Source organism: Zingiber officinale, chromosome 7A, assembly GCF_018446385.1.
Source record: "Zingiber officinale cultivar Zhangliang chromosome 7A, Zo_v1.1, whole genome shotgun sequence".
NCBI lineage: Eukaryota > Viridiplantae > Streptophyta > Magnoliopsida > Zingiberales > Zingiberaceae > Zingiber > Zingiber officinale.
Genome location: NC_055998.1, coordinates 86,901,560 through 86,973,648, shown reverse-complemented (window position 1 = coordinate 86,973,648; position 72,089 = coordinate 86,901,560). Strand labels below are relative to the sequence as shown.

The following is a 72,089-nucleotide window of genomic DNA, read 5'->3' as shown; positions in this document are numbered from 1 at the left end:
CCCGGAACTCCAGATTTGATATTCTTGTTATCAGTATTGCTTTCTTTACAGTTCAAATTGTAATTAGTTTGTAATAACTATTCGAGCTTATAGTTGTTGCCCACCGAAAGCGATCAATGATCGCGGGCCTTGGAGTAGGAGTCGCCATAGGCTCCGAACCAAGTAACTCCTCGTGCCTTTATGTGTGATTGTCCTTTAAATTTCTGCTGCATTTATCACTCGTGTTTTAAATCGATTAAAATAGCCACAAGCGCTATTCACCCCCCTCTAGCGCTTCTCGATCCAACACCTTGCATGTGGCAGGTAAGTGCCTATCGCCGGAAGTATGAGGAACACGGTTAAATGGAAAATTGACTAGGCTTAGAGGTTGACACTTGAAAAAGTTAAGCCACTTATTACACTAAGCACAGAGAACTTTTACTTAGGCCACACTCAAATAATTTTTGTATCATGCTCATCAATGAAACTATATGATAGGTTTATATTGATTCATTAGGGATTATTACATGCTTTCTACAAATATAAATCTAGATTGCGGGTTTTGCTTGAGGACAAGCAAAGATTCAAGTCTAGGGGTGTGATGTGTATAGATCTTATGATCATTTATACATGTTTTGACACACATTAACTTACTTTATACACGTATATTCTGTGCATGTTCACCTCTCTTAGCATATATTCAGCATAAATACTCTTTTGTTCGGAGATTTGCTCTTTGTTTGATTTTGTGTTGATAGGGACAACTTTCAGAGCAAAAATAACGATTGTCGACGCACCGGAACGAGGCAGAGAACACGATCGTGTAACCTTGCATGGTCGTGTAGCCAAACAGAGGAAGAACATGATACGGTTGTGCAACTCTTGCACGGCTATACGACCAAACAGAGGTGGATCTTTGCATGGTCGTGCAAATTTGCACGGTCATGCCCCCCCCCCCCCACGACCAGCAGCCAAGCAATGCACGATAGTGAAATCCTGCACAGCCGTGCCCCAGGAGCAGAGCCCCAGATCCACAAGGCCGTGCTAATTGGCACGCCCGTGCAGTGCAGCCAGAGGTAGAAGAAGGCACGACTGTGCCACCTCTGCACGGCTGTGCCACGGCGCCCGTGACCTAATCTATATAAGGGTCAAGAACCCTATTCAAGGGGTATCTTTGGTTCGGGACTTCATTCCTCTCATTGGGAAAGGGTTCTCCCCTTCAGGGGAAACCCTAGAGCTTCATCCACCGTCATCCCTTGACGTTCCGTCCATCTCTAGAGCAAGGAGGCATCCCCAAGACATCGAAAACCTCGGCAAACATCTATTCTTCCCCTTCTTCTCACATCAAGGGTTGTAAGTATGCTTTACTTTATGTTTTGGAGTTGTTCTTCCCTCACAATGCAGTAGAGATCCTCTTCTAAGATTAGGAAGTATTTGTAATATGATGGAGATATAGAACTATGTAGATTAGCCATATTTCTATTCAATGACTTGTTAATGCCTTATTCATAATGAATTGTGTGTGTGACATATTTATGTTTCTTTGCATGCTTTGTTGATTGATGTGGAGGATTGTTAATCACACAAAGGGGATGCCCTAGAGCGTATTGACCAAGGTGCCCTAGTGGTAGGGGTAACCCTTTCCGGACGTCTAGGACGTTCCCTTAAAAGGAGAAACAATCCCTTAGGAATTACTGCTCTCGTAGAAAGAGTGCTCTAGATCGTATACCCGAGGGGCCCTAGTGACAAGGGTAACCCGTTCACGGATATCTAGGACATTATCTTGAAAGTAGAGGCAATTCCTCCATAAGGAAGTAGGAAATCGTACCAAATCTCTACCTTTATCCTTATTGTTATTTAATAGATATGTATTATTGTGATCTACCGAGACGCCCTTTTGATAGGGGTTAATCGTTACAGGATTTCATAGGAATCGTCTCTATTCGATACTTAGGGATATTGACCAATTTAACTTCTTGCAAGAGCATGGACATATAGGATAGAAACTAAGCAATCTATGTGATATCTCCTAGCATTATAATGAAATCGAAATCCTAGAATCCACCTCCCAAAGCTCCTTCCCTCCAAGATCAATTCTCTCTCTCTCCTCTCTCTTCGTATCAACCTTCTTTCCCTCTCTTTAATCACACTCATTAGTTCGTAAGCGTCAAAGTCAACTTTCGACCATCTAGATAACTTATTTTGTGACATCTCTAGTGCCTAATCAACAATCCCTGTGGTTTGATAATCTTAAATATTACTGACGATGAATCCTTACACTTGTGGAATCGTAACACCATCGATGGGCTTCACTACCATTTTTAAAGACCAAGTGAAAGTTGGTTTGCATTTTCTGATCCCCATCTTTCTTTCTAAGATAAGCCATTATTTCAATATCCATATCTCTTGCCTGAATGCATTCCGTAGTATATGCGGTATGTTTTTTCTATTTCATCTGTATGATATTCCACCTACCCCTCATAATTTTTTCCTATTTTTATACCCCAAACAATTGGAGCTGAGGGTTTATTTATTTCAATCTTGTCTAAAAGCAGTGTTTTTAAGGACGTGCCCTCCTCTAACAAAAAGTGGAAGGATTGTTTCTTCTTCATTGAAATGCCTAAGCGGACTTTTTAGCCCACCGTATGGCGATCCAACCTCCCCCTACTTTCTAATCTTTGAAACATCAAACTTGACCCTATATTTATCTCCTTCTTGAAGAAAATGAGAGGAGTACAATTCAAATCTCCCAAGTTCTTACAGGAAGGATTACTATATCTATTCAAGCTAAGTCCTATCTAAATGAAACTTCGTGGTTCCTTTGGTAAGGCTTACAATCTGGCTCTCTTATGTTATCACTAACTAAGGTTTTCCTTGTTTCATGTAGCAGAAGCTTTCATCGAGAGTGTGGCCTCCGTGCACATTCAACTACAAGAGGACGTGCTACTCCAAAAGGAGCAAATGCTACTAGTCGAACGGGCTCAATAGCTTGTCGACCATTCTGGTGAGTCGTCTGGTAGCCATGCAACCAACTCTAGTGAATCGGTTGCACAGAAGCTATGCTAGTCGAGCCCGTCCTTGTGTCTAAGTGTTCTTCTGAGGAGGAGGTGCCCATGAAGAGGAGACACAAGAGGCATAAGCTCGTCCTCTTTGCTAAAGTTTCTAAGGAACCTTTGTCCCCTGTTCTTGTATCTTCGCCTCACCTTATGCACGTCCAAGAAGAGACCTAAGCAAAATTTTCCAAGAAGACTTTATCTGCTCGCCTGGCTGTCTCTGATCTCCCCCTTAGCAATCCCATCCAAGAGGCCCATTCATAGTCAACCGACTCTATGGTTGATGCCTCTCTGTCAGCAACTGCTCTACCCATTGATCCTCTGATGGAGGCTCTCCCTTTCGCATCCTCTAGCGTGGAGCCCACGAGGCTCTACAAATTTTTCAACCTCTACAATCTTCCGTCCACCCCACTCTTAGCCTCCCCACCATTGACTCTCCTATCTAGCAGTCATATTTTACTAATGGGCCCCCAAATGGAAGCTTGGGAGACCACCATGAACAGACTAGGCGATTTGATACCGACGAGGATGATGGATGAGTACTATTTTGATCTTACAACGATAAACTCTTAAGCCTTTAAGTATCTTTTATTTTACGCATTTCTTGATAATCCTCGTCTTCCATCACTGGACATGCAGGATGGGCATGCTGCAGAAGTTTGCAGCTTTAGTCCAAGAAAATGAGAACCCAAAAAAATGGTTGTCTGAGATGGGTGTGCTCAAGACTCTTACTCGTCTGACCCCAGAGAGCCAAGCTCAACTAGACTAGTTGAACCAATTAGAAAAGGAACTCCAAGAGGTTTCACTACAAGAAAATTGGGATTCTACAACACTTAAACGACAACGCTTTTTTTAAAAAGCGTTGTCTATTTTTTTTAACAACGCTTTTAGTGAAAAACGTTGTCTATTTCATTATTTTCTTATTAATTGACAACGCTTTTCTAAAAACTGTTGTCTATTAGTGATTTTTATGGGTCAAAGATAACGCTTCGTAAAAAGCGTTGTCTATTAGCCTTTTTTTAGTGTCTACGACAACGATTTTTAAAAAGTGTTGTCTACTGTCAAGTTATAATCTCAATCTTAAGTGATCTAGATCGCTTATCTCAAGATCTGACGGTTGGATCTTCATCCATCTTCATCACAATATGGATGACCTAGATTAAAGGAGGAGAAAACTTCGTTCCCTTTTACCCATGCGACGACACAGTGCTGGTGATTCCTTTCTGTTCGCGACATCTCCTCTCGCACGGCTAGGGCAAGCAACCTCCCACCGCTAGCCATCTCTTCTTCCTCACCACTGGTCGACAGCTCTTTCTTCTCTTCACTGCCGCCGGCCGGACCTCCATAGCCCACCCTTCTTCTTGATTCCAGTGGCGACAGCAGCAAGCACCGATGACGACTCCGAGCATCCACCTCACCTGTACGCCATGCGCCACCCAAAGCTGCGAAGAATGACGCCCTCCGCCGCTTTTAACTTCTTCAGGAGGTTACCTAGTAAAGTGGATATGCTTCTGTAAGTTCTACTATAAAACTCACCGTTGAAATATTTGCTTTTCCCTCGTCCCTCCCCCGGTCAAACACTCGTAACACTCGTTTTTCTGGTTGTGGGTCAATCCTCGCATGTGGTTGCGGTCTGATCGCGCTGTTGTCACTTTGTTCATCTATCTTTATTTTAATTTATATTTCCTGTTTCCATGATTTTGCCAATGCGTTCTCGGTTCCTCTCTCATCTCTCTTTCAAGTAAGCGAACATGGAAAGAGAGAGAAGGACGAAGAAGAGAACAGAGGAGTTGGATTTTTGGTTAATATGATGCGAGCCTCGGTGTTGACGAATCCCTCACCTTTCATGGAAGCCGCATGCTCTTCTGCTGCCGCCTCTTTTGTACCGCTCCGTCCTCTCCGCCTCAAGGTTGGTTTTTTCCTATGTTTTGTTGTTTTGCTTAGAAGATATTCTACACCTACCATAACTCCATTAATTCATGTTAAATATCTTAAGGTTCACCCATTGATCATATTTTTCAAAATGAAAGGATGTTTGTTCTTTCTCTGATTTAGTTGATTTCTATGATAAAGCTGACAGTCTTTGTTGCCAATGTTTGCTGCAGTGGTTAAATCAGTTGTTGCACCAAATCAATTAGTAGAGTTTTCCCTAACTGCTGAAAATGTTGAGTTAGTATTGGATGAAGTAAGACCATATCTTATTTCTGATGGAGGGAATGTAGTACTTCATGAGATAGATAGAAATGTCGTAAGTTAAATTACTCAGATATGTGGTCATATCACTCAGATATGCATGTTTTTTCCCAAATTATTTTGTATGTTTTGGGCAGTTCTCAACTATTCTAGAAAAAGGGATTTTGTTAAGGTGATTGTAAGCTAAGCTAGAAGCCAGGTTGTTGCTTCCTCGTCCATTTTCCTGTCATCCATGGCTAATTCTATAAGACTATATAGGTTAGAGCTTGGAATATCATGAATGAAAAGTTAGTAATATCAAGTAGGATGATTAGAAAAGATAAAATAAAGAAATACTACTATCTGGCATCAATTAGGTGTAGCTTCGATAAACAAGGAATATGAGAGATACTAGTTCATGTTCAAGGAAGACCATTGATTTTATAGTTAGACAAACTAAATCAATGAAAATTAGAAGGTGCCAGGTAGAGGAAGAACTATATATGATAGCATAGGACTCATCTTATGATGTTATAGCTATCCGAGGTCTGGTTGAAGATTACTTGTGTCTTAATTTGAAACCTTTTGTCTAACAGCTGCCATGATATTCATCCATTTCTTTCCTAGATGTCTGACTCAATTATTTTCCTGAGTGAGAAATAAACATAAACCTGTTGTGAATTCTTAACATCTGTCAAGCTCTTTCCATCAAACCACGCAATAGTCTATCAAGGGTAAGGATAGCTGAAAAGTGAAATGCTATCGTTTATAGGAAAACCCTTTGGATGCTGATAGGTTAATTAGCTGATTGAGTCTTTGCTATTTTAGAGCTTCATGTAGATTTCATTTCATGCTTTAGGTTTTGTTTTATGTTTTTCTTCATGTTGTCTTTCATATTGAGTAATGTTTTATGTGAATGTTAAGTGCTTGTATTAATTTGACCTCCTATGTTTCAATTTGCATACATTATGATTTCATTGACTCATGCCCATCAAGTGTTTGATTAAATGCCTCTTCCATTATATAGATTTTATTTGATACATTTTCTTTAGTTTAATTCCATCTAATGCTTGTTAGTTTAGTGATTTATGTTCCTATGATGTTTGATTAAAATTTCTTTGTATGCAAGTAATTATGTTTGTTATAGAAGTGTAAGGATGATAATTTCTATATTGATCTTAGTTGTTTATTTAATAATATGTTGTTGATTGAAATATATTTATTTTCATTTATCTTTTATTTGTCTTTGGTATTAAAAGACAATAGTTTAAACTTCTTATCTTCTACTAAGACAACAACGCTTTTTTATGCATTGTGAGACCTTACCATATGTTTAGAACAATTTTATTGATGGATGCCTGGTGAGCATGGCTGGTGAATGTACTAGAATGTGTTTTATGCTATATGATTTGCCAAACAAAGAATGATATGAAATGAATGACAAATAATATAGTCTGTAGATGTATCTTACTGTTGCTTTTTCAATAGAGGAGGACTACTTATTATCTTGTCAAACATTTGACAATGAGAAGGAATTTTAGTAATGCGAGAAGAATATATCTATGTGATTTATAGCATTAATATGCCTATTAAAGAAATGTAGCCAGTAAAATATAAAACCAATCCAAGATATCATTCTAGGTTCTATGTATAGAATCATGTGTGACTTTGGTTGCCTTTTTTCTTGTGCACTAATTTTCTTGCCAAAGATCCATTTCTTTCTTCTGTCTTTCTCAATCCAAATTTTCTCATTGCTGTATGGTGTGAACTGTGATCTTTGTTTTCAACTTTAAGAGTGAAAATTTCTTTTCCATAATACTGATGGTATTGTTTTTTGTGGCAAATACACAGTGGTAGGTGTTTTGTCCCAGTCTCAAGCCGACAATCCTTTTTTATCAGTATATCTAGTAGAAGTAAGCATGCAGATCATTGTCTTCGAGGCCGACTAGCTATTTTATGTTTTTTTTTTGTTTTAAATTCGAATGTCACTATCTACTTTGAAACAGAACTATTTAGTCTTTGTGTATAGTTGAATTCTCCTGTAAATACTAATACTTTGTAATTGAATTATATTGTTTTGGTATGAGTTTGAAATCATTAGCTGAGCTAATTAATGTTATTTTTTATGTCAAATTCAAATCTAGACATGGTAAAAGAAAATTAATAGTTTTGTAAATATAAAAAAAATGATTTTGTAAATAGTTTTTTATTTTTATTTTAAAAAGACAACGCTTTTAAAGCGTTGCACAAGTGTTGTCTTTGCCAAAAATAACAACGCTTTTAAAACATTGCAAAGATGATTTTTTTTGCAAAAAATACACAACGCTTTTAAAGCGTTGTCTTCGCTACAAACGACAACGCTTTAAAAGCGTTGTCGTTGAGCAGACTTTTAACAACAGTGCCTTTAACAACACTTTTTCAGGCACAAAGACAACGCTTTAAAAGTCTTGTCTATTAGCTTTTTTCTTGTAGTGTTTTAGCAGTGAGCCAAGTCAACTTAGAGCGAGCGTAAAATTCTGAGGCTGCTCTGAAGACTACCGAAGATAAGCTCCACTCAGAAACTGCTTGGCAAGCAAATATATTAGCGAACTGGACGGGAAGACCATAGAGGCCCAACGCCTCTCCGCCCAACTGGAAGAATCGGAAGCTGTACATGTTGTAGAGCTGGCAACCCGAGATCAATTAGTGGATGATCAGTAACAAAAACTGGATGCTCAAGAGACCAAGCTGAAATTACTCTGAGCGAATCTAGAGGCCGACTAGAACGCTATGACCGTTGTTAAATCTGAAATGTCAGGTCTTTTCGTTGAACTTACATCGGCTCTGGTAGAACTCACCGCTTATTAAGTGGGAGAGGACGAGTGATTTGAAGCAAGGAAGGCCGCCCTTTTTAAGTCACATGACTTTGTTGTGTCCATCGTTTACTCTATTAATATCACTCTTTCTATGGAGGCGAGGGTACAATCAAGCAGCTAAAAGAGCGGGGCTACCTAACCTCGGATCCTTTGACTCGCTTCCTTGACCATCAGAGGCTACTTAAGGAACTTTTGCCTGGCCTATTCCCTATTTTGAAGTAATCTATCTCTTGAACTACCCCTATGAACAATGGTACTTGGTAGTTTAACTTTCGTATAATTGAGACCATCTTCCTTAATGTGTTACAAAATTATGTTTGTCTATTTTATTTGTTTTTTTTTCTAAATCTGTGTCTAACTTCCAGTGTCAAGCGATTTAAAGGTCTTAACACTCAAGACTTAAGTGAGATCACTTGTCTGAGTAGGTTTTTATTAGGTTAGGCATATTTTTTTCAGTCAGGTGTGTAATAAAACGTGCACATAAGGACAGAGCCCCTGAGAGACGAGTGACACTAAATCCATTTGAGGATAAGGTCGATCAGTCTTTAAGTCTCGAACGACTTGTGCACTGGTCGAGCTTTTTTAACAAGGGTCGCTTGAGCACTTTAGAAGAGATGAAGTTGTAAAAAAGGAAAATCAGGGATCTTTAGCATTAACTAGTCATCAACAAAGAAAAATATACCTTAATATAAGTACTAACTTTTTACGACAATGATCTACTTGTCCCATCTGTGATAAATGGACATTTCTTATTGGTGACATGTGTCTGCCAACCTTACTCTTTTGATTTATCAATCGACGCACAATTTTCCAGGAGCACGTCATTTCACCTTCTAATCCAGTGACCCTGATAGTTAACTCATTCTTTTGTTCCCACGATCCAACGATCCGTATTAAAAGGAGCGTTCAAAGGGTTTTCTTAAAAAGAAACCCTTTAAAAACCTTAAACCCTTCGTCTTCACCACCTTCTTCCTCCCAGAGTTTCCATCTTTTGCGAGTTATTACAACGAGCTTGTTCGTTCCCCGTTCTTTCCCTCTTGATCTTACTATTCAGATCCCTTTCTTAGTTCTCCTAATGGCTACCTCTAGTTCAACCCACAACCTCCTAGTCTCTCAATTTCTTAGAATAGACCTTGATGATATCCGTTATAATTATGGCATTCCCTCTTCAATGCATATCATGGTGCCAACTGCGTAGGCACATCCTCACCTTCTCAAAATTATGTAACTTTCTTTTAGGAGCAAATGCATGCGAGCCTACGGCTCCCCATTCCTCCCTTTCTCATCGAAGCAAGTTAGTATTTTAGTATTCCTCTCCAACAACCAACTCCCAATTCTATTCATTCAATGTGTGGAGCGTCCATCGTCTTTCGCCTATTCAGGGCCCCTCCCCCCGTTTGTTTCACCACTTCTTTTATCCTCAACAAGTGGTTGAGAGTATTTTTTGCTTTGTTGTCCGAATGAAGCTCGTCTTTTTGAAAAGGTTCCTATTCAGGTGGGGATTGGAAGAATAAATATTTTTTTATTCATCTTCCCACTCCTGTGTCTTGGCCACATTCTTGGCAACACAACCTTTCGCCCGCACCAACTTTGGGGGACTTCGAAAGAGAACCCACCTTTTGTAAGGCCATATCGAAATTGACTAGACTGAAATTTGATATCTCTGTATTGCTTCAAGAAGAACTACTATGTATGTTCAAATTAAGTCTAACGAAGTTTGAATTGACCTCCTCCTTTGGTAAGAGCTATATTCCTTTCTTATACTTGGCTTCAACTGATGCATACTCACTCAGTTGTGTTTAACAAGTATCATAGGTATAGCTAAAACTATCTCTAGAACTTTTCTTTTTACTGGGGGCTGGGTGAATACAAACACCCTAAATTGACTAGGCAAGGACAATTAGAAGAAGCACGAAGCCGAGCGGGCGACCTCGTCTTCAAATCTCCCTTTAATAGCAGTGGCCCCCTTTGGGTCTAATGACTCATATGTCTCGCTCGCCAAAAGGCCCCACCCGGGTGGTTTAATTAGTGAATCCCCTCTGCCTCCATCTACACAATAGCCAGGGACAACCGTGCAAATCCATCACCTCTCTCCTTTTGGGCGCCTTTCCTTGCTAGCTAGCCCTAGTCAGGGTATCTCCGCAAGGCCAAGCTCTCCTACCGAGTCAGAACACCAATTTCAATCCACTTTCAGCCTGTCGTCTCAACAGGGAAGTGCCTTGGTTCCCCTCTCCTATGGGATTTTAAAGCTATGAGGTCCTTTGGCTGAGACCAGGGTGAATGCAAGGAAACGCCCAAGGGACCTTTCAAATTTTGAGCACGCTGATGAGTATGCTCGGGTTGCTATCGCGTTATGTTTGTGATATTTCTCTTAACAAATAAACTTTCTGTAACAACCTTCTTCAATGCTACTTGTTTTTAGTTTTATGCCTTAGGGTTAAACTTAAGCCACCCTGGTGGTGGACCTGAGAGAGATAATAAAATCCTAAGGGAGCATGTCCAGGAGCTAGAACTTTTTACCTTTGTTGAATACTTCTAAAGATTCCCTTGATTGTAGGGATTATGATTAATTTAGATTCCCTTGATTATTGGGATTGAGATTGATCTTGATTCCCTTGATTGTAGGGATTGAGATTGATTTTTCTTTTCTCTCCTTATGTATATAAATATCTACATGTAAACATATTAATGATAAGAAAGAGAGATTTTTCCACATGGTATCAGAGCGAGGTTGAAAGGCAAACGATATTTTTTTTCTTCTGCGCCACCGTTCCTTGCATCACAGCATCGCAGCCCCTCTTCGACAATCGCTCGACACTGTTGCCCTCCTCTCCTCTTTGCGAACTAATGCCGGTGTTTTTCTTGCGTCGTGAGTGTTAGAGTATATACTAAAAGCCTAGCTTTTTGTAAACATTTACTTTGAAATAAAAAATCACATTGGTCAAATGTCTATATTTATATGCTAAGTGTAGTTGTTCAATTAATTTATATTGTAGATAACATAGTATGTGGTGTCACACACAGAAGATAATGTTATCAGTTCCTTATAAATTATAGATAGTAGCTCACGACTAAGATGGAAAGGAACAAACCATTAGAATAGTCGTAGTGTAATTTGATATTATTTTATCTTGACTATAAAATTACACTAGTACACTCTGAGTGTATTGAGCAGGATCATTTAAGGTAGTTTCTTTTTATACTGACTGCATAAAAGAACAAGACCTTTGTTATTATGGAAGTGTGTGCTCTTAATCCTGATATAATAACAAGCGCATATATTTAGTATTTATTTATTTAATTTATCAGTCAGTGAGATTTAGTTCGATAAATCAATAGGCCCTCTAAGTTGAGAAATAATATTATTTATAATGTGTGTTATTGATTATAGAAGGAAACTGTGTCCTACAATTTAGGTTGATGATGTCCCCAAGAGGAGCTCATAAGGATTGCCATGTAAACCCTGCAGGTGGACTTAGTCCAACATGACAATAAGGTTGAGTGGTACTACTCTTGGAGTTAGATATTAATTAAGTGAGTTGTCAGTAACTCATTTAATTAGTGGACATTCAATATCTTAAACACAGGAAGAATAACACACTCATGATAAGAAGGAGCTCATATAGTAATATGGGATTGGTGTCGTAGTTCAATAATAACTCTTTAGTGGTATGAATTATTATTGATGAACTCGAGTTGGGTGTTCAGGGCGAACACGGGAAGCTCAAGTTCATCAGGAGACCAAAACCAATTCTTTCTCTCGGTCCCTGTCGTAGCCTCTTATTTATAACGTCTTATACCCACCAAAATCCAACTTCTTACCCACCTTAAGGTGGTCGGCCAAGCCTAGCTTGAAGCCCAAGCTAGGGCCGGCCAAATCAAGGAGAGATGGGTTCAAGTGGTGGTCGGCCCTAGCTTGGAGCCCAAGTAGGTGGCCGACCACAATAAAAATAAAAGGGATTTTAATTTTAAAATCTTTCCTTATGTGAAAGCCATGATTTAAAAGAGAGTTTTAAAATTAAAATTTTCCTTTTATAGTTTCTACAAAGGATTAAGAGAAAGGTTTGATACCTTTCCTTATTTGTAGTTAAAAGAAAGATTTTAATTTTGGAGAAAACTTTCCTTTTTGTAATCATCCACATGTTTTAATAGAAAGATTTTAATTTGTAAAAGTTTTCTTTTATAACCAACCGTGAAGGGAATTTTAAAAGAGAAATTTTTATTTTAAAAATTTCCGAAAACAAATTAGGAAGTTTTAATTTTGTGTTTGAAACTTTCCTTATTTGGAGGACTTGTAGGGGCCGGCCATAAGATGGATTAAGAGTAAATTTTAATTAAATTTTCCTTATTAGCCATTGGTAAGGAAAATAAGGAAGTTTTAATTATGTTTAAAACTTTCCTTATTTGCCAAGACCAAGGAATATAAAAGAGAGGGTAGAGGTGCCTCATCTCACAAGAGATCTATTATTCCTCTCCTCTCTTCCTTGGTGGTGGTTGGCCCTCATCCTTCCTCTCCTTTTCTTCTTCTTTGGTGGCCGGTGGCAACAACTCTTGGGGAGATTTTGGTGGCCAGATTTAGCTTGGAGAAGAAGTAGAGAAAGGAGGCTTTGTTTCTTAGCATCCCTTGGAGCTTAGTTGGTGGTTGAAGTTCTTCATCTCAAGGAGATGGTTAGTGGACGAAACTTGCAAGGAGAAGAAGGAGGCTTGGGAGGATTCTCGTCTCGATAGATCGTCGCCCACACGACGTCCGAGATAAGAAGAGGAATACGATAGAAGATCGTGAGGTCTATAAGCTACAAAAGGTATAACTAGTTATTAGTTTCCACATCATAACTAGTTTATTCTTTTGTTTAGATCTTGAAATACCAAACACAAGAGGCTATCGAATTTATGTTTCGATTTTGTGTTTCTTTTGTTTTTTGATCTTGTGATTCGATTATTCTTAATGGTTAAACCTAGGGTTACTATAAGGAGATTAAATATTGAATTTCATTGAAAGACTTTGTCTAGGAAGTGGTGGATGATCCCATACCCAAGAAGGCCTAGTGCCTCGCCATGTTTAACTTGGAAGCCGATCTCTGAAATAAATATTTAATTAAATTTGTAACATGGGTGGATTTGGATTAATAATGTTAAGCATCATTTGTGATCCAATTCTAAACCTCTAAAACAGATAAGTTGAATTTGGAATCAATAATGTTAAGTTCTGTTTGCGATTCCAAATTTAATTTCTAAAGAACACAATAGGTTGTTAGGAAAGGTTCGGGACTTGTACAAAATTTTTGTACAGGGGAACCAGTACGATATTCCGAGTAGCAACCAACAATGAGTGTAAGAAACTAGGGCACTAAACACGCGAAAGCGTAGCGGAAAACATCTAGTTCCTTTCCAGAAGATCCATACGAAAGGAAACCATATACTAAGTACTAATTTTTATACATGAGAAAGTTATACCTTTGTTGCGTGCCCTTCGCAATCCCGACAGCAATGTTTCTTTAGATGCGGATCTTAGCGCGATCAAGTGGCCACGCCTCTATGGTATCCACATGAACAAGTCTCGTTTGTCTCACAAACTCACTAAGTGGAGAATTAAACAACCAAAGGTTGTGCTAGCAACCCTTCTTGGAAGTTTCGGCCAAGTGGAAGAGAGGAGTAGGAAGAAGAGCAAGAACACCAAAAATTCATCATGAAAATAAATCCAAAAACTCCCTTTTATAGATTCATGAAATTGCCTCATGCCTTAATGTCAATTGCCTTGATTGACATTAATATTTGTCTTCATCCAATGAATCCAATGCATCCTATGCATGAGAAATTCAAATGGTTCACTCTTCATCCAATGAATCCAATGCATCCAATGCATGTAATACATGAGCAATTCAAATTGTTCACTCTTCATCTAATGCATCCAATGCATGAGTAATTCAAGTTGTACACTCCTCTTTCTTCATGAATTCAAATTCATGAAATCATATAATGGGTCCAACTCATTAATCATCAAATAATTCATGAAATCATATAATGAATCCAACTCATTAATCATCAATCCAATTGATTCAATGAGTCTAATTTTAATTGAACTCAATCCAATAGTTGGATTTAATTGAGGCTTACTCAATGAATCCAATTTGAATTAGACTTAATCCAATGATTCATCATATGAATCCATCTCCATTGACTTGTTCTTTGTGTGTGATCCAATAGGTTCTCGCAATATTGACAATGTATCCAAATCAACATTTAAATACACAAGCAATGAGTGACATCTAGCAAGACATCATTGCTACCCAAGTGATGAGAATGTCGAGATCCGACTTAACCTTTCCATGACTATTATCTTCTATGACTCAATCCTTTTATCCTCGATATATAAATTGATCAATGAGACATAGATCGTGTCATCCTCTTATCAATCTTTATGTTTCTTGATCTCTAAGTAGACACACTCAATTAAATAAGCTCAATATCGCATATTGACTTATTTAAGCATGGACATGTATTCTTGTGTCCTACTAATTAAGGGGTCCATACATATCACATCCGTCATATCGAAGGGATAGATCCCATCTACATCACTCACATCCCTCCGCATAACTTATTGCATACCCAGTGATCGACTTTATGGTCCACCCTATTACAGGTGACATTTGTCAATACCAAAGTATACAACTCCTTATGTAGGGAACCGTAGTGACTTCAGATCTAAGGACTATTCATACTAATAGTCACATGAGAATGTTTATGACACTCATATAATGATCTATGAAACATTCTCATGGCGGGTCATTCAGTATATATTCTATAATATATACTCATGTGTCAACCTGATATCTCATATCTATGACTTGTGAGATTAAGTCATCTGTTGACCTACATACTAGTCTCAACGCATTAATATTGTCTTTGTATATTAATGCTTGACTAGGAATAGTTAAGAGTAGTATTCTATGTATATCTACAATATCTCACTATCAATTCAACCAATTGATATGTTGTAGATTAGAACCTCCTACTCTAGGACATTATTATACTTATTTATTCGGCACTGAATTGAAGTAAATATAATAACCAACTTTGCCTTTATTAATAATGAAATATGATACAGAAGGAGCTCTTTACAATTATCTTATAATTGGTACTAGGGCTAATACTAACAATCTCCCACTAGCACTAGTGCCAATCACTGAAATATCTAATATTCAGTGACCTAGTATGACTATCATGCTTCCTCTATACCAAAGCCTTGGTCAAGAGATCCGCAATGTTAGCATCGGTCGGTACTCTACATATATTCACATCTTCTCTATCGATGATCTCTCGAATGAGATGGAATCGTCATAGTATATGTATAGATCTTTGATGAAAGCGAGGTTCCTTAATCTGTGCAATAGCCTCATTATTATCACAATAGAGGTCTATTGTGTTTTCTATACTAGGAACAACACCAAGCTCGGTAATGAACTCCCTTATCCAAACAACCTCCTTTGCTGCAGCTGAAGCAGCAATGTACTCGGCCTATTTTGTAGAATCAGCGACTGTATCTTGATTTGAACTCTTCCAGCTCACAGCACCACCATTTAAGTAAAATACATATCCTGACTGTAATCTATAATCATCCTTGTCAGTTTGGAAGCTAGCATCGGTGTAACCCTTTACAACAAGTTCTTCATCGCCTCTAAAGATTAAGAAATAATCTTGAGTCCTTCTCAAGTACTTAAGAATATTCTTGACTGCTGTCCAGTGACCTTCACCTGGATCTGACTGGTATCTGCTCGTCATGCTTAACGCATACGAGACATCTGGGCGAGTACAAAGCATGGCGTACATGATAGACCCTATTGGGGGTGCATAAGGAATCTGATCCATGCGACACCTTTCTTCCTTAGAAGAGGGGCATTGAGTCTTCGAAAGACTCACACCATGTGACATAAGTAGGAATCCCTTCTTGGAATTCTCCATGGCAAAGCGTTTAAGCACCTTGTCAATATATGTACTCTAGCTTAGACCAAGCAATCTTTTAGATCTATCTCTATAGATCTTAAGGCCTAAAATGTAGGCTACTTCACCTAAGTCTTTCATTGAAAAACAATTCCCAAGCCAAGTCTTCACTGATTGAAGAGTAGGAATATCATTTTCAATGAGAAGTATGTCATCAACATACAATATGAGAAAGATGCCTGTGCTCCCACTAACCTTCTTGTAGACTCAAGGTTCATCTTCATTCTTAATGAAACCAAACATTTTGATTGCATCATCGAATCGAAGATTCCATCTTCTAGAAGCTTACTTTAATCCATAAATAGATCTTTGCAACTTACACACCTTTCTAGCATTCTTTGGATCTACAAAACCCTCAGGTTGTGTCATATACACATCCTCGAGTAGATTTCCATTAAGAAATGCAGTTTTGACATCCATCTGCCAAATCTCGTAATCATAATAAGCTGTAATAGCAAGCATGATCCGAATGGACTTGAGCATCACAACTGGTGAAAAGATTCCATCATAGTCTATACCATGAATCTGCTTGAATCCTTTAGCCACCAATCTACCTTTATAAGTTTGCATATGCCCATCCATGTCTGTCTTCACTTTGAAGACCCACTTACACCCAATGGGTTTGATCCCTTCAGGTGGATCAACCAAAGTCCATACTTGGTTAGTGTATATGGATTCCATTTCGGATCTCATGGCCTCTAGCCATTTCTTAGAATCTGGGCCCTGTACAGCTTCTTGGTAAGATGTAGGCTTATTGAGACCAATAAGCTCTACATCATCATGGTCAGACAAAAGAAAAGAATATCTCTCAGGTTGATGACGGGTCCTATCAGATCTGCGTAGAGCTTGTTCTACTTGAACAGGTTGTTGCTCCATAACTTCTTGTGGTGTAACCAAATCATGATCCACAACATCTTGTGGTACCTGTTCAGTTTCCATCAAGGCGTCGATATTAGTTGTATATCTTGAATTTCTTCAAGATCAACAGTACTCCCACTAGTTCTTCTAGAAATAAATTCCCTTTATAGAAAGACACCAGTTTTGACAACAAACAATTTGCCTTGCATGGGATTATAGAAGTAATATCCCTTTATTTTCTTGGGATATCCTACAAAATATCACTTGTCTGATTTGGGTCCTAGTTTATCAGAGACTTATCATCGAACATAAGTCTCACATCCCTAAATCTTCATAAAAGATATCTTAGGACTCTTCCCAGTCCATATCGTATATGGTATCTTTATGTCAGCCTTGGATAGAACGCGGTTAAGTGTGAAAGCGGCCGTCTCTAGAGCATGCCTCCAGAAGGAAGCAGGAAGTTCTGTTTAACTCATCATTGTTCGTACCATATTTAATAAAGTACGATTTCTCTGTTCTGATACACCATTCCATTGTGGTGTTCCAGGTGGAGTGAGTTGCGATATTATCCCACACTCAACGAGATGGTCATGAAACTCTTGGCTAAGATATTCCCCACCTTGATCTGATCGAAGCATCTTATTATTCTTACCAAGTTGATTTTGTACTTCATTCTTGAATTCTTTGAACTTTTCAAAGGATTCTGACTTATGTCGCATTAGATATACATAGTCATATCTATTGAAATCATCAGTAAAAGTAATGAAGTAATTGTAACCTCCTCTAGCTGCTATTCTGAAAGGGCCACATACATCTGTATGTATGAGTCCTAACAAGTCATTAGCTCTTTTGCTATGTCCACTAAATGGAGTTTTTGTCATCTTGCCTTGAAGACAAGATTCACATATCTCATATGATTCAAAATCAAATGAGTCCAAAAGTCCATCCTTATGGAGTTGGGATATGCGACTCTCATTTATGTGCCCCAAGCGACCATGCCATAGATATGTTTGGTTCAAATCATTAGACTTGAACCGTTTGATATTTATGTTATAGATTGGGTTGTCAAAGTTTAGAACATAGAGTTTATTCACAAGATGTGCACTACAATAGAATATTTCATTGAAATAAACGGAACAATATTTGTCCTTTATTACAAATGAGAATCCTTTCTTGTCCAAACAAGAAACAGAGATGATGTTCTTAATTAAGGCAGGCACATAACATCACTCTTCATGTTCTAAAACAAGTCCGGTGGGTAAAGATAAGGAATATGTTCCTACAGCTATAGCAACAACTCTTGCGACATTGCCTACTCGTAGATCCACTTCGTCCTTTGTCAATATTCTACTATTTCTCAAGCCTTGCACATTAGTACAAATGTAAGATGCAGATCCGATATCTAATATCCATGAAGAAGAAATAGATAGATTGACTTCTATAACATGTATACTTGAGGCAGAAGTTTCACTTCTCTTCCTTTTCACTTCCTCTAGGTATAATTTGCAGTTCCTCTTCCAATGTCCGGTCTCACCACAATGGAAGCAAGTTCCTTCCTTAGCCACCCCACCTTTGGGTTTCAATGCATGAGCTTTGCCCTTGCCTTTGGCTTGGGTCTTACCCTTACCTTTGGGCTTCCATTTGCCTTTGCCCTTTGGCACCATTAAAATGGTGCTAGGCTTTGCCTTCTTAAGGTTGAATTCAGCAGTTCTCAACATACTTAACATCTCAGGCAATGGTTTATCAATTTCATTCATGTTATAGTTCATGACAAATTGACTATAGCTTTCGGGCAATGATTGTAGAATTAGGTCAGTGGCCAATTCTTGGCCTAGTGGAAATCTCAATCTTTGTAGGTTCTCTACATACCCGATCATTTTGAGCACATAAGGCCCTACGGGACTTCCTTCTTGCATTCTGCATTGAAATAGAGCTTTAGAGATCTCAAATCTCTCATGCCTTGCTTGTTCTTGATATAGTCGTCTAAGGTGTTCAACCATATCATAAGCGTCCATGTTCTCTTGTTACTTCTGAAGCTCAGAGTTCATAGTAGCGAGCATAAGGCATGATACATCTAATGCATCATCTTGATGCTTCTTATAAGCATCCTTATCAGCTCTAGTGGCAGTAGTGGGGGGGGGGGTGCTTCAGGAATGGATTGCTCTAAGACTACAGTTTTCTTTCTTGCTTGAGAACTATTCTCAAGTTTCTATACCAGTCTAGGAAGTTAGCTCCATTGAGCTTGTCCTTATCAAGGACAGATCGCAGAGGGAGTATTTGACATATTTGACGATATGGTGATCTACAACAATAAAATATAGAAATAAGTATCATATTTTGATCATTTAACTAAGCCTTTAATTAAATGATTCTCTCACTAAATTGTAAAGCTTTGGTAGAAGCAAGTCATGAATGTGGTTTTACCCACACTACTAGCTCCAAATCCAATCGCGATAACATTTATGTGGAACAAGATCCATATTATACCGCATTTTGAGTTAGCTTTAGCTAATCGCCCAAGCCTTAGTATAAGTTAGGTAGGTAATATTTACCAATTACATCATATGTAACTATTATATCATTGTGTGAATAAGACTATTTGTTCATTTGCCCATCTTATGAAATTTCATTATAACTCATCTTGAGTTAGCTTTGGCTAATCGCCCAAGACTAGTATAATTTTGAATTTCATCGTATGAGATATGCCTCTAAGTTCTCAACTTAATTAAGTCACACCCAAAGTTTTAGTAGTCGAACATCACAATTGTCCTTCGCACTCTAGCAAGATAAATCGAGTCACTTTGCTTTGACAAAACCTAACTACAATTGATTGAGCTAGAAGTGACTAACAAACTTTGGTAGGCATATTTGAAAGACCTAATCATGATTAAACTACACATGCATCGCATACAATCATAGCATATCATGGCATACATCACATATATGCATAAAAGAAATCGTCACATGGTTATGAGCCCATTATCTATGATCCTCTCAAGCCAATGAGAAGATCAAAAAGTCAACCTAGGCAAAAGCATCTTCTCCAAGTGCTTCCTTAGTCGCCATGTGTTGTTGTTCTTCTCCCTTTCTCACCATCGTCAAGTAAACTTATTCTTCTCTAATTTGTATATTACAAAATTAATTTAAAGAAAAATTGAGTTACATTTGAGTGTAGTCTAAATTTACAACTAGAATAAAAGAGGAGAGACACGACACGCAGGTCGTATTATGAATTACAACACACATCCAATCACATCGGGGTTTAAGGGGCATAACCATGCACCATGTCATATAAAATTCTCAATCTATTATGACAAAATTTACTATGATTTAAACAACTAATTATGAGCCACAACGCCATGATGGTTTCGCTAAAAACCTCTTGGCCGAAACTTGCTCATAATCATGCAAATCATAATAAACATGTCATGCAATTTCTATATCACATATGAAATTCTAACTACTTAGTATATGTCTTTGCAAGTGGCTCTAATACCACTGTAAGGAACTAGGTCGCTAAACACGCGAAAGCGCAGCGGAAAACATCTAGTTCCTTTCCAGAAGATCCATGCGAAAGGAAACCATATACTAAGTACTTATTTTTATACATGGGAAAGTTATACCTTTGTTGCGTGCCCTTCGCAATCCCGATAGCAACGTTTATTTAGATGCGGATCTTAGCGCGATCAAGTGGTCGCGCCTCTATGGTATCCACACGAACAAGTCTCGTTTGTCTCACAAACTCACCAAGTGGAGAATAAAACAACCAAAGGTTGTGCTAGCAACCCTTCTTGGAAGTTTCGGCCAAGTGGAAGAGAGGAGGAAGAAGAGCAAGAACACCAAAAGTTCATCATGAAAATGAATCCAAAAACTCCCTTTTATAGATTCATGAAATTACCTCATGTCTTAATGTCAATTGCCTTGATTGACATTAATATTTGTCTTCATCCAATGAATCCAATGCATCCTATGCATGAGCAATTCAAATGGTTCACTCTTCATCCAATGAATCCAATGAATCCAATGCATGTAATGCATGAGCAATTCAAATTGTTCACTCTTCATTCAATGCATCCAATGCATGAGTAATTCAAGTTGTACACTCCTCTTTCTTCATGAATTCAAATTCATGAAATCATATAATGAGTCCAACTCATTAATCATCAAATAATTCATGAAATCATATAATGAGTCTAACTCATTAATCATCAATCCAATTGATTCAATGAGTCTAATTTTAATTGGACTCAATCCAATAGTTGGATTTAATTGAGTCTTACTCAATGATTCCAATTTGAATTAGACTTAATCCAATGATTCATCATATGAATCCATCTCCATTGACTTGTTCTTTGTGTGTGACCCAATAGGTTCTCACAACATTGGCAATGTATCCAAATCAACATTTAAATACATAAGCAATGAGTGGCATCTAGCAAGGCATCATTGCTACCCAAGTGACAAGAATGTCGAGATCTGACTTAACCTTTCCATGACTATTATCTTGTATGACTCAATCATTCTATCCTTGATATCTAGATTGATCAATGAGGCATAGATTGTGTCATCCTCTTATTAATCTTTATGTTTCTTGATCTCTAAGTAGACACCCTCAATTAAATAAGCTCAATATCGCATATTGACTTATTTAAGCATGGTCATGCATTCTCGTGTCCTACTAATCAAGGGGTCCATAGATATCACTTCCATCATATCGAAGGGATAGATCCTATCTACTTCACTCACATCCCTCCGCATAACTTATTGCATACCAAGTGATCGACTTTATGGCCCATCCTGTTAAGGGGGGCGTTTGTTGATACCAAAATATACAACTCCTTATGTAGGGAACCGTAGTGACTTCAGGTATAAGGACTATTCATACTAATAGTCACATGAGAATGTTTATAACACTCATATAACGATCTATGAAACATTCTCATGGCGGGACATTCAGTATATATTCTCTAATATATACTCATGTGTCAACCTGATATCTCATATTCATGACTTGTGAGATTAAGTTATTCGTTGACCTACATAATAGTCTCAACACATTAATATTGTTCTTGCATATTAATGCTTGACTAGAAATAGTTAAGAGTAGTGTTCTATGTATATCTACAATATCTCACTATTAATTTAACCAATTGATATATTATAGATTAGAACCTCCTATTCTAGGACATTATTATACTTATTTATTTGACACTGAATTGAAGTAAATATAATAACCAACTTTGCCTTTATTAATAATGAAATATGATACAAAAGGAGCCCTTTACAATCATCTCAAAATTGGTACTAGGGCTAATACTAACAGTGAGCACACCATCCTTCATCCTCTCCTACAGTTCGGCGATGGAGAGAAGCTCAGGAGATCAGCGGTTTGGTGACGGTAGGGATTATTCTTCCTGTAGTTCCACCGTCCTCACCTATCTTCTTGCATTGCTTGAGCCTTTCTGCATTGTGTTCCCTCTTTCACGGAGTTGATCAATGGCTATTTCCAGCAGTCCAAAGCTGGATACTTCAATCTTTACCAACCACATCACTGCACCACTCTCTTTCAAGCAGTTGGATGGTAAGAACTACTCTTCTTGGGGCTTTCACATTGAGCTTTGACTTGTTGGATGGGGTAATGAGACACATCTCACTCACATCGAAGAGGATGTCCAAGTCACCGATCGCCCTCTATGGAAAAAGGTTGACGCTAATTTATCTTACATTATTCGAGCCACCATCCATCCATTTCTTAGGGATGTCTTCCGCACTCACAAAACCTGTAAAGCTGTTGGGACACAGGCTCAACAACTCTTTACAAACACCTCTCAGTGACTTTATCAGGTTTGTAAAGATCTCATGACCATCCTCAATGCCCATCAAGTTAAGGATTCATCTACCATCTAGGTTTAGTCTCTAGCCTTCTTTATGACTTCAATGAACTACTTCCATCTGAGGCCACTCCTATGCGGGGTTTGAAAATTGGAAGAACTTTTTTATGTCTTTAGCTTTATATGGTCTCCCCACAGATTATTCTCATGTTCGCGATCAGATCCTCGGTAGCCCCACAGATGCTACCATGGATAGTACCTAGGTAACTCTCCTCCGGGTCCCTGCCAAAGTCTTGACGTTGCCTCCTTCCGTTCTTGTTGACTCGTCAGCTTTGGTCTCTCAAAAGAACAACAGATCTCCACCTCGTAAGGGTGGCAAAGGACATCCTTGGTGTGATCACTGCCACTGACCAAGACACATGATTGATAAGTGTTGGAGTCTGCATGGTTGACCTCACACCGCTCAGATCGCTCAAAGTTATATCGCTTCTTCAGCTTCCACTGCACAATTGCCATCAAGTCTAATGCCACCGCCTTCCTATGATGACTTTCTGAAATGGTATGAGGATCGCCAGGCTTCAGATTCCAGTGCTACCATCGCACATGCTGGTAATTCCTTTGTTGGCATATCTCACTCTTTGGGTCCTTGGGTTCTTGACTCTGGGGCTATCGATCATATCACTAGTAATAAATCTTTTTTTCTTCTCTATCTACTTTCGGTTATTTATCCTTTTTCACCATGGTCAATGGTTCCCAAACTCAACACCAGGTTGTTGGTATTGCTTATCCTTCCCTGTCTCTTTCTATCAATAATGTTCTTTATGTCCCCGGTCTCATAAATGTGTCTTCCTTGGATAGCCTCGGTCTCAGAAAGGGTATAAGTGTTATTCCCCTACTCTCCATCAGTACTTTATCTCTACTAATGTCACATTCTTTGATTTGGTTCCTTTTTTTTTGGAATCACGTATCTCCATCCGACTTCTCTCCTTCTCTGCCTACACCAGTGACTGTATTTTATCCTCCAAAGGCATTTGTATCACCTCCAGCCCTATTTCCTCCTTTGCAGGTTTATCAATGTTGTCCTAACCCTGCTTTGCCACTGCCCATCACTAACACTGCCATGGACACATCTTTGGAGCCGAGTCATTCGCCTCTTCCTCCAGTCCAGTCTCCTGAGTCTGATATTCCCATTACACTTTGGAAAGGTTTGTGTTCCACTCATAATCCTTCTCCTCATTATATTTCCTTAAGTTATCATCGTCTTTCTCCTTCCTACTTTTCTTGTCTTTTTTCCTTGTCGTCTGTCTCTCTTCCAAAGATTACAGGTGATGCCTTTGCCCATCCAGGATAGAAACGGGTATGCTCGATGAAATGTGTGCCTTGCAGCGCAGTGGGACTTGGGACCTCATTCCTCTATCACTTGGGAAGTCAGTTGTTGGTTGTCGATGGGTGTATATGGTGAAAGTTGGTCCGACGGCATGGTTGATCAGCTTAAAGCTCGCCTCATCACTAAAGGCTATACTCAGATCTTTGGATTAGATTATGGGAACACTTTTTCTCATGTTACCAAGATGTCTTCAGTGTGCCTTTTCCTATCCATTTCTGTGATTTGACATTGGCCTCTTTATCAGTTGGACATCAAAAATGCATTCTTACATGGTGACCAGCTCGAAGAGGTCTACATGGAGCAACCTCCTTGTTTTGTTGCTCAAGGGGAGTCTTTTGGTCTTATATGTCGCCTGCGGAAATCTTTAAATGGCCTCAAGCAGTCACCTAGGGCACGGTTCGATAGATTTAGTACTATAATTCAATAGTTTAGCATGACTCGAAGTAGGCTGACCATTCTGTCTTTTATCACAACTCATCTACTAGTAGCATCTACTTAGTGGTTTATATTGATGATATCGTCAGCAGATGTAGTAATCATCTCGGGATTTCACAGGTAAAACAACATCTTTTCAAATATTTCTAGATAAAGGATCTCGACAAACTCAAATATTTCTTGGGGAATGAAGTAGCACAGTCTAAAGATGGGATCATCATATCCCAAAGGAAGTATGCAATGGATATTCTGGAAGAAACAGGAATGTTAAACTCAAAGACAGTCAACAACTTCATGGATCCTAATGTCAAGCTTCTGCCAAGTCAGGGCGAGTCCCTTCCAGATCCTGAATGGTATAGACGATTAGTAGGAAAATAAGCTACCTTACTATTGCTCATCCGGAATCTCATTTACAGTAAGTGTAGTAAGTCAGTTTCTCAACTCTCCATGCAAGGAACATTGAGATGTTGTGACTCGCAGTATTTGATATATCAAAGGCACAACAAGAAGGGTCTTTTGTATGAAGACAAAAGACATACTCGAGTTGTAGGATATTCTGATGCAGATTAGGCAGGATCTTCCACTAATAGAAGATCTGCTTCTAGGGTTTGTACATTAGTCGGAGATAACCTTGTTTCTTGAAAAAATAAGAAGAAGAATGTTGTGGCAATATAAGTGCAGAGGCAGAGTATCGAACTATGACCATAGCTAGTCAAGAGCTTATATAGCTAAAATAGTTGATTCAGGAACTAAGGTTTGGAGAGGATACACAAATGTCCCTTATATGTGGCAACCAGGCCGCCATGCATATCACCTCGAACCCAATTTTTCATGAGAGAACAAAGCATATTAAAATTGACTATCACTTTGTCAGAGAGAAAGTCATATCTGGAGAAATATCTACTGGCTTTGTCAATTCACATGATCAACTAGTCGATACATTCACTAAGTCACTTAGAGGTCCCTGAATTGACTACATATGTAACAAGCTTGGTGCATATGATCTATATTCTCCAACTTGAGGGAGAGTGTTGAATACTTCTAAAGATTCCCTTGATTGTAGGGATTATGATTGATTTGAATTCTCTTGATTATTGGGATTGAGATTGATCATGATTCCCTTGACTGTAGGGATTGAGATTAAATTTTCTTTTATCTCCTTATGTATATAAATAGCTACATGTAAACATATTAATGATAAGAAAGAGAGATTTTTCCACAACCTCCAACCTGAGCGAGGAGGCAGCCAGGTTGCAAAAGGAGGTAGAGTATCAAGCAGGGCTACTATCAGGCATGAAACAAACTTTGCGAGAGTCTCAACAGCTAGCGGAGTCTCGACAGGTGGAAAGAAGGAGATTAGAAAGCCTATTGAATACCAATGAGTCCAAGCTTCAAGCGGAGGTGGCCCTGAAATCTAAAACCTTACCAGCCCTAGCCCAAAAGATCGCCTCGTTGGAAGAATTGAGATTCTCCAATGCCTCTGGATTAGCTGAACAAATCAAAGAATTATCTTCTAAAGACATGTTGATCTTGGAACAATAGTGCAACTTGGACACACAAGAAGCCCAGCTAGAATCATTGCAAGCCGAGTTGGATTCTATTAAGTCCAAGCTGCTATTTTACAAGGTTAAAGAGGATGAGCATTTTAAGGCTAAGCAAAAAGCCTATCTCGAATCTCAAGAATTTGGTGTGATTTTTAGGGACCGAATTGCAAATACTCTTGCTCTCAAAGCTAAGGAGGTAGTTCAACAATTGCGCGAGGTGACTACCTCTCAGCGGAACCCCCCAAGAGGTTTATAGATAGACAACAACTGTTAAGAGAACTCCCTAAGGATCTTTTGAGTAAGTTTAATTGAACATAAGCTATGATTGCATATATATATACCTTGTAGCTACTGAAGAACTCGAAATTTGAATGCCAAATCATAGTCAGGCTACTGTATATGTGTGCAAGTTATAATCAAATCATACTTGCTTTCTCATGTATAGTCATTGTATTAGTAACACCCTTTTGTAAGACGAAATCCGAATGAGCCCCCTTTAGGAGAACTATAAAAACGGTCCAATAGTATGGAAATCTAGAGGTTTAGACGATGCCAAGCTAAATGATAATCCAAACGAGGCATACAACAGGACGGGATCATTAGGCCGGTAGTAAGTAATAGGTGAAAGAATTACTCCAACCAAGGTCAAAATTCAATAATAGTTGTGTAGGTCATTCTTCTGACAAATTTACCAACTGATAAAAGTGAGTTGAGCAAAATAGATTTTCTCTAATAGCACAATTTAGCCAAACGAGAAAACAACCCAAGAAGAATATAAATAAGACTCGCGAGAACAAGCGAGCCTAAATCTTGAGTATCGTATGACCGATCAGATTTATGGTAGGTCAGCCCTCTGTTAAACCAGATCGGTTATTGACTGATCGGATATATAATAGGTGTCTTGGCAAATGGATAGAGAACTAGGTCCCCTGGGATATGACCAACTCTTTGGTCGATCATCCTCGTACGAAAGCCCTTAGTGCTTGGCAAAGAGCAATAGTCATATTGAGAGTTACCCGTTGGTTGTCATCTCCTATTGACTTTGATCGTCATCTCATCTTGACTTTGACTATCATATTATACTTGGGTCCGCTCATAGCATCTCATATTAATGGGCAAACAAACTTACCTTGTTAAAATTTAAGTTTGCTTGACTTTCATCGATAAGGGTGAGGGGACCTCATTTCTTATCACATATATAATAAGTCTTAAGAAGTGATATTTACCTAATCTAATCTTCCTTTTTTATTGAAATAGTGTACGCTATCATCACCTTATCTCTATGTCATCATCCATATCCATCTCTTCTTCTCGAGTATGAACCAAAGACGTCTAGTTTTTCAAACAATACCTACCATTTTGAATAACTTTCACCAGGGCCGGCCCTGAGGCATGTCACCGGGGGCGACGGCCTAGGGCCCCTGATTTTTAAGGGCCCCCAAATTTGACATGCATATACAATATATATTATATATAATTAGATTGTTTTAATAAAAATCCAAAAAAAAATATATTTTATTAGATTATTTTAATAAAGGTCCAAATATATATATGTTGTTGCATTGTTTTAATAAAGGTCCCAAAAATATATATTTCATTAAAATTTAAGAAAAAAAGAAAAAAAAAAAAGGAGTGTAAACTATCCTTTTTCCCCTTTCTAAGACTTTATTTATGGTACAACTCTTTTTTCATTAATTCGTTTACAGAAGTCAGAAGACTCTGAAGAATAAAGTCTTAATCTTGGACCATAATTTTCTCCCTTCTCCTTTGAATATCTTCTAATTAAATTAGAAAAGTCAATTATTCAATTGAAATTTTAGTTTCATCAATATAATCATTCATCAATATATAAACTTACAACGTAAGTTACCCACTTATCTATATTTTTTCTTATTGTCAATATTCAATGATTTTTAATATTATATTAGAGTTCAATATTTTATGATTTTTCTTGCAGATTTAAAAGTGTTTAAATAAATCATCCCAATTTTAATCATCATAAAATAGATTATATCGATTGGTTCGAGCACAAATAAGACTTTATTCCTCTTTCACTATTATTTTCACTGCTTATGTTTATTTCATTGCTAGCTTTGTTGCTAGTTTTGGTGTTTTATTTTTACAATTAAAATTTGTAGTATAAACATGTTTCTAAGGAAATATCATTCTGGGAGTCAAAAAAGAAACAAAAAAAAAAGAATGGAATATATTATTAAAACTTACAACGGTGTTCTTCATAAGTTTTTTAAAGTCAGCTCTTCAATTGAATGTTCAGTTGATGAATTACAAGAAGAAAGTGAAGAAGAACTAAATGATCATGCAACAAATAAACAACAATCAAGTAATCAAGAAGAACTAAATGATTATACAATCAATGAGCGGGAAGAATTGAGATAAAGTGATGATCATAATCATGCAATGAATGAGCAAGAAGAATTAAGCGAAAATGATAATAATGATTTGAATGTAAATAACTTGACAATTTTATACATTGAAAATGAAGTGTTAGAAAAATTTGATTTTGAAGACCTTATAAATGATTTTACTTCTCAAAATACTAGAAGATCTAGATTTTTTTCAATAATTATTTTATACTTTTTTTTTTGTATTTGTAGGTATCACACATTTTTGAAGAAACTTGGGAAACGTATTTTCTATGATGTTACAATTTTTTAAGAGTCTTGAGAAATATATTTTGTATGTAGTTTATCATATTTTAAATAAAATATATTAATTTCTAAATTTTTCTATTAAATTCTATTTAAATTGTAGGTTAGTAAAAAAAAATCTTATAGAGGTTGCTTTTCTCTTTTCGCCAAGGGCCCCAAAGAGGTCCCTTTTCTTTTTTTGCCAAGGGCCCCCGAAAGTCAGGGCCGACCCTGACTTTCACATGATGAGGGACCCCTAGCATTAAATGTACATGCCTAGTCTATCCTCCAACTGATTAGCTTATCTATTCTTCTTCCATTCCACCATTAATGGTCGCTAATTTTGACTTCAATATCATTTTTAATTCCTCAAAGCGTTGATATATTTATCTTCATCATTGCATTCCTTCCAACTCACATCTTCTTCGCCTCTTTCCAAGAGAGATAATCAACTTATGAATGGCTCTTAATTGGGATTTCAAGGTGATTTCTAGTTCCACAAAGCATGTTATAGTTATATTTGTTTCTTTAATACTGTTGAGCACTAGAGCAAGCTGTGACGATTCTCTACATGCCATCAAGGGGAGCAACTGCTTGGAGAGTGAAAGAAGAGCTTTGATTGCCATCAAGAGCGATATGTATGATCCTGGCGAGTGGTTATCTTCATGGACCGGCTATGATTGCTGCAAGTGGAGAGGAGTTGCTTGCGACAATGTTACAGGCTATGTCACGAGGCTTGACCTTCACTATCCCTATGAATATATTCCATGGATGGAGAGTATTGGTGCAAGTGTCACGCCCCAGAGGAGTCTCTGTCCGAAGAAATTTCGGCAGCATCTCCCCTGTACGGCGGACAATATGAAACTTTCTACATATCACATATACTTCAGCCACAGGCGGCTGGAATGATAACAAAAATAAAAACAAACACCACGCAGTTTATAAAGATATTCAGCCTCTGGCTGTCACAACCACGCAGTTAATAATAGTAATCAATAATAGTAGGACTCTGACTCGAAATCCACCCTACTCCACTACACTCATAAAGCTCAAATCCAACGAACTCACCTCTTCTGCCGTCCAGGCAGGCATATAGTAGAATAAAAACCAAACCATCCAAAAGACCATCAAACGGTAACAATCCGTACAATATCCATAAATAAAATCCAAAACAAAACTAAAACATAGTCTGATGGAAGAAAAACCAAAATAAAGCAAATAACAACCTAGTAGAGAACTAGCTCTACGTGCAGATGGGGGGCCAGCGACTGGAACTTCTCCGGACAGCCTCAACCTGAAAATATCAACAATGGAGGCGGGTGAGTCATAATAAAACAAATAACAGACAACACTAATCATGCGTACAGTCTCACGAATATGAGGAGGATAAATGCAACTGAAATGAAATCAAAAGATAACTGTACTGACCGGATCAAAGTATAAAGGTAACAGGTCGTCAGACCGAGTGAGTCATAATCCTGTATGCATGTCAATCAATGCATCCAAACAAATGCAGCATATAAGTGCAGCAATCACAAGCAAATAAAAATGCAATAAATGCATATGTCAACCCCATACTCTGAAATCAATGCTCCTGTGCAATGACAGAGTAAACGGGATGCTATCGGAGTACTCCTGTCCTGTGACCCCAAATCATAAATGGGGGAGCTCAATGCTCTCATCTCCCAGTACACGATGACGGGGAGGATATCTCTGCCGGCTACCACGCTGAGTCTCCTGACCAACGGAGCCAAACAAAGTCCACCATCTGCCGGCTACCACGCTGCTACCCTAAATGCCAACGGAGCCAAACAGAGCGGAACTGACTGCCGGCTACCACGCTGAGTCACCTGACCAACGGAGCCAAACAGCAGAACCGCCACACACCAGCCAGATATACAAATCCATGGGTGATGTGTGCAGTACATGTAACTGGCGATGAGCTCAACCAAAGTAGAGCCGACAATCGCACAGCATGCAATCATGATGCATGATACTGAACATGGCAATCTCATGAATAACATGGCATGATCCATATAAATAGATACAAAGTGTGTACCACAAGAAGACGTATCAAATAGAAGGTACACAAATCGAAGAGGGTATCAAATAAACCCTAGATCCAGAATATAACAGAGCATGTGGTTAGGTCACTACCTAAGGCATATGTGATCAGGTAGATAATATGCAGTGCAGAATAAATAAACAAACAACATGTACTAATCATGTAGTGACCAACCGAAATAAACAGGTAACACAATTACTGTTATATGTTAAACATATTATCATGCATATCAAAAGACATAAGTCAAAGTACCCGCCTCCAATCGAAATGGTCCAACTCGGACGTCGAGATGCTCGTCTCGAATCAAAGTCCTGTGTTAAATCGCACAGTTTAGCTAATTTAATTATAAACAAATAGCTAAACAAATTTCTAACCCACTAACCAGTTAGGGTTAGTTTCGTTAACCCCAATTACACCATTACATAACTTCCAAACCTAATTATTAATTATTGCTAACTCAACTAGCAATAATCTACCACAAATATCAAAACCCTAATCCTTACCTTAATTCAACAGGCAGGAAAGGTGCTGTCGATTGCTACAAAAAGTGGCTGCCGGAATAGGGCAACTCTAATATCGCCGATCTGTTGTACCAAGGATCTGAAAAACCAAAAGGTACCGATCTAATGTTATGATCAACAGTAGCTATAGAACAAGAACAGAACACTAGATCACGACCTAAACTCTCACCTTTCTGTCACAATACCGTATCACCACTGCTCTGAGGAGGAAGAAATGCTCACAGCTAGGGCACAGAGGATTCCCGGCCGGCAGCACTGCTGTGAGAAGGTCTCGGCTCCGGTTAGAGTGGCGGCAGAGAAGTAGAAGGGCACAGAGCGATCGGCGGTGGCTCTAGTCGCCGGCGGCAGAGAAGAAATTGGCCGGCACTGTGCAAAAGAGCAACAGCGGCAGTACACAGGGAGGAACTAGGCACCGGAGACTGGTGCTGAACCTGTGGCCGGCGCTCGGCTTCGTCTCGGCGCTGCCACCAATCGAGAGAAGGCGCGGGTTCTCGGGTGGCGGCGCTAGGGCACACGGAAAGAAGAAGAAAACAAGGTTCGGGGTTCGGCCGGCGGTAGAACTAAGGCAGAGAGGAGGGTCGTTGGCGTCGGCAGAGGAGAGAACCGCCGGGGCCGGCGGTTAGGGCAAGGAGTCGAGCACGAGGAAGAGGCGTCGGCGCGAGGAGAAAGGGTGCGCTCAGGTGCGCGAGTGAGAAAAGAAACGGCGAGGAAATAAAGAAAAATATAAAGAAAAAGAAAAAGAAAAGGAAAAGGAAAAGAAAATAAATCTTTTCCTCATTAAAACAGGGTAACCTAAACAGACCTTTCCCGGACCCTGTTTTTGTCCCCGTTAACATGTCCATACGAGCTCCGAAAAATTCTCGAAAAATTTCTAAAAATTCCGGAAAATTCCCTTATCATTTTCGGTATTTTACATTCTCCCCCACTAATAAAAATTTGGTCCCCAAATTTCGTTATCTACCATCAGCAAGTACTAACAACAGATATATAGTAGAAATGCTGAACGGTAAATAAATCACATACCTCAAGTGAAAAGATGGGATATCAAGATGGGGATATCGAGCTCGGATCGTATCCTCAAGCTCCCAAGTAGCCTCCTCGTCTGAATGAGGCTGCCATCCGACTTTAACCAGCCGGATAGTCTTGTTCCGCAACTGACGCTCCTTCCGGTCGAGAATCCGTACCGGAATCTTCTCATAAGTAATGTCAGGCTGAAAGGAGAACTGAGATTATCTATCAACACATGTATCAGATCGGGTACGTATCTCCTCAGCGTAGATATGTGGAATACGACGTGAACGCCTGCCAAAGACGGCAATAGTGCCACCCGATAAGCTACTGCTCCAATCCTTTCCGAGATCTGGAAAGGTCCAATGTATCGCGGAGCTAGCTTACCCCTGAGGCCAATCTCTTCATCTCTTTCGTGGGTGAAACTCGCAGAAATACCTGGTCGCAAATGAAGAACTCTAAGGGTCTCCGACTCCGGTCAGCATAACACTTCTAGCAGTCTTATGCCTCTGACATCCTCCGTCCGATAGTAAGGACCACTCTGCCTCGCTGAGCTCTATGAGGTCCCAACAACTGGGCATCTCGGATTCTCATCCTGATCTACGACTGAGCACTTATGGTAACAAGACTACCCTGCTCGGTCTGTCCCTGCTCCTCAAGGTCTAACACAGAGAAACCCTGAATCAAGTCTATAACCACCACTCGGTAGCAAGTTAAAGTCCCTCTGGACTTCTGGCTAAGTGCATCGGCAACCACATTAGCTTTTCCCGGGTGATAGCTAATGGTACACTCATAATCCTTCAGGAACTCCATCCATCTCCTCTGTCGAAGATTAAGTTCCTTCCAAGTAAAACAGATATTTGAGATTCGATGATCAGTGAGAATCTCAAGGTAATATCATACAGGTAATGCTGCCAAATCTTCAGGGCAAAAATAATAGCAGCCAACTCCAGATCATGAACTGAGTATTTTCTTCTCAGGCTCCCTCAACTATCGAGAAGCATATAAAAATACTCAACCGTGCTGCATCAGAACAGCACGCGTCGGTGTAGAGGACAAATCCGTCCTCTCCAGAAGGTAAAAACCAAAAATCGAAGCCGACAACAATCTCCGCTTCAGCTCCTAGAAGCTGATCTTGCAATCCTCAATCCAAGTAAACTTCACGCCTTTCATGGTCACGCGTGAAAGTAGCATAGCTATGTGGAAGAAACCCTCGACGAAAAGTCTGTAATATCCTGCGAGTCATAAAAGACTGCGGATCTCCTACACTGATTTCGGCTGCTCCCAACGGTAACAACCTCTATCTCCTGTGGAACCACGGTACACTCCTACTGGTGACCGTGTGTCCCAAACATCATAACAAAAGACAATCCAAACCAGCACTACTGATAATCACATATAGATGTTCTCGTCGAATCATCTCTAGATCTATGCAAAGGTAGTGTACGTGACTCACCTCGGATCCGTAATAGATCACAACATCGTCCACAAAGATAATGGACACCTATACAAACATCCTCGACATACTAGGATCATCGAGTCCCTGGAAACATCTAAGGCACTGTAAGCCTATATGACAAAAAACCAAGACACATAATGTCCATATCACAGACATTCCTATCCATAAGATCTCCAATAATAAATCAAAAAAAAAAAATATATGATCATCAATAACATAAATCACCAAAGAATAAATCCTCCAGGGTGAGAGCAACGCTCCATCACAGGAAACACCACATATGTGGGAGCAACGCTCTACCACAAGAAATCCTCAATATGTGGGAGCAACACTCCACCACAAATAATCTGAAATATGTATCTGCAATAAATATAGGAGCAATGCTCCGCTACCAGCAATCCGTGATATGTGGGAGCAAGCTCCACCACAAAACAATACCTAAGTACCTCAAGGCACCTAACTATCCAGCTAGAGACTGTACAAGATCTCTCTACCACAATTCACTGTGGTTAGCCTAGAATATAACAACCTAATAACTAATCAAATCCATCATCAACTCTATCAGCATCCTAGTGGATCATCCACTGATAGGAAAATTAGTTGATGGGTTAATTCAACAAATGACATAATGCAGTCACTCCACATTCTGCATTCAGTATAAGTAGAATCATCATACTGCTACCAATAATACATCTAGCACACATGCTCACACAACATATGTATGATCAACAAAAACCGCCAATTATTATACACCAAACATACTCACAACTCAGGTATAATCAGTATAATACCTCCAACAATACATACCGAACACGTGTCCAAAATCAATGTAGGTAAAATCAACAATACACCTCAAACAACGCTCATATGACATATCTTCACCTATGCCAAGAGTATAACCAACATATATTTCCAATAAAGCATACTAAACCCAGGTGCACTCACAAATCAAACATAATCAAAAAGGTTACCTCAGATACCACACCAAACACATATGTACATATCACAACTCAGATTAAATCGACAAAATGCTTCCATCAAAACACCACCGATGTACTTATACTACATCTCGGATTTAATCAACAAGCTATCCTCAATAATACCTTCAGATACATACACCGAACTACATATCTATGATCCACCAGGAACCTTCAAATCATATCAGAACATGGATATATATACTACTGGCAAATGGACAGTCTACCATAGGACTCCTACAACACATAACAATCATAATATACATGCAACATAGACATGCAAAATCAGCATACCAGCTCAACCAAAGAGACCAACCTTATGCTACCAATACTCATGGGTTACGGTATATCTAAACAAAATTCATGCATATGAATCAAGCATGAATACACCAATCAAAAGCAACCCTAAATAAAACAGCCTAATCATCCAGTAACAACCCTGCTATAGGTTCAAAGGAATTAGTATTGGACAAGAAAGATATACACACCATGGTATAACATTGCCAGTCAATGTTATACACTACCCAAGACTATATCAAATGGGAAAAATTTTATCATCATAAATCCAAATGTACTCTTCCAATATACACTAGTAACAATTGTATCCCATAAGTGTTAAGCAATTAGCTCTACACTTCCTTACATCAGCGGGGTCACATATCCCAAACACCCTCTAAGTTAACCCACCAGGTATATACAATCCACGGTCAAAATCTTCATAGAATAGGATACATCGATCCTTTATAACCTATCCAAGCCGATAATGATATATGGCTAAATCAGTCATTTTCACGTCAGTACAAAACATGTACTCAAATGTGCTCTAGATACATAACTAAGCACAAATAACCTAAAGGTTCGAACCTCTAAAAATAGATCATGGCAATCCTTTACAGATCAACCAACAAAACTAAATCATTTCATGGGTCAATTCAACACTAATTACATCAACTCAAACTAGAGAATGTCAACCCACATAATACCATATGTATAAATGTGTACGACCCAAAATAAAAAGTCAGAATTCAAGATCATCTAGACACTCTCATTTTTATCCTCAAAAATATCAGCCCACATAATATCAGATGAATCAGTCTCTACTCCCCATGAGGGCAAGTTAGCATTCAAAACATCGATCATTATATATCCACATAGTCCCCAAATCAGAGGAAGCATATATCATATATTTTTTTTTCCATCCTGTTAACTATCCATAACCAACTAGATTTATTAAAATCTCATAGGCACATTCAACCGTAAACTCTCCAGCACCCAATTTTTAATCTGATCACCAACCATAATCATCAAAATAGTTATCCACTAAAAGATCATCAACAACCACATAACATTTACTCTCTTAAATCATTAGAAATCAACACATCAAAATATCTGATCTCACAATATCCCTCAACCTCAAACCATTCTCAACAATGATCAAACATGGTAACTCCCCTAATGAACAATTTCCATCGTACCTGATACCCTAATATCCAAAAGATATCAGTATAAAAACTCTACTGGCTAAGTCAACAGGAATAAGTAGTATCATCCACTACTCAGCTAACAATAGCAGAGGCTGGTATGTGCCTCCATCTCCTACTAGTAGTAACAGAAGCTCAAACTACTGATGGTATGATGTGCAAAATCACCAGAGACTATAATCCTTGATCTCTATTAAGGTCAACCATGCTCAATGGCTAACCCATCACATGTAATATAGGCTATAGCAATCAGACAGGTACTAAAGATAAAGTGCTAATAGATGTCATAACTATCATAAAATAAACATCATACCTATTTGCCGTCTGGAGATGTTCCATCGCTGTCCAGCCCCCAACTTCTGACCTCAAAATTCCGAACGAGAAAATCGCCGGAAATCCATATAAATCCGAAACAGAAATCCAAACCCAATCATAATGGAAAAATCCATGTCACTCAAACAACTACCCAGTTTGACTCGCAAACTTGGGCTAATCCAAAAATCCAGAATACCCAAAAATAGGTATCCGATAAATCACCAGAACACCGAAGCAGGTATCATAACCCGCTCTGATACCAAATAAATTGGTATCAGATAAATCTTAAAAAATCCAACACACGAAAATCCAACAAGTATCGCCAAACTTTAGCGCTCTGATACCATATCAATTAGTATCAGGTTATACCAACTATGCAAAATACGAAAACAAAGATCGTAAAAATCCAAAACACACAGCAAGTATCGTATACCTGCTCTGATACCACTAAATTGTCACGCCCCAGAGGAGTCTCTGTCCGAAGAAATTTCGGCAGCATCTCCCCTGTACGGCGGACAATATGAAACTTTCTACATATCACATATACTTCAGCCACAGGCGGCTGGAATGATAACAAAAATAAAAACAAACACCACGCAGTTTATAAAGATATTCAGCCTCTGGCTGTCACAACCACGCAGTTAATAATAGTAATCAATAATAGTAGGACTCTGACTCGAAATCAACCCTACCCCACTACACTCATAAAGCTCAAATCCAACGAACTCACCTCTTCTGCCGTCCAGGCAGGCATATAGTAGAATAAAAACCAAACCATCCAAAAGACCATCAAACGGTAACAATCCGTACAATATCCATAAATAAAATCCAAAACAAAACTAAAACATAGTCTGATGGAAGAAAAACCAAAATAAAGCAAATAACAACCTAGTAGAGAACTAGCTCTACGTGCAGATGGGGGGCCAGCGACTGGAACTGCTCCGGACAGCCTCAACCTGAAAATATCAACAATGGAGGCGGGGTGAGTCCAACACTCAGCAGGTACAACTGATAAAACAAATAACAGACAACACTAATCATGCGTACAGTCTCCTGAATATGAGGAGGATAAATGCAACTGAATGAAATCAGAAGATAACTGTACTGACCGGATCAAAGTATAAAGGTAACAGGTCGTCAGACCGAGTGAGTCATAATCCTGTATGCATGTCAATCAATGCATCCAAACAAATGCAGCATATAAGTGCAGCAATCACAAGCAAATAAAAATGCAATAAATGCATATGTCAACCCCATACTCTGAAATCAATGCTCCTGTGCAATGACAGAGTAAACAGGATCTTGTCCTACTCTCCTGTGACCCCAAATCATAAATGGGGAGCTCAATGCTCTCATCTCCCAAAGACACGATCAGAGGGAGGATCTCTGCCGCGCCGAGTCTCGACCAGCGGAGCCAAACAAAGTCCACCATCTGCCGAACGCTGCTACCCTAAATGCCAACGAAGCCAAACAGAGCGGAATCGGCTACCACGCTGAGTCACCGACCAACGGAGCCAAACAGTACCGCCACACACCAGCCAGATATACAAATCCATGGGTGATGTGTGTAGTAACTGGCGATGAGCTCAACCAAAGTAGAGCCGATAATCGCACAAAGATGCAATCATGATGCATGATCTCTGAACATGGCAATCTCATGAATAACATGGCATGATCCATATAAATAGATACAAAGTGTGTACCACAAGAAGACGTATCAAATAGAAGGTACACAAATCGAAGAGGGTATCAAATAAACCCTAGGTCCAGAATATAACAGAGCATGTGGTTAGGTCACTACCTAAGGCATATGTGATCAGGTAGATAATATGCAGTGCAGAATAAATAAACAAACAACATGTACTAATCATGTAGTGACCAACCGAAATAAACAGGTAACACAATTACTGTTATATGTTAAACATATTATCATGCATATCAAAAGACATAAGTCAAAGTACCCGCCTCCAATCGAAATGGTCCAACTCGGACGTCGAGATGCTCGTCTCGAATCAAAGTCCTGTGTTAAATCGCACAGTTTAGCTAATTTAATTATAAACAAATAGCTAAACAAATTTCTAACCCACTAACCAGTTAGGGTAAGTTTCGTTAACCCCAATTACACCATTACATAACTTCCAAACCTAATTATTAATTATTGCTAACTCAACTAGCAATAATCTACCACAAATATCAAAACCCTAATCCTTACCTTAATTCAACAGGCAGGAAAGGTGCTGTCGATTGCTACAAAAAGTGGCTGCCGGAATAGGGCAACTCTAATATCGCCGATCTGTTGTACCAAGGATCTGAAAAACCAAAAGGTACCGATCTAATGTTATGATCAACAGTAGCTATAGAACAAGAACAGAACACTAGATCACGACCTAAACTCTCACCTTTCTGTCACAATACCGTATCACCACTGCTCTGAGGAGGAAGAAATGCTCACAGCTAGGGCACAGAGGATTCCCGGCCGGCAGCACTGCTGTGAGAAGGTCTCGGCTCCGGTTAGAGTGGCGGCAGAGAAGTAGAAGGGCACAGAGCGATCGGCGGTGGCTCTAGTCGCCGGCGGCAGAGAAGAAATTGGCCGGCACTGTGCAAAAGAGCAACAGCGGCAGTATGGCCGGCGCTCGGCTTCGTCTCGGCGCTGCCACCAATCGAGAGAAGGCGCGGGTTCTCAGGTGGCGGCGCTAGGGCACACGGAAAGAAGAAGAAACAAGGTTCGGGGTTCGGCCGGCGGTAGAACTAAGGCAGAGAGGAGGGTCGCTGGCGTCGGCAGAGGAGAGAACCGCCGGGGCCGGCGGTTAGGGCAAGGAGTCGAGCACGAGGAAGAGGCGTCGGCGCGAGGAGAAAGGGTGCGCTCGGGTGCGCGAGTGAGAAAAGAAACGGCGAGGAAATAAAGAAAAATATAAAGAAAAAGAAAAAGAAAAGGAAAAGGAAAAGAAAATAAATCTTTTCCTCATTAAAACAGGGTAACCTAAACAGACCTTTCCCGGACCCTGTTTTTGTCCCCGTTAACATGTCCATACGAGCTCCGAAAAATTCTCGAAAAATTTCTAAAAATTCCGGAAAATTCCCTTATCATTTTCGGTATTTTACATTCTCCCCCACTAATAAAAATTTGGTCCCCAAATTTCGTTATCTACCATCAGCAAGTACTAACAACAGATATATAGTAGAAATGCTGAACGGTAAATAAATCACATACCTCAAGTGAAAAGATGGGATATCAAGATGGGGATATCGAGCTCGGATCGTATCCTCAAGCTCCCAAGTAGCCTCCTCGTCTGAATGAGGCTGCCATCCGACTTTAACCAGCCGGATAGTCTTATTCTGCAACTGACGCTCCTTCCGGTCGAGAATCCGTACCGGAATCTTCTCATAAGTAATGTCAGGCTGAAAGGAGAACTGAGATTATCTATCAACACATGTATCAGATCGGGTACGTATCTCCTCAGCGTAGATATGTGGAATACGACGTGAACGCCTGCCAAAGACGGCAATAGTGCCACCCGATAAGCTACTGCTCCAATCCTTTCCGAGATCTGGAAAGGTCCAATGTATCGCGGAGCTAGCTTACCCCTGAGGCCAATCTCTTCATCTCTTTCGTGGGTGAAACTCGCAGAAATACCTGGTCGCAAATGAAGAACTCTAAGGGTCTCCGACTCCGGTCAGCATAACACTTCTAGCAGTCTTATGCCTCTGACATCCTCCGTCCGATAGTAAGGACCACTCTGCCTCGCTGAGCTCTATGAGGTCCCAACAACTGGGCATCTCAGATTCTCATCCTGATCTACGACTGAGCACTTATGGTAACAAGACTACCCTGCTCGGTCTGTCCCTGCTCCTCAAGGTCTAACACAGAGAAACCCTGAATCAAGTCTATAACCACCACTCGGTAGCAAGTTAAAGTCCCTCTGGACTTCTGTCTAAGTGCATCAGCAACCACATTAGCTTTTCCCGGGTGATAGCTAATGGTACACTCATAATCCTTCAGGAACTCCATCCATCTCCTCTGTCGAAGATTAAGTTCCTTCCAAGTAAAACAGATATTTGAGATTCGATGATCAGTGAGAATCTCAAGGTAATATCATACAGGTAATGCTGCCAAATCTTCAGGGCAAAAAAAAAATAATAGCAGCCAACTCCAGATCATGAACTGAGTATTTTCTTCTCAGGCTCCCTCAACTATCGAGAAGTATATAAAAATACTCAACCGTGCTGCATCAGAACAGCACCCATACCCTGTAGAAACGCGTCGGTGTAGAGGACAAATCCGTCCTCTCCAGAAGGTAAAAACCAAAAATCGAAGCCGACAACAATCTCCGCTTCAGCTCCTAGAAGCTGATCTTGCAATCCTCAATCCAAGTAAACTTCACGCCTTTCATGGTCACGCGTGAAAGTAGCATAGCTATGTGGAAGAAACCCTCGACGAAAAGTCTGTAATATCCTGCGAGTCATAAAAGACTGCGGATCTCCTACACTGATTTCGGCTGCTCCCAACGGTAACAACCTCTATCTCCTGTGGAACCACGGTACACTCCTACTGGTGACCGTGTGTCCCAAACATCATAACAAAAGACAATCCAAACCAGCACTACTGATAATCACATATAGATGTTCTCGTCGAATCATCTCTAGATCTATGCAAAGGTAGTGTACGTGACTCACCTCGGATCCGTAATAGATCACAACATCGTCCACAAAGATAATGGACACCTATACAAACATCCTCGACATACTAGGATCATCGAGTCCCTGGAAACATCTAAGGCACTGTAAGCCTATATGACAAAAAACCAAGACACATAATGTCCATATCACAGACATTCCTATCCATAAGATCTCCAATAATAAATCAAAAAAAAAAAATATATGATCATCAATAACATAAATCACCAAAGAATAAATCCTCCAGGGTGAGAGCAACGCTCCATCACAGGAAACACCACATATGTGGGAGCAACGCTCTACCACAAGAAATCCTCAATATGTGGGAGCAACACTCCACCACAAATAATCTGAAATATGTATCTGCAATAAATATAGGAGCAATGCTCCGCTACCAGCAATCCGTGATATGTGGGAGCAAGCTCCACCACAAAACAATACCTAAGTACCTCAAGGCACCTAACTATCCAGCTAGAGACTGTACAAGATCTCTCTACCACAATTCACTGTGGTTAGCCTAGAATATAACAACCTAATAACTAATCAAATCCATCATCAACTCTATCAGCATCCTAGTGGATCATCCACTGATAGGAAAATTAGTTGATGGGTTAATTCAACAAATGACATAATGCAGTCACTCCACATTCTGCATTCAGTATAAGTAGAATCATCATACTGCTACCAATAATACATCTAGCACACATGCTCACACAACATATGTATGATCAACAAAAACCGCCAATTATTATACACCAAACATACTCACAACTCAGGTATAATCAGTATAATACCTCCAACAATACATACCGAACACGTGTCCAAAATCAATGTAGGTAAAATCAACAATACACCTCAAACAACGCTCATATGACATATCTTCACCTATGCCAAGAGTATAACCAACATATATTTCCAATAAAGCATACTAAACCCAGGTGCACTCACAAATCAAACATAATCAAAAAGGTTACCTCAGATACCACACCAAACACATATGTACATATCACAACTCAGATTAAATCGACAAAATGCTTCCATCAAAACACCACCGATGTACTTATACTACATCTCGGATTTAATCAACAAGCTATCCTCAATAATACCTTCAGATACATACACCGAACTACATATCTATGATCCACCAGGAACCTTCAAATCATATCAGAACATGGATATATATACTACTGGCAAATGGACAGTCTACCATAGGACTCCTACAACACATAACAATCATAATATACATGCAACATAGACATGCAAAATCAGCATACCAGCTCAACCAAAGAGACCAACCTTATGCTACCAATACTCATGGGTTACGGTATATCTAAACAAAATTCATGCATATGAATCAAGCATGAATACACCAATCAAAAGCAACCCTAAATAAAACAGCCTAATCATCCAGTAACAACCCTGCTATAGGTTCAAAGGAATTAGTATTGGACAAGAAAGATATACACACCATGGTATAACATTGCCAGTCAATGTTATACACTACCCAAGACTATATCAAATGGGAAAAATTTTATCATCATAAATCCAAATGTACTCTTCCAATATACACTAGTAACAATTGTATCCCATAAGTGTTAAGCAATTAGCTCTACACTTCCTTACATCAGCGGGGTCACATATCCCAAACACCCTCTAAGTTAACCCACCAGGTATATACAATCCACGGTCAAAATCTTCATAGAATAGGATACATCGATCCTTTATAACCTATCCAAGCCGATAATGATATATGGCTAAATCAGTCATTTTCACGTCAGTACAAAACATGTACTCAAATGTGCTCTAGATACATAACTAAGCACAAATAACCTAAAGGTTCGAACCTCTAAAAATAGATCATGGCAATCCTTTACAGATCAACCAACAAAACTAAATCATTTCATGGGTCAATTCAACACTAATTACATCAACTCAAACTAGAGAATGTCAACCCACATAATACCATATGTATAAATGTGTACGACCCAAAATAAAAAGTCAGAATTCAAGATCATCTAGACACTCTCATTTTTATCCTCAAAAATATCAGCCCACATAATATCAGATGAATCAGTCTCTACTCCCCATGAGGGCAAGTTAGCATTCAAAACATCGATCATTATATATCCACATAGTCCCCAAATCAGAGGAAGCATATATCATATATTTTTTTTCCATCCTGTTAACTATCCATAACCAACTAGATTTATTAAAATCTCATAGGCACATTCAACCGTAAACTCTCCAGCACCCAATTTTTAATCTGATCACCAACCATAATCATCAAAATAGTTATCCACTAAAAGATCATCAACAACCACATAACATTTACTCTCTTAAATCATTAGAAATCAACACATCAAAATATCTGATCTCACAATATCCCTCAACCTCAAACCATTCTCAACAATGATCAAACATGGTAACTCCCCTAATGAACAATTTCCATCGTACCTGATACCCTAATATCCAAAAGATATCAGTATAAAAACTCTACTGGCTAAGTCAACAGGAATAAGTAGTATCATCCACTACTCAGCTAACAATAGCAGAGGCTGGTATGTGCCTCCATCTCCTACTAGTAGTAACAGAAGCTCAAACTACTGATGGTATGATGTGCAAAATCACCAGAGACTATAATCCTTGATCTCTATTAAGGTCAACCATGCTCAATGGCTAACCCATCACATGTAATATAGGCTATAGCAATCAGACAGGTACTAAAGATAAAGTGCTAATAGATGTCATAACTATCATAAAATAAACATCATACCTATTTGCCGTCTGGAGATGTTCCATCGCTGTCCAGCCCCCAACTTCTGACCTCAAAATTCCGAACGAGAAAATCGCCGGAAATCCATATAAATCCGAAACAGAAATCCAAACCCAATCATAATGGAAAAATCCATGTCACTCAAACAACTACCCAGTTTGACTCGCAAACTTGGGCTAATCCAAAAATCCAGAATACCCAAAAATAGGTATCCGATAAATCACCAGAACACCGAAGCAGGTATCATAACCCGCTCTGATACCAAATAAATTGGTATCAGATAAATCTTAAAAAATCCAACACACGAAAATCCAACAAGTATCGCCAAACTTTAGCGCTCTGATACCATATCAATTAGTATCAGGTTATACCAACTATGCAAAATACGAAAACAAAGATCGTAAAAATCCAAAACACACAGCAAGTATCGTATACCTGCTCTGATACCACTAAATTGTCACGCCCCAGAGGAGTCTCTGTCCGAAGAAATTTCGGCAGCATCTCCCCTGTACGGCGGACAATATGAAACTTTCTACATATCACATATACTTCAGCCACAGGCGGCTGGAATGATAACAAAAATAAAAACAAACACCACGCAGTTTATAAAGATATTCAGCCTCTGGCTGTCACAACCACGCAGTTAATAATAGTAATCAATAATAGTAGGACTCTGACTCGAAATCAACCCTACCCCACTACACTCATAAAGCTCAAATCCAACGAACTCACCTCTTCTGCCGTCCAGGCAGGCATATAGTAGAATAAAAACCAAACCATCCAAAAGACCATCAAACGGTAACAATCCGTACAATATCCATAAATAAAATCCAAAACAAAACTAAAACATAGTCTGATGGAAGAAAAACCAAAATAAAGCAAATAACAACCTAGTAGAGAACTAGCTCTACGTGCAGATGGGGGGCCAGCGACTGGAACTGCTTCAACCTGAAAATATCAACAATGGAGGCGGGGTGAGTCCAACACTCAGCAGGTACAACTGATATGCATAATAAAACAAATAACAGACAACACTAATCATGCGTACAGTCTCCTGAATATGAGGAGGATAAATGCAACTGAAATGAAATCAGAAGATAACTGTACTGACCGGATCAAAGTATAAAGGTAACAAGTCGTCAGACCGAGTGAGTCATAATCCTGTATGCATGTCAATCAATGCATCCAAACAAATGCAGCATATAAGTGCAGCAATCACAAGCAAATAAAATGCAATAAATGCATATGTCAACCCCATACTCTGAAATCAATGCTCCTGGCAATGACAGAGTAAACGGGATGCTGTCGGAGTACTCCTGTCCTGTGACCCCAAATCATAAATGGGGAGCTCAATGCTCTCATCTCCCGGTACACAATGACGGGGAGGTTATCTCTGCCGGCTACCACGCTGAGTCTCCTGACCAACGGAGCCAAACAGAGTCCACCATCTGCCGGCTACCACGCTGCTACCCTAAATGCCAACGGAGCCAAACAGAGTGGAACTGACTGCCGGCTACCACGCTGAGTCCTCAGACCAACGGAGCCAAACAGCAGAACCGCCACACACCAGCCAGATATACAAATCCATGGGTGATGTGTGCAGTACATGTAACTGGCGATGAGCTCAACCAAAGTAGAGCCGACAATCGCACAGCATGCAATCATGATGCATGATACTGAACATGGCAATCTCATGAATAACATGGCATGATCCATATAAATAGATACAAAGTGTGTACCACAAGAAGACGTATCAAATAGAAGGTACACAAATCGAAGAGGGTATCAAATAAACCCTAGATCCAGAATATAACAGAGCATGTGGTTAGGTCACTACCTAAGGCATATGTGATCAGGTAGATAATATGCAGTGCAGAATAAATAAACAAACAACATGTACTAATCATGTAGTGACCAACCGAAATAAACAGGTAACACAATTACTGTTATATGTTAAACATATTATCATGCATATCAAAAGACATAAGTCAAAGTACCCGCCTCCAATCGAAATGGTCCAACTCGGACGTCGAGATGCTCGTCTCGAATCAAAGTCCTGTGTTAAATCGCACAGTTTAGCTAATTTAATTATAAACAAATAGCTAAACAAATTTCTAACCCACTAACCAGTTAGGGTTAGTTTCGTTAACCCCAATTACACCATTACATAACTTCCAAACCTAATTATTAATTATTGCTAACTCAACTAGCAATAATCTACCACAAATATCAAAACCCTAATCCTTACCTTAATTCAACAGGCAGGAAAGGTGCTGTCGATTGCTACAAAAAGTGGCTGCCGGAATAGGGCAACTCTAATATCGCCGATCTGTTGTACCAAGGATCTGAAAAACCAAAAGGTACCGATCTAATGTTATGATCAACAGTAGCTATAGAACAAGAACAGAACACTAGATCACGACCTAAACTCTCACCTTTCTGTCACAATACCGTATCACCACTGCTCTGAGGAGGAAGAAATGCTCACAGCTAGGGCACAGAGGATTCCCGGCCGGCAGCACTGCTGTGAGAAGGTCTCGGCTCCGGTTAGAGTGGCGGCAGAGAAGTAGAAGGGCACAGAGCGATCGGCGGTGGCTCTAGTCGCCGGCGGCAGAGAAGAAATTGGCCGGCACTGTGCAAAAGAGCAACAGCGGCAGTACACAGGGAGGAACTAGGCACCGGAGACTGGTGCTGAACCTGTGGCCGGCGCTCGGCTTCGTCTCGGCGCTGCCACCAATCGAGAGAAGGCGCGGGTTCTCGGGTGGCGGCGCTAGGGCACACGGAAAGAAGAAAACAAGGTTCGGGGTTCGGCCGGCGGTAGAACTAAGGCAGAGAGGAGGGTCGCTGGCGTCGGCAGAGGAGAGAACCGCCGGGGCCGGCGGTTAGGGCAAGGAGTCGAGCACGAGGAAGAGGCGTCGGCGCGAGGAGAAAGGGTGCGCTCGGGTGCGCGAGTGAGAAAAGAAACGGCGAGGAAATAAAGAAAAATATAAAGAAAAAGAAAAAGAAAAGGAAAAGGAAAAGAAAATAAATCTTTTCCTCATTAAAACAGGGTAACCTAAACAGACCTTTCCCGGACCCTGTTTTTGTCCCCGTTAACATGTCCATACGAGCTCCGAAAAATTCTCGAAAAATTTCTAAAAATTCCGGAAAATTCCCTTATCATTTTCGGTATTTTACAGCAAGCAAGGTAAATGCTTCTTTGTTTGAACTGAAGCATTTGAGATACTTGGATTTGAGCTTTAATAACTTCTCATATGCGCATGTACCTGACATGATTGCCTCACTTGTGCACTTGGAATACCTTAACCTCTCCAATACCTTTTCCCGTGGATTAATTTCTCCCCTATTGGGGAACCTTTCCCACTTAAAATACCTCGACCTTGAAAATTGTTGGTCATTGACAATGTTATTCACACATGACTTAAGTTGGCTCTCCAACTTAAATTCTCTACACTATCTCGACATGAGTTGTGTCGACCTCTCTAAAGCAACCAATTGGCTCCACCAAATTAATTTGATTCCTACTCTACAAGTTTTGCTTTTGAGGGATGCAAGTCTCCCACGTGTTCCACATTCTTTACCCACATTTAACCTGACATCCCTCACCATACTCGATCTCAGTGGGTATGAATGGGGCATTAGTGCTTCAATGTTGAGGTGGTTGTCTAATGCCAGTAATCTCGAACACCTCGATCTATCTAGATGCTCGAGGGTGTTTGACTTCGAGGGGCTAGCAGTTGCTTTGGGAGCTCTACATAATTTGAGGAAGTTAGTTTTGTTTGGAAATAAAATAGCAGGAGAAATTTCTACAATTCTGAAGAATGTTAGCAGAATGTTGCAATATTTAGATTTGCGATGGAATTCATTGTTATCTGGAGAAATTTCAACAATTCTGTCCATCCTTCCGCGCCGACTGGAGTTCTTAGCATTACACGATAATAACATCTATGGGAGAATCCCAGAGATGTTAGGGGATTTCACAAGCTTGAGACACTTGAGTATGTCCTACACTCAAATAACTGGAGATATTCCGAGAACAATAGGGAAACTTATCCATTTGGAGTATCTTGATTTGTCTAAAAATCATATAACAGGAGAGATGCCGGTGAATGTAGGAAACCTTACAAATTTGGTATTTCTATATTTGTACGAAAATAATATCACAGGATCAATACCAGAGGGTGTTAGCAATTTTGTTTCCTTGGAGGAATTAGATTTGTCAGAAAATAACATTACTGGAGAAATACCAAAAGCATTGGGGAATCTTCAAAATTTAGTGAAATTAGATTTGCATGCCAACGCTATCAATGGGCAAATACCAGATACTATTGGTAGAATTTCCACCTTAAAGTATCTAGATGTATCAAAGAACCATTTAACAGGAGAAATACCAAAAATGATTGCTAGAATTTCCACCTTGCAACATTTGGATGTATCAGAAAACCACTTAACAGGAGAGATGCCACTGAACCTAGGAAACCTTACAAATTTGGTAGTTCTATATTTGAGAGGAAACAATATCACAGGGCCAATACCAGAGAGTGTAGGTAATTTGGTTTCCTTGGAGGAATTGGATTTGTCTAGAAATAAGATTACCGGAGAAATACCAAAAAGTTTAGGGAGTCTTCAAAATATGTTAAGATTAAATTTACACGCCAACTTTCTCATTGGGCAAATACCAACAACGATTGGTAGAATTTCCAACTTGAATTATTTGGATGTATCAGAGAACCACTTAACAGGAAAAATACCAAAAACAATTGGTATAATTTCCACCTTGAGGTATTTGAATGCATCAGATAATCACTTGACAGGGCAAATACCAAAAACAATTGGTAGAATTTCCAACTTGTTTCAATTAGATATATCAAAAAATCACTTAACAGGAGAAATACCAAAGGCTTTTGGTTGCCTATGCAACCTAGGTGTCCTACAATTGTCATTGAACAATATCAATGGAGAGTTAACAGATCTACTTGATGGCTTATCTAATTGTTCAGAAGGAGGAATGTTATCAAACTTACTTATTGCTGGCAATAATTTGAGTGGAAGAATTCCATCTAGTCTTCTATTGTTAGCTCATTTAGCGGAATTGGACCTCTCCTCGAATTCTCTGCAAGGTAACATGACTAAAGCTCATTTTCCCAGCTTACAAGATTATCGTACTTGAATATATCTTTTAACTCCTTGAATGTTGTTTTTCCGAGTGATTGGTTTCTTCCTTTTAGTGCCTCCGAAATTGATATGAGTTTCTGTCATTTGGGAGGTATGTTTCCCTCATGGATCCAATCCCAAAGATTTTTGTATTCACTATATATATCTATCAAGAGTAGAACTCTTAGGAACAATTCCACTCTGGTTCTCAAATTTCATTCTAACGTACAGTTGGCTTCAAAATCTTGACTTAAGCTCAATTAATCTGAGTGGTCTAATTCCTTCTGTTGGTAGTTTTGAGAGCATGAAAAACTAAAACGAATCAATTGAATAATGTGATAAATACTCACATGGATCTCCCGAAGAACCGCAACCAAAGACGTCGGTCGATGAAGTCGCCGATGAACCGCCGGAGACGTCGCTGCTGCTGTCGCCGAGAAGATCACCACACGGAACCTTCTCGGACTCTTCCACAAACCAAATCCCGTCCCTAGACGTTCTCTCATTGCTCACTGATCACCTCACGCCTGTACTCGCTGATTACCTTCGCATCAGCCTCCCCTCACCTCTAATTGCCTTGGACGCCTCTTATAAGAAGGTTGAGGAAGACGAAGGGGAAAGGACGCCCCTTCGTCTCCTTGGCGTTCCCAGCAAACTGCCGTTTGTGGCAGCGAAAGGGACGAACCCTTTCGTTTGCCAAGTGTAACGCCCAACATCTCCCACTCGTCCAAGTCAATCCATATGGTCACATAGACCATGTCAGTCACATAGACTATAAGGTGATCAAGTCACGAAGACCAGAGTGAAATTAGTCACAAAGACCAAATAAGTCACGAAGACTTTATGAGGATCAAGTCACGAAGACCAGAGCAAAATTTAGTCACAAAGACCAAATAAGTCACATAGACTTTATGAGAATCAAGTCACGAAGACCAGATCAGAACATCCATTCCATACATTAGGGAAAATGGTTCGTGCGACAGCAAGCACAGTGAGCATTCAATTGCTAAGAAGATTGTCACACCTTACTTAGCTGCTCCATAGAACAAATCAGAGACATTAATGTCCATAGAACGAATCATAGACATAAATGGCTTGCCTTTACCCCAGATTAAATTATTTACATCATCATGAACATCTCTAATCCCTCATATTGACCATATGTCAAGAGTATGTTCAACACCTCTAATCAAACAAATTATTCACAATTACATTTTATGTACTGAACTAAAAATGTAACCGGTACCAGTGAATAAATGTCGCAGATATAAATCAATCTTAATCTTCCTTTTTAGCTAGAATCCATTCATTCTAATCAGTCGCTTTCCTAGTTATGCTCCATAGACCGAATCATCCATAGCCAATAGGAAACATGCTAAAGTAGCAGTCACTGACCAGAACTTCAAGTAGACAGCTAAATAGTTACTTAGGGTAAAATTGAGATTAACTTATAATCTCAAGGGTCTCATATAGTAGAGAAGTAGGGATCCATTCTCCTACAACCCTTCTTGTCGCCATAGCACATGTGGTATGAATCACATGCTACGATGTTATTCTTTTTACCAAAAAGAGCGCATGTTTTTTTTCAAATTTAACATCGTACAGATTTCGATCTAGACATTCCCAATGTCTAATCCTAAATTCAACATATGAATTCTAATCTGGCTTCAAGCAGATTCAGTAAATGGTGGGTGCATTTACTCCAATCATTACACAAATGATCTCATCTTGACACAAATATCAAGGCGACCTTAACTTATGGGTATGTCTCTATTCACAGCTACAACAGCTGTCCCATAAGCAACGGTCTTACCTCTATTCGTACTTAACAAATAGAGATGATTGTCCATGTGAGTGGACCAATCCCAATCTGCCAACATGCTTATCGAGACTTTTATTCGAATGTAACCAAGACATATACACTGAATAGATCATGGTATTTTTCATTTATCAAAATGTCTTTACAATTGTTACATTCTTCGAAGTCCCAAAGACTTCATATGCCCATGAAATGACTCTTTAGTCAATGGCTTAGTAAAAGGATCAGCAAGCATTTTTTGTGTAGGGATGTACTCAAGAATAATCTTTTTCTTGTCAACAATATCCCTTACAAAATTATACTTAATTTCTATATGCTTGCCTTTGCTGTGGTATTTGGGATCCTTGGAAAAAGCTATCGCAGCTTGACTGTCACAGTACACAGTAACAGGACTCTCACTATCCTCAGCAATCCCCAGATGCTTCAGGAACCTTCTTAGCCAGACAACCTCTTGCATAGCCGCTGCACAAGCCACATACTCAGCTTCCATTGTCGACAAGGCTACACAAGCCTGCTTCTTGCTGTTCAATGAGATGGCGCCATCATTCAGCAAGAAGACATAGCTAGATGTGGATTTTCTGTCATCAAGGTCCCCTGCCCAATCTGCATCTGAGTAGCCACTTAGGCTCATATCTGATCCTTGGAAACAGAGGCAATAATCAGTTGTTCCTTTAAGATATCTGAATATCCTCTTTACTGCTTTCCAGTGTCTCGATCCTGGGTTTGACTGGAAACGACTAACTAAGCCAACAGCATAGCTTATATTGGGACGAGTACACAACATAGTGTACATCAAACTACCAATAGCACTAGCATATGGTTTCTTCTTCATTTCGGCTATTTCCTCAGGAGTCTTGGGATACATACTTTTGTTCAAGACAGTACCTTTCGCAATAGGCGTCTGTTCAATGTTGCAATATGACATATTGAAGTGTTGTAGCATCTTAGTGATATAAGCTTCTTGAGACAAACCCAAAAGCCTCTTTGATCGGTCTCTAACGATCTTCACTCCTAAGATGTACTCTGCTTCTCCCATATCTATTATGTCAAATTGTGATGAAAGCCAACTTTTGACTTTTATCACACACTTTATGTCACTTCAAGCTATTAGCATATCATCAACATATAATGATAAAATGACAAGCTTTCCTTTTTCCTCTCTTAGGTAAACACAATGATCCTCATTAATCATTTCGAAACCATAAGATAATATTACTTCATTAAATCTTATGTTCCATTGTCTTGACGCTTGCTTTAGCCCATATATAGACTTTCGAAGTCTACATACTCTTTTCTCTTGGCTTTCAGCAACATAACCTTCTGGTTGTACCATATAGATTTCTTCGTCAAGATTACCATTAAGGAAAGCCGTTTTTACATCCATCTGATGTAATTCCATGTCATAGTATGCTACTATAGCTAGGATGACACGTATTGACACAAACTTCACAACTGGGGAGAATGTCTCTTCAAAGTCAATACCCTCCATTTGGGTATATCCTTTTGCAACTAATCGAGCTTTGTATCGATTAATCGATCTATCTGCTTTCCTCTTTACTTTAAGAATCCACTTATTCCCAATAGCCCTTCGGCCCGGAGGAAGATCGACTAAATCCCAAACTTGATTCTTTCTCATTGACTTCATTTCTTCATCCATTGTAATTTTCCATTCTTTTCTAACTGAGCTGCTCAAAGCTTCCTCAACTGTTCGAGGTTCCTCATCATCAACTGGGAGAACCATTAATGCCTCATTCTCAATATCAAACCTTCTGTGAGGAATAATCTGACGACTACTTCTTCGAAGGTTAGACTGTTGAGAAACTGACTCATTCAGTGGCAAATTACTCCCTCTCGGTTGACTAGATTCAAGCATCTCCTGATTCGTTGATAAAGGAGCATTATCCTCCTCTTCTATCTCATATAGAGGAATTGTCTTATCAACTTCATCTCGTGTTGGGAACTCAGTTTCTAGAAAAGTAGCATCTCTTGACTCTATCTCAGAGATGGTTCCATCTTGTCGCTCACCAATAAAAACATAACCCTTAGAGGTCTCAGAGTACCTTATAAAGATACACTTCTTACTTCTGGGTCATAGTTTTTCATATTCGTGAGTCTTATCATGAACGTAGGCAGCTGACCCCCAAGGTCTCAGATTACTCAGATTCGGCTTTCTGCCTGTCCAACGTTCATGTGGGGTAGATGGAACTGACTTTGAAGGCACTTTGTTAAGTATATAGGTCGCTACTAGTAATGCATCTCCCCAATAGGAGATTGGCAAATTAGCTTGCGCCATCATAGACCTAACCATTTCAAGAAGAGTCCTATTTCTTCTTTCAGCAACCCCATTTTGCTGTGGAGTTCCAGGGATAGTTAGCTGTCTAATAATCCCTTTCTCATTACACATTGTCTTGAACTGATCAGACAAATATTCTCCTCCATGGTCAGTGCGCAAGGTTTTAACCTTACGTTCCAATTGATTCTCAACTTCGTTCAAGTAACGAATAAAGCAATCCAATGCTTCAGATTTGTGAGAAATCAAATACACATGACCAAAACGTGTGAAGTCATCGATAAATGTAATGAAATAAGAACTCCCATTTCTAGCCTTCATATTCATCGGACCACAAATATCCGAATGAATTAATTACAATGGTGATTCAGCCCTAATAGCCTTACCAAATGGTTTCCTAGTCGTCTTTCCAACAAGACAATGCTCACATACAAACAAGTTAATCTTAGCATGAGTGCCTAATAGGCCCTCCTTAGCTAATCTATTCATTCGTTCTTGTCCTATATGTCCCAATCTAGCATGCCAAATTTCATTATTAACATCAGCATTACTAGTAAGAGCAATGTTTGAAAAATAACTATTATTATTTGGTTTGACATCAAGAACCATAAAACCATTTGTTACATAACCATATCCAATTAACACAGAGTTAATTCGAAGTTCCACACAACGGCTATACAAATTTACATTATAACCTAAATCAAGAAGACAAATAATGGAAACCAGATTCCGTCGAATCTAAGGAGCGTACAGGACATCATGTAGAAACAAGGTGCCTCCACCACGTAGGTTGAGCTTGCAAGTGCCAATTCCTTTGACTTCAATTCTTGCATTGTTTCCTACATATATCCATTTGTTGCCAGCTGGTACCCGACGGTACTCCACATATGTAGCTCGATCATGAGCTACGTGGTTCGTTGCTCCTGAATCTATAATCCACAAAGGATACGAATCAGCTAACAACACTGTACTTGCAATACATTGCTCGTGGAAAGAAGACAAAAATGGATTTACCTTTTTAGGCTCAGTACAATCCCGAGCAAAATGTCCCTTCTTGCCACAGTTGAAGCAAGTCAACCTGCTCTTAGGTTTTTGTCCATATTTCTTTCCTTTCTTCTTGATTTGGTTTTTCGCAGCAACAGCATTAGCCTCCTTTCCTTTCCCCTTTCCTTTCTTGAACCACTTGTTCTTATTCTTGGAACCAGAACCTTCAGCTACAAAAGCTTGACCCGAAATCCTTGCGGATTCAATCCTCTCCGCCTCAAGTTCCACATGGCGTGAGACATCAGTGAAAGTCTTGATACTCTCACTATGGGTCAGGTTCTATTTCATCGTTTCCCAAGAATCAGGAAGGGAACGGATAACTGCCTGAACCTGTTGTTCATCGGTCAATGTATAACCAGCAGTCTTAAGCTCTCGAATCATGTTACCCATCTCCCTGAGATGTTGGGCCATGGTAACATTCGAGCGCTTCTTACAACTATCAAACTTGATAGTTAGCTGACGGAGCTTACTCAGACTGTACTTCTCTCTAAGGGCTACTCAGACAACATGAGCCGATGGTAATGGCTCATACTCAAATACCAGGTCATCCACCATTGAACTAATCAATATACCCTTAGCAATGGAGTCCTTCCTTTTCCATGCCTTATAGGCATCAAGGTCACGTCTGTGCTGTGCTGTGGAACCATCAACCGGTTCCTCCATGATTTGGTTTAGAGCCTCCAGAACTTCTTGTTCCTCAAGAACATATTGTATCTTGAGGTGCCAGATTTTGTAGTTATCCCCATATAATTTCTCACCCTTATTGAGTTCAGCTATGATGTTTTTAGTTGCCGTGATCTACATAAATAAACAAATTATTTATTATTTCAGTGTAATTCATATATGTGCAACTATTTATTGACTCAATGTAAATTAGAGTTAGTTTACAAAATCAAGTGATAATATTGTTTCCACTCATCATTTGTATGTTCTAATCTAATCAACACTGATCAATTATATTACACATATCCCAACTAATGAACAAATCATTTTATATGAATGAATCATATTTATATGAACCAATCATATCATGAAATGAACTAATCATTTCCAAGTTAGTTAACATATAACATAACTTTTATTATATAATTCTGTTCGTACAAAACAACAGAAATTATTACATGACTCAAAAACTAGATGAGCTTACACTGTTCGTACATAACGACAGTAACAGAACACTAATAAACTAGATAAGCTAGCACTACTCCCACTAGGATAAATGCTAGAGCAGTGGGTAATTGCATCCCGTTTATCCCAGATTCTATGATAGGTGGATCAGCCTCAGATGTATCCATCAGATCCATCTCTGGATCTTCTACACACTCCTGAGGATCCTCCTCTGATCCTTCGGGATCCATCTCTAGATCCTCCTCAGGATCCATCTCTGGATCGTCCTCGGAATCCATCTCTGGATCTTCCTCAGAATCTTCAGGATCCATTTTTGGATCCTCTTCAAATTCTTCAAGGTTCATTTCAGGATCATCTTAAAATGGATCCTCTTCAAATTCTTCAAGGTTCATTTCAGGATCATCTTCAGATTCTACAGGATTTGGATCCTCCTCTAAATCTTCAGACTCCATTTCTGGATCCTCTTCAGATTCATCAGGACCCCATTGCAGATGAAGTAGTTGTCTGCACATCTCTGAGTATGAGATGTGCCCATCAGAATCATCCCAAAGTTGGAATGCTATCTGCCTCAGATGTTCCGATAATGAATAAACCAGAGAAAATCTTCTTTCTGTTTCCTGAACTGGATACCCTTCTTGCTCGAGATTCCAGAACAACCAATCGAGCCGACCAATAAGCCTACCGACTCCGTGATCCAGGTCATATTCCAGCTTCTTGATCTCCTCCCACAGCTCATGTTGTCGTTCATAGCGACCAGTCATCGTGTATACCATTCTTTGTATCTGGAATTGAAAAACATGATGTCAGTACAAAACCGATTGACCAGTACAAAACCGGTCAAATTCAATTCCCACATATAGTACAAAATATACAGTATACACAAGCAATTAAGAAAAACAAATTTCCTTATTTTGGGGAGTCTCATGTGACTGACACATTGGATTGGTCAATCATGAATCCGAATCTTAAGCTCAATCTATTGTCCTCATTAGAACTAATCTAATTTGACCTATGTTCTGTTTTCGTTTAAGCTAATTTGAGTCAATCACAGACTTATTAATCAAACTCAGGTCCGTTTGATTTATCCAATGCCCATTGGATTAAGTCTGAGTCATTAGAACAAATCTAATGTTTTTGATCAAATCTGGCACAACGGAACTAATCCGGTCACATTCGATCAACCCAACTTCTGTAATCAAGAATACCCAATTAATTCAATAATAAACCGGGCTGGTTAAACCAACAAATAATTTAAACCAGCTTTAGGTATTATTGAATCAAATTGGTCTGCTTAAATCAATCAATAATTTAAACCAGACATGGGTTTGATCGGACAAGTTGGTATGGTTCCATTTTCAGTAAATTGAACCATAAATTAATTAAATATTTATTTATTAATTAATAATACATTTTCTTATGTATTTAATTAATTAATAAATATATTTAATTAAAGTTTAACTCATGCACTGTTTATTTAATTGATTATCAATTAAATCTTAAACAGTAGTTCTGCATGCAACGATTACGATTTACTGTGCTTGGAAGAAAAACAAAATTGTTCATGCCTTTAATCGATTCAAGGATACCTGAATCGATTCAGTCGATGATTTTTTTTCTTTCTAGTGCTTCGTAAAAACACTGTTCATTCTATTTTTCTTCTCTTCAATCGATTCTTCAATCGATTGAAGTAGTATCTTCTTCTCACTGTGCTTCGTTAAAAGCATTGTTCATCCCGCGATTTTGAATCGATTGAAAAATCATTTCAATCGATTCAATCCAATTGAATCGATTGGTTAATCGATTCAATTGATGAACAGTATCGTCTTCTTCGCAACAGAACAAGAAAACGCGAGCTTTTTCGCGTCGATTTCCATGCTTTCAAAACTATACATGCTCTGATACCATTGTTGGTAGTTTTGAGAGCATGAAAAACTAAAACGAATCAATTGAATAATGCGATAACTACTCACATGGATCTCCCGAAGAACCGCAACCAAAGACGTCGGTCAATGAAGTCACCGACGAACCGCCGGAGACGTCGCTGCTGCTGTCGCCGAGAAGATCACCACACGGAATCTTCTCGGACTCTTCCACAAACCAAATCCCGTCCCTAGACATTCTCTCTTTGCTCACTGATCACCTCATGCCTGTACTCGCTGATTACCTTCGCATCAGCCTCCCCTCACCTCTGATTGCCTTGGACGCCTCTTATAAGAAGGCTGAGGAAGACGAAGGGGAAAGGACGCCCCTTCGTCTCCTTGGCGTTCCCAGCAAATTGCTGTTTGCGGCAGCGAAAGGGACGAACCCTTTCGTCTGCCAAGTGTAACGCCCAACACCTTCTACTCTTTGTCCATTTACTGATCTTTCCAATAACTCATTTGAAGGACCAATTCCAGCCAGCTTAGGGAATGCATCCCTTGAAATTTTACTGTTGTCTGATAACCACACAATGTTAGTTTCCACTTTCTTATGTAATTTAACTTCCATTCTTGTTATTAATTTGTCTGACAATCACTTATCTGGTACATTCCCACAATGTCAAAGATCAATATCTATCTTTGAACTATAATAGCATCTCTGGGTAATTTCCTTCTTTCTTAGAATATTGCAAATTGTTAGTCACTCTTGATCTTGGTGAAAATAAAATTCCTAGCAAAATACTGACATGGGTTGGATATCTAACTTCTTTACAAATTTTATGCTTAAGCTCAAACTCCTTCACCGGTGTCATCCTAGTAGATATAAGATATCTCACTTTTCTTAAGATCTTGAATCTTTCTTTTAATAAAGTATTTAGTAAAATACCTTCATCAGTGCTATGTTTCAAGATTATAGCAATTCTAATGCATGCAATGATAATAATTTTCATTGTGCAAATTTACCAACCGTGAGCTCTTGTATATCAATGGATAATGTCACACCCTGGATGTAACATATTAAAAGGTACCTTACTCAGTGACAATATAATAAAAGAAATCTAAGAATCATATAAATAGCAAGATAACTGAGAAATTCATCACATTTATGTATTTATATATCATTTTCTTTGTATATAATGAAAACTGTATGAATAAAATAATAGATGAAACAAAACATAAACACAACAAAGCAAATTTCAAGTCAAACTAGAAATTGCATGTAGAGATCTCTAAACAACTCAATGTACAACTTGAAACCAACTACAATATCAAAGGGGTGCATGTGCTTGCAAAACTAGAGGCCAAGAAAAGCAAATAGTAAGCCCAAATTGTTAAGTGAGTAATTAGAAAAGATGTATATGACTTTAATCTTATTTAAGAGGTCAAATAAAGTAGAGTAGGTTACAATCTCCTATTACAATTTTAAGTAAATCAGGAACAAGATATTTTTTCTTATGATTTTTCAGCCAATAAGAAATATAAGCTACCACTTGATCATGCTATATTAAAATTGTACCTAATTCCTGAACTAATACATCTATGTAAAGAACGAATTCATCCTCTCCAGACGAAATAACTAACACTACTGCACTAACCAACCTTTTCTTGAGCTCCTAGAAACTTGCTTGACAAGTCGTGACAAGTAAACTTAACCCCCTTTCTAGTCAATTGGGTCAAAGATGTAGCGATACTAGAAAATCATTCAACAAATCTCTAATAGTAATCATCTTGTCCCAGAAAAACATGAATTTCCTGCACTGACTTTAGTTGAACTTATCTGACAACAACTTCAATCTTTTGGGAGTCTACTGAAATCCCTTTGCTAATAACTGTCAAAGAATCAACCAATGAATACATTAAAATTCTCTCCCTCATGACTAGCATTGACCTATTGCACAGTAATATTTCGAGTGAAATCCCAAAAGAGATGACGATGCTCCATGGTCTGCACTTTCTGAGCTTGTCCAACAATCACTTGACAGGTAGAATGCTTGAAAACATTATAGTCTTGACAGAGTTATTTTTGTTGGATTTTGTTTCTCTATTAGGTGAGTTTACATGTTAAGGTGGTAATACACAAACTTGTCACTACGAACAAACCCAATAAAGTGATCTGATGGATGTATTTATTATGGGTTTAGTTTATTGAATCATATTATGTGTGTAGAAACTTGTTAACTAGCTTTTTCATTATTATTGATAGGCTAATTATGAAATTGGGTTATGAGGCTATATATATGGGTTGTGGTCCTCGTAGAGTTATTATCACGTACGATTCTCCTTTCACCCTATTCGGAAAAGGAATACGATCACCATCGCTTGAACTCCTGCAAAAGATCCACTCGGATGCGAGCTTGTACTTCTTCCTTTTGGATTTGATGTTTTTCCAATGGCTATTGATCAAATGACCACAAATCTTGATTCAAATTCTTTTATTGCTTTCGTCATTGTTTTGATTTCGTTATATTGTTGTAAACTAAATGATGACAAGATCATGAGCATGAGTCTTCTAAATTAATTTGAAATCTAGAATTTCTATGATTTATCTTCATGGTATTAATTAAACCCCTACAATTTTCTCTTGACTTGCCAATGGAAAATCTCACAGGCACAATTCCCGCCAATTTATCTGCTCTAATCTTTCTCAGCCACTTGAATCTCTCTTTCAATAAGTTGTCGGGAAGAGTTCCCACATGGAATCAATTTTCAACCTTCAATGACCCTGCAATATATCCCAACAAGGACGACTTTGTGCATGAGATACTGATGATGATGGTAATGGCGGCAAGCTTGAAATAGTTCTGGATTTTGCCTTCGTTGCTATGGGATTTATACTTGGATTTTGGGCATATTGGGGCACAATGATGATGAAAAAGTCCGTCAAAATTGCTGTCTTCCAGATGGCGGACAGGATTTACGACTGGAGCTATGTGCAACTCGCAGTGAAGTTTGGAAGGTGAAGGCAGGAGCAAAGTTGAACTTGAAAGCCTTATTATTTGCTGATTATACTTTCCCATCAAAGAGAAACTCTCCAGCTTATATGCTGCTCTACTAGCTAGAATATGAATAACGGTGCAATCATTTGATGGTGTGTGAAATAAGGAAGTATTTGAAAACTATATATATATTATTATGAAGGTCCGAGTCTATTATGTATTTGTAGAACAATTCGGGACATTGTTCCACTTTTCAGTTTGCCTGATGATATTTGTATTATATCAATAATCCGACATAGATGCGATTCATCAAGTTTTTGAAATATTGTTACACGAAAGAAGATGAAGAAAAACAACTGCATGCGAAAAATAAATGAGAGCGAAAACATGCATTTTTGTCGGCCTGAATCCTAGCATAAATACTGATCTAGGTAATCAGAAGCTAAACGAGAGTTAAATTTCATGTGATTGTATCAACTCCATTCCATTAGTCATGATTCCGAAAAGGCTTATGGAATCCAAACCAAGAAACGATGAAATCAGTGAATCACTAAGATGACACCAGTGACAAATACTAACTGATTCTTGAATTCTTCACTATAATTCCCTACTCCTCAACGCTGATAATATAAAGGGTTAAACATAGATTCGATCCGATTTTAATGGGCTAACAATCAAACTTAACATCCAATACCCATAAGTTTTGCCTTGCCGGGTAAAAGAGAATTATTATTATTTACATATATAAATCATTTGTTAAAATAAATTATTAAATAAGTACAATTTTGTTAATTAAATTTATTTTGGTTGACTAGGACACATACTAGTTTTACTGTTTTAGTGAAGCATAAGCTGTTTATCTTTGTGAATTCAAAAACAAAATAGAATGCAAATTTTATAGACTCACCTTCCTGAATTCAAATAGGTCTGAACTAAATTTAGCCCTTCACGATCAATTAAATTGAAATCTCTAGATAAGTTTTTGTGAAATGCTGCAAAATATCTCTATTAAATTTATTAACGTTAAAGATAGATAAAATAAAATCTCACATGGACCTTTTTAATAAATCATCAAGACTAATGGACCACAAGCCCAATAGATTAAAATCCGATTGTTTCTTTCATCTATCTTAGTCAAAAGTATTAAAAATGATCTCATAAATATTTTTTAAAATCTTTTTTCATATTATTATATTATATATATTTTTTAAAATTTTTTATTTTAAGAATGAAATAAAGAATCTTCATTCCAAATTTGTACAAAATTCAAATAAATCGAACAGATAAAATATCAATAAATTGGTGAAAAATTAAAATAACAGAATTTTTGGTTAAATTGGGATTTAGGAGAGAAGGGGAATCATGAATTACGGAATTAGATATTTTAAACTCTTGATTCTGGTTTGAGCATACCCAAATTTGATTTAATTAGTCTAATTGAATTTGGATATTTAAAATCAAGACCGAACCAAATTGACTGAAATAACCAATATTTTAATATGAAAAAAATAAATGTTTGAATTAACCGAACTAATCTTTTAACTTCGATCAGTTAATTCAATTTAATCGACCTTTTACTTATCCCTACATGTCCTAATAAGTAGCTATGAATATTTTTATTTTAAGTCGTGTGTTAAGTAGATGTTAAAATAGTTCAACTATTTACCAGAAGGCGTATGTTGAATATGATATTTACCAAAAATGTATCGTAGTTGTGTTTATACTAACGAGCGCAGAAAAATGTATGTAATTTTCCATTTACCCATCCTGCCAACCTCCTCTTCTCATTCACCATTTTCCATGTATCCAAATCACATTTTTAACTGAAAATGATTTTGTGGTTCGGATGCATGTGGTCTCACCCTCTCTCTCCCTTTATACCTCTTCTTGGTCTTATAAATACGAAATGATCATGAACCTCCTTCGATTGTCATACCTCCTCGTGCTGTTTGTGTAAAATATCGGAAAAAAATGAATATTTTTTTTTTAAGTCGTGTGTTAAGTAGATGTTAAAATAGTTCAACTATTTACCAGAAGGCGTATGTTGAATATGATATTTACCAAAAATGTATCGTAGTTGTGTTTATACTAACGAGCGCAGAAAAATGTATGTAATTTTCCATTTACCCATCCTGCCAACCTCCTCTTCTCATTCACCATTTTCCATGTATCCAAATCACATTTTTAACTGAAAATGATTTTGTGGTTCGGATGCATGTGGTCTCACCCTCTCTCTCCCTTTATACCTCTTCTTGGTCTTATAAATACGAAATGATCATGAACCTCCTTCGATTGTCATACCTCCTCGTGCTGTTTGTGTAAAATATCGGAAAAAAATGACGAATAATGAAAAGGGAAATTTTCTGGAATTTTTAGAAATTTTTGGGGAATTTTTCGGAGCTTGTATGGGCGAGTTAAGGGGATAAAAGTGGGTCCTGGGAAAAGCCTGTTTAGGCTACCCATTTAAGTGAGGAAAAGTTAATTTTTTCTTTTCCTTTTCCTTACTTTTCCTTTTTCTTTTTATTTAATTTCTTCTCCTCTCCCACTCCGCTTCCCTCTCCTGATTTTCCCCGACCCCGTGCCCTAACCCATGCAACACCGGCAGTTTCTTTTTCCCTTCCTCTCCATTCCGATCCTCTCCAATGTGCAGCGCCGAGCCTTCATCTCCTTCCCCTCCGGTACGAGAGCAGTGGCCAAGCCTCACGCCTCTTCCTTCTCCTCGCGATCTAACCGGCGCCGACTATCTCCCTTTTCCTCTTCTCTGTGAAGCCGAGCCACCCTCTAGCGTTGAGCAGCATCATCGCCGACCACTATCACCCTTGTGTGTCGATGCCGCCGCCGACACTGGACCCGAGCAACGCCGCCGCGGTTCCTTAGCCCTAGCGCTGGCAGCCGAGCGCCTCTCTTTTGCATAGCGCTTGTGCCCTAGCTACCGAGTTCCCTTCTTGTGTTCGTGCCCTGGTTTGGCATCGCCGTCGACTACTTGCCTCTCTAGTCGGTTGTTGGAGCCCTCTTCCCCATCGGTTGATCGTTGATGTCGCTGTGCCCTAGCTTAGGCCAGGCATCCACTACCTTGCGGTCATGTTGGAGGTAATCAACTAATTCTGGTAGATTGTTTGAGTGGCTGATCCATGATCAATGTGGGTTTAGAGTTATTTGATTCGGAGGGCATCACTTTCACCTAGCTTCGGCAATCTCTGTACGTGGGTGATCCACAGCTTTGGCACAGAGTTTCCAACAACTATTGTTCCAGCCAAAAGTCAATAATAGAGCGCACTGAATTAGGTAGGTTGTGTTTGTGATTTCCAAGATTCATAAATTTAATTACGCTGATTTAGATGTGGAAGCAGGTCATGGATATGGTTGCTTGATTTCTATGTTTTGATATGTATGAGACTAAGCTGTTGCTGAGGTGTGATATCCGATCATGGTTCAAAAATTCAGGTGAGTTTGTTTCTGTGATCTCTCTTTGAATTCCTATTGAGGGTGATAAGTTCCTTACCTATTTCCATTTGGGTTATTAGTTTACTTCTATATTAATTCAATTGGAGTATGTGATAGAATGATGAGATTTGATTTAGTGATTAATTTGAGAAAGTTAAGGAATTGTTCGATGGATTAAGGATGGATTAATTATCTAATTTGATTTGGATTGTTAGGTGGAATTAAACGAGAATACCTAACCGAATTAGGATTGAGTTTTTAGTTTAGCTAGTTGTTGCTTATAAGATTAGCTAAACTGTACATTAAATGATTTACAGGACTTTAACGCGAGACGAGCATCTCGACGTCGGATTTGGATCGGATTGGACCCTTCTATTGGAGGCGGGTACCTTGACTTATCTTTTTGATATGTCTTGTTGATATGTCTAGTAGGTTATAGCCTTTAGTAATAATTATGTTCGTCCTTATTTCGGTACGTCATTACTGGATACTCGTTACATGCTTGTTTGCTCACCTGTTATGCATTTTATGCTAGTATCCATATGATTATATATATGCTCAGTGAGGTAGTGACATACCATGCTTGTTATGTTCAGGACTTAGGTTTTTGATATCCTATCTGACCTGTGTACTTTAGTTCTTCATATTTGACCATCGATACTACGATACTCATGTTATATATATGGATATGGTTATGTTGATCAGTTTATTGCTATGCTTAGTGTCATGCATCATGATTGCATGCTGCGCGATTGTCGGCTCCACTATGGTAGAGCACATCGCCAGTTACATATACTGCACACACCACCACTCATGGATTAGTGGTATATCAGGCAGGTGTGTGGCGGTTCTGCTGTTTTGCTCCGTTGGTCTGGTGACTCAGCGTGGTAGACGGCAGACAGTTCCGCTCTGTTTGGCTCCGCTGGCATTTAGTGTAGTAGCATAGTAGCCGGCAGACGGTGGACTCTGTTTGGCTCCGTTGGTCAGGTGACTCAGCGTGGTAGCCAACAAGATACCTCCCGTTATTGTATACTGGAGATGAGAGCATTGAGCTCCCCATTTATGATTTGGGGTCGGAGGACACCGACAACATCCCGTCCACTCACTCACTCATCGGTGTAGTGATGGTAGAGTGCACGGTGTCACAACCCTACCCACTCGGCCTCACTATTGTGTGAGATGGTCGACTGGGTGACCAGGACGCATCATTGGCATCATACGCATTTATGCTTCTGTTTGTGTTTGCTGCACTTATATGCTGCATTTGGATGGATGCATATGTTTGACATGCATACAGGATTTATGACACTTCCGGTCTGACGACCTGATTATTCTGATAGGTGGCCTTGGTGAGTACAGTACTCTTCAGCCTTTTTTATTATGCATTACCTTCTTTTGTTCAGGAGACTGTACTCCATAGCTATTACTATTTGATATAGTTTACTATTCATGTCAACTAGGTATCTGCTGAGTTGTTGAACTCACCCCCGTGGACTCTATCTTTTTCAGGTACCAGGTTGGTTTTGGTGTCGCTTGGAGTATCCTGTCTGTTGGTCCCCACGTCACATCAGAAGACTTATCGGTTTCACGTATGTTTTGTTTGTTTATGTATCAGTTTGTTTAGCTTTGTACTCCGGTTCTGTTTTTGGAGTGTTGATGTTGTTATGTGATATTTTGCATTGGTTGTTGGTTGGGTAAGCCTAGCCAGCTAGCAGTTTTTGTGCTTTGGTTTGTATTGAGTTTTTGTCATTTCCGTTGTGTTGGTTTTGTTCCAGCCGTGTGGGCTGATGATATATATATAACTGCGTGGTTGTGTGTATATTCAAGCCGTCTGTGACTGATGTATATTATGCCTGTAGAAATGCTTCAGATTGTCACCCGTACAGGGGAGGTGTTGCCGAAATTTCTTCGGACAGGGACTCCTCTGGGGCGTGACAATTTTATTGGTATCAGAGCAGGTATATGATACTTGCTATGTGTTCTGGATTTTTGAGATTTATCTGATATCAATTTATTTGGTATCAGAGATCGACTTACGAGTCTTATTTTCCCTGTATTTCGGATTTCGTGTTTTGATCTTCTCGATGTGACTTTTCCGATTTTGGGACCTGGAAGCAGCAGGACATCTCCAAGCTATAGGAGGTATGATGGTATATGTTATCCTACCTTTTTGATTAGTTTATGCCCTGTTCACTATTACAGTCTATGACATGTATTAGTATTCTTTATTAGTACCTATCTAGTTGATATAGCATATATTTTTTTTGTGTTAGGTAAATCACTGATTATGGTAGACTTTGATAGAGATTAAGGGTTACAGTTTCTAGTGATTTTTCATATCATACACCAGTAATTTTTAGTTTCTATTATTACTAGTTGGTTAGCAGAGGGAGGCACATACCTGCCTCTGCTATTATTAGCTGTGTAGTGGATAGTATCTATATCTTTATGTTGATCTAGCCAGTAGTATACCATGTTATCTTAGTTAATTTCATCAGTAGATAATAGATTTACTCTTGTTAGATCGGTCAGTAGAAGATAGATTGACGTTTGTCGACTTGGGTAGTCGTGATTGATTTACCTTAGATGCTTGTAGAGGCTTTATTTATTCTTGATTAGTTAGTAGATAACCGATTAGTTTTGTTGATCTGATCAGTAGGGGATTGACCTACTTTACTTTTAGATGTTTGAATCTTGGGTTATTCGTGCTTAGTTGGATATCTTGAGCACATCGAGTACCTAGCTTATACTGACGTGGGAAAGGATTGAATTAGCCATATACTATTGACGATTTGGTCCGTTGATAGAGGATCGATGTATCCTATTCCATGAGTACTTTAATTTTAGACTGTATGTACCTAATTGGATAACTTAGAAGGTGGTATAAGGTTTGTGTGGTAGATTGGATTAAATATGTTGATTATGCATAACTATGAAGTGTACATATGATTGTTATGAGTTGAAGGAGTTCTATGATGGATAGTTCATTTGTAGATAGTGTGGGTATTCCCATCTAGATATGGTTATTGTAGGTTCCTTGTGGATTATAGTTATTTAGTTAATTGTATGTGCCTGATTAACATATTGGAGGTATCGTATCGATTTAAATCTGTGTCGTGGTATGTGCACATGGGTGTGAGTGTCATGTTGGAAGTATCTTGTCGACTACATCGGTGTTGTGATATGTACATATGTGTTTGGTGTGGTATCTGAGGTATCTTGTTGATTATGTGTGATTTGTGAATGCACCTGGGTTTTAGTATGCCTTATTGGAAGTATATGTTGATTATACTCTTGGCATATGTGTATATTTGTCATGTGAGTGTTGTTTGAGGGGTATTGTTGATTTTACCTACGATGATATATGCACACGGGTTCGGTATACATTGTTGGAGGTATCACGGTGATTTATACCTATAATGTGAGTATTTTTGGTGTGTACTAATTGGGGGATTATGTCGATCATACATATGTTGTGTGTGCACGTGTGTCAGATGTATGGTTGGTAGCATCATGATGATTCTACCTATGTTAAATGTAGAATGTTAAATGTCTACATTTTGATATTGGTTATTTTACCTTGTCAACTAATATACCCATTAGTGGTTGACCGACCCACTAGGAGGATGATAGAGTTGACTATGGATTTGATTTGCTTACTGGGTGGTTATACCCTAGGCTACCCAAGGTGATCTGTGGTAGAGAGATCTCGTGCAGTCTCTAGCTAGATAGTTAGGTGCTTTGGGCACTTATGTATTGTTGTGGTAGAGCATAACTCTCACATGTTCTGGATTGTTGTGGTAGAGCGTAGCTCTCACATATTTAGGGATTGTTTTGTGGTGGAGCGTTGCTTCCACATATTGCGAATTGCTTGTAGCGGAGCATTGCTCCCATGTTTATTGTAGATATATATATTTTGGATTATTTGTGGTGGAGCGTTGCTCCCACATATGGAGGATTTCTTGTGGTAGAGCGTTGCTCCTACATATATGGTATTTCGTGTGATGGAGTGTTGCTCTCACACTGGAGGATATATTCTTTGGTGACTTATATCGTTGGTGATCAGATCTATTTATTGTTGAGGATCATATGGTTAGGAATGTCTGTGATACGGACATTATGTGTCTTGGTTTTACCATTAGGGCTTGCGGAGCCTTAGATGTTTCAGGGGCTCGATGATTCTGGTATTTCGAGGATGTTTGGATCGGTTTCCATTGTCTTTGTTGACGATGTTGTGATCTATTTAGGATCCACGATGAGTCACGCACATCATCTTTGCATAGTTCTAGAGATGTTTCGATGGAAACGTCTATATGTGAAGATCAGTAGTACGTATTTTGGTTGTCGTCTGTGAGATGTTGGAGACACACGGGCACCAGTAGCAGTATACCGTGGTTCCACAGGAGATAGAGGTTGTTATCGTTGGGAGTAGTTGTAGTTTATACAGGAGACTCGCAACTTCCTTGGTCTGGCTTGATATTACAGACGATTCGTTGGGGGGTTTTCCACGCGTTGTTATGCCAATGACACGCCTGACTAGGAAAGGCGTGAAGTTCATGTGGTTCGAGGACTACGAGACCAGCTTCCAGGAGCTGAAGCGAAGACTAGTGTCGACTCCGATTTTGGTTTTACCTTCTGGAGAGGACGGATATGTCCTCTACACCGACGCATCTATACAGGATTTGAGCGCTGTTTTTCTTCAGCATGACAGGGTAGTCTCCTACTTCTCGGCAGTTGAAGGAGCATGAGGAGAACTACCCAGTACCTGATTGGTAGATGACCGCCATTATTTTTGCCTTGAAGATTTGGCAGCATTATCTATACGGTGTGACATTTGATATTCTCACTGACCATAAGAGTCTCAAATATCTGTTCACTTAGAAAGGAACTTAATCTCCAACTGAGGAGATGGATGGAATTTTTGAAAAATTACGATTGTACCATTAGCTATTACATGGGGAAGAGCTAATGTGGTTGTCGATACACTTAGCAGGAAGTTTAGAGGGACTTTAGCTTGCCACCGAGTTATGGTGACAGATCTGATTCAAGGTTTCTCCGATTTGGGCCTTGAGGGGATAGGACTGATAGAGCAGGGTAATCTGGTTACCATGGTTGTTCAGTCGTCGATCAGGACGAGGATCCGAGAGCCCTAGGCTGCTGATCAGTATTTGCAGTTTATTTGTAGCTAGATGTCTTGTTTGTCAGCAGGCGAAGGTTGAGCACCAGATACCTGCCAAATTATTTCAGCGGATTCCTATTCCTGAGTGGAGATGGGAACATATTACCATGGACTTTAAAGTGGATTTCCCTAGGACACGACGAAGCCATGACGCGATTTGGGTAATCGTTGATCGATTAACCAAATCAGCGTATTGCTTAACGATCCGGAAGATTTGTTTCCTGGATCGATTGGCAGAGCAGTATTGCCGAGAAATCATCAGAGTGGCGCAGCGGAAACGTGGTGGCCCATTGAGTATTATTTCGGTAAGAGACCCTCGGTTCACGTCTTGTTTCTGGCAGAGTCTGCGGCAGGTCTTGGGCACTTAGCTCCATTTCAGCACAGTTTTCCATCGCGGACAGATGGACAGTCAGAGCGGACCATTCAGACTCTAGAGGACTTGCTGAGGTCTTGTGTATTGGATTTTGGAAACAGTTGAGAGGACTAATTGCCATTGGTAGAGTTTGCTTACAACAACAGCTTTTATTCGGTTATCCAGATGACACCGATTTGAAGCATTGTATGGTAGGCCCTGTCAGACACCCACCCTCTGGGATGAGATTGGGGAGGCCCAGCTGTTGGGACCTCATAGAGCTCAGCATGAGGCAGAGTTAGTCCGTACTATCAGACGGAGAATGTCAGATGCACAGGGCTGCCAGAAGAGTTATGCTGACCGTAGTCGGAGACACTTAGAGTTCTCTGCAGGCGATCATGTATTTTTGCGAGTTTCACCCACGAAAGGGGTGAAGAGATTTGGCCTCAGAGGTAAGCTAACTCCGCGATACTTTGGACCTTTCCAAATCTTGGAGAGGGTTGGAGCGGTAGCTTATCGTTCGATGCTACCACCAGCTTTGGCAGGTATTTACGAAGTATTTCATGTGTCTATGCTGAGGAGGTATATATCCGACTAGACATTTGTGTTGATCGATATCTTAGTTCCGTATAGCCCGACATCACCTATGAGGAGATTCCGGTATGGATTCTGGACCGGAAAGAGCGTCAGTTGCGGAACAAGACTATCCGGCTGGTTAAAGTCGGATGACAACATCTTTCGGACGAGAAGGTTACTTGGGAGCTCGAAGATATGATCCGAGCTCGATACCCCTATCTTTTCACTTGGTGTATGTAAGTTATGATTCTGTTCAGCATATATATACTGTTTAGCTTTTGCTAGTACTTGCCGATGGTAGATAACGAAATTTGGGGACCAAATTTTTATTAGTGGGGGAGCATTTAAAATACCGGAAAAAAATGACGAATAATGAAAAGGGAAATTTTCTGGAATTTTTAGAAATTTTTTGGGAATTTTTCGGAGCTTGTATGGGCGAGTTAAGGGGATAAAAGTGGGTCCTGGGAAAAGCCTGTTTAGGCTACCCATTTAAGTGAGGAAAAGTTAATTTTTTCTTTTCCTTTTCCTTACTTTTCCTTTTTCTTTTTATTTAATTTCTTCTCCTCTCCCACTCCGCTTCCCTCTCCCGATTTTCCCCGACCCCGTGCCCTAACCCATGCGACACCGGTAGTTTCTTTTTCCCTTCCTCTCCATTCCGATCCTCTCCAATGTGCAGCGCCGAGCCTTCATCTCCTTCCCCTCCGGTACGAGAGCAGTGGCCAAGCCTCACGCCTCTTCCTTCTCCTCGCGATCTAACCGGCGCCGGCTATCTCCCTTTTCCTCTTCTCTGTGAAGCCGAGCCACCCTCTAGAGCTGAGCAGCATCATCGCCGACCACTATCACCCTTGTGTGTCGATGCCGCCGCCGACACTGGACCCGAGCAACGCCGCCGCGGTTCCTTAACCCTAGCGCTGGCAGCCGAGCACCTCTCTTTTGCATAGCGCTTGTGCCCTAGCTACCGAGTTCCCTTCTTGTGTTCGTGCCCTGGTTTGGCATCGCCGTCGACTACTTGCCTCTCTAGTCGGTTGTTGGAGCCCTCTTCCCCATCGGTTGATCGTTGATGTCGCTGTGCCCTAGCTTAGGCAAGGCATCCACTACCTTGCGGTCATGTTGGAGGTAATCAACTAATTCTGGTAGATTGTTTGAGTGGCTGATCCATGATCAATGTGGGTTTAGAGTTATTTGATTCGGAGGGCATCACTTTCACCTAGCTTCGGCAATCTCTGTACGTGGGTGATCAACAGCTTTGGCACAGAGTTTCCAGCAACTATTGTTCCAGCCAAAAGTCAATAATAGAGCGCACTGAATTGGGTAGGTTGTGTTTGTGATTTCCAAGATTCATAAATTTAATTACGCTGATTTAGATGTGGAAGCAGGTCATGGATATGGTTGCTTGATTTCTTGGTTTTGATATGTATGAGACTAAGCTGTTGCTGAGGTGTGATATCCGATCATGGTTCAAAAATTCAGGTGAGTTTGTTTCTGTGATCTCTCTTTGAATTCCTATTGAGGGTGATAAGTTCCTTACCTATTTCCATTTGGGTTATTAGTTTACTTCTATATTAATTCAATTGGAGTATGTGATAGAATGATGAGATTTGATTTAGTGATTAATTTGAGAAAGTTAAGGAATTGTTCGATGGATTAAGGATGGATTAATTATCTAATTTGATTTGGATTGTTAGGTGGAATTAAACGAGAATACCTAACCGAATTAGGATTGAGTTTTTAGTTTAGCTAGTTGTTGCTTATAAGATTAGCTAAACTGTACATTAAATGATTTACAGGACTTTAACGCGAGACGAGCATCTCGACGTCGGATTTGGATCGGATTGGACCCTTCTATTGGAGGCGGGTACCTTGACTTATCTTTTTGATATGTCTTGTTGATATGTCTAGTAGGTTATAGCCTTTAGTAATAATTATGTTCGTCCTTATTTCGGTACGTCATTACTGGATACTCGTTACATGCTTGTTTGCTCACCTGTTATGCATTTTATGCTAGTATCCATATGATTATATATATGCTCAGTGAGGTAGTGACATACCATGCTTGTTATGTTCAGGACTTAGGTTTTTGATATCCTATCTGACCTGTGTACTTTAGTTCTTCATATTTGACCATCGATACTACGATACTCATGTTATATATATGGATATGGTTATGCTGATCAGTTTATTGCTATGCTTAGTGTCATGCATCATGATTGCATGC

General features: G+C 39.3%; 1 protein-coding gene and 3 long non-coding RNA genes across 4 annotated transcripts; 1 reads left to right on the top strand and 3 right to left on the bottom strand.

Annotated features, from left to right (window-relative positions):
- Window positions 1–31,076: 31,076 nt before the first annotated feature.
- LOC122001714 lies at window positions 31,077–31,607 on the bottom strand. Its single transcript, XR_006117452.1, has 3 exons — window positions 31,516–31,607; window positions 31,329–31,425; window positions 31,077–31,136 (listed from the first exon to the last, which is right to left on the bottom strand). It is a non-coding gene; the product is annotated as an uncharacterized LOC122001714 (long non-coding RNA).
- Window positions 31,608–38,546: 6,939 nt separating this feature from the next.
- On the bottom strand, window positions 38,547–39,077 carry LOC122001713. Its single transcript, XR_006117451.1, has 3 exons — window positions 38,986–39,077; window positions 38,799–38,895; window positions 38,547–38,606 (listed from the first exon to the last, which is right to left on the bottom strand). It is a non-coding gene; the product is annotated as an uncharacterized LOC122001713 (long non-coding RNA).
- Window positions 39,078–46,029: 6,952 nt separating this feature from the next.
- On the bottom strand, window positions 46,030–46,560 carry LOC122001711. The gene is made up of 3 exons (XR_006117450.1): window positions 46,469–46,560; window positions 46,282–46,378; window positions 46,030–46,089 (listed from the first exon to the last, which is right to left on the bottom strand). It is a non-coding gene; the product is annotated as an uncharacterized LOC122001711 (long non-coding RNA).
- A 936-nt stretch (window positions 46,561–47,496) lies between these two features.
- LOC121999498 (LRR receptor-like serine/threonine-protein kinase ERECTA) lies at window positions 47,497–48,895 on the top strand. The gene is made up of 2 exons (XM_042554171.1): window positions 47,497–48,796; window positions 48,873–48,895. The coding sequence occupies exons 1-2, from the start codon at window positions 47,497–47,499 to the stop codon at window positions 48,893–48,895; spliced, it is 1,323 nt and encodes a 440-aa protein (XP_042410105.1).
- Window positions 48,896–72,089: the final 23,194 nt, after the last annotated feature.

Excerpts from the sequence above, each read along its gene's own strand:
- LOC121999498 (XM_042554171.1), top strand. The coding sequence starts at position 47,497 with ATGAGTTGTGTCGACCTCTCTAAAGCAACCAATTGGCTCCACCAAATT. Across the intron at positions 48,797-48,872 it reads AAAAATACCAAAAACAATTG|AATTTCCAACTTGTTTCAAT; the intron begins GTATAATTTCCA and ends AACAATTGGTAG.